The sequence below is a fragment of the Piliocolobus tephrosceles genome, chromosome 5 (assembly GCF_002776525.5).
Source record: "Piliocolobus tephrosceles isolate RC106 chromosome 5, ASM277652v3, whole genome shotgun sequence".
In the NCBI taxonomy this organism is placed as follows: domain Eukaryota; kingdom Metazoa; phylum Chordata; class Mammalia; order Primates; family Cercopithecidae; genus Piliocolobus; species Piliocolobus tephrosceles.
The window spans coordinates 120,453,642-120,525,730 of NC_045438.1; positions in this window are offsets into that span (position 1 = coordinate 120,453,642).

Here is a 72,089-nt window from a genome sequence, read left to right on the forward strand (position 1 = left end):
GTTCCTTAAGGAAGAATAACGAATTATATTTATGAACTCTCTGGGTAAGTTTTAGGTATCACAAATTACCACTGTGTGACTGAAGTTCTCTAATTTTTAACTAGCTTTATAATGAAAATTTTTCAAAATATTTTAAAAATACGTATTTTTTTAAATTCAAGAGACATTATTGAATTCTTTGGGAAAAGCAAAAACACAATTTCCCACCTACTTCTGAATTTTTTCGCGATGTTAGGCAAAGAATCAGGCAGATGGCAGATAAAAATAACATCTTTGGAAACTGCTGCTGTTGGCCAAAATGGAGTACCAGGGAAAGAACTTGCCCTCCTATCATAAACAACCATAAAACTTAGAAAATATGTGAAACAACATGGTTCAGATACTGGATAGTGGGCAGCTAGAATGTGACTCCTGGAAGAAAAAGAAACAAGGTAGACCTGACAAATTCACCGTGTGCTTCTCTGAATCAGTTTTCAAGTTTGCAGCAAAGCCATGGGAGGCTCAAATATAGCCTTGCAGTCTTGATTATATTAAGAAGAAAAAGATTAGAGTTTGAGGAGGCTAGAATTCGGGAAAAGGATACCAAAAACAGAGAACTGTGCACACAGAGAGGTCCAGAGATTTAGAGAGGTTCTTGAGTTTTCGACTGAGCAACAATCTGAGCTTGCATAAAAAATAACTACCTAGGTTCAGAGAGGATATCTGGAAGAAAACCATGAGAAAGAAGTAGGCAACAATTCATGGGCTTCAAAGAGGCTGTAAAGAGTTTATCTTTCCACCAAACGGAATGGAAAGATACTGCAAAATTTGGAGAATCAAGTAAGATCTCCAGAAGTTTATCTCCTCGATAGCATGCGTACATTGGCCCTAGATTAAAGGCCCTAGATTAGCCATAACAAAGCTTTTAAAAAAACAATTGTATAAATACACAACTGATTTCAAAGAATTTAACTGTATTTCAGCAAAATTCTAACAACCAAAAACGTAAATTCACAATGTTCAGTATCCACTCTGAAATTGCAAAGCGTTCAATGATGCAAGAAAATATGACCTACAGTTAGCAGAAAAATCAGTTAATTAAAAAATTCCAGAAACAATAGATGATGAGAGTAGACAAGGACAATTAAAGAGCTTTGACAAATATTTCATATATTTAAGCTGGTAGAAGAAAACCAGAGGACAATGAGGAAAGACACAACATGTTTTTAAAAGACACAAATGAGATTTATAGAGATTAGTAATTAAAATATCTGAAGAGAAAAATGTACTCGATTGAATTAACAGTAGACTTGGAGAACTTCTAGCATTTAATGCTTATATTAGAGAAAAGAAGGACCTCAAATCAAGGATCTGTATTTTTACTTTAAGAACACCAAATTACCCATAACTTGAAATAATTCTATGGAGAAAATAAAGAGAAGAACTAAGTGGAATAGAAAATTTACAACAATGTTAAAAACAAATAAAACTAAAAGCTAACTTTTTCAGAGAATTAGAATGATATCAGGAAAAGGAAGACAGAAACATTAAAGATGGGGTGTAACTTCTGATTCTGTAAATGTTAGTAGCTAACAAGATGAATATTGTAACAACTGTGTGTCAGAGTTGAATAACTTTGAAGCAATAAATTCTTTGAAAAATACAAAGGATCCAATCCCACTCTAGAAGAAATAGATAGCCTAAGTACTTTGATATGTATTTAAAAATCAAATTTTTAGTCTTGAACTTTCCTACAAAGAAAATCCCAGGCCCAGAGAGCCTCATTGATGAATTTTTTTTTTTTTTTTTTTTTTTTTTTTTTTGAGATAGAATCTTGCTCTGTCACCCAGGCTGGAGTGCAGTAGGGCAATCGACTCACTGCAAGCTCCACCTCTCGAGTTCACGCCATTTTCCTGCCTCAGCCTCCTGAGTAGCTGGGACTACAGGCACCTGCTACCACTCCCAGCTAATTTTTTGTATTTTCAGTAGAGACGGGGTTTCACCGTGTTTGCCCGGATGGCCTCGATCTCCTGACCTCGTGATCCTCCCACCTCGACCTCCCAAAGTGCTGGGATTACAGACATGAGCCACCACGTCTGGCCCTCATTGATAAATTTTACCAAACATTTAAGGAAAAAAAATTATACCAATTCTACAAAGTCTTTCAGAAAACACAAGTGGAAACACTTCCCATTTCCTTTTATGAAGCTGGGATTACACTAATATTAAGACTATTCAAAGATACTATAAGAACAGAAAATTACCAACCAATATTCTTTGATCCCATATCCATAGTTTCCATACATAATGCATTTTAAGATTTTAGCAAATTAAATCCCAAAATATAGACATAAAAGAACAAGTGGGGTTTATGTCAGGAATGCAAAGCCAGTTTAATGCTTTGAAAAAAATCAAGCAATGTAATGTGCAATGTCAACAGAATAAAAAAGGGAAAACCTTATGATTATCTTAATTGATGCAGGAAAGGGATTTGAGGAAAACCCATCAACTAATCAGATAAAATCTCTCAGCAAACTGCTAATTGAAGGGGACCTTTTTATGTGATAAGGAAATCTGATCTCATATTTTTAATCATTATTTGCCTGGATTCCTAGCTAGAGAAAAATGAAAATATAATTAAAAGACATATATCTTGTAAATAAAATAATAAGTTATTGTTATTCACAGGTGATATAGTTGTCTATCCAAAAAGGTCTTAAGGAATTTACAAAAAAGTTATTAACACTAAAGTGGTATTGGCAAGTTCATAGATTTCAGTAAACCAAAATCAATTATATTCCTGTATACCAGCCATGAACATTTGTATCTTGACTTAAAATACCATTTCTGACAAGATCAGAAAATAAAATACATAGAGATAAGCTTAGCAAAATATGTGCAGAACCTATAAATTGAAAACTATAAAACATTTTAGAGAGAATGGAGATAGATACTATGTTCAAGGCTCATAAATAACGAAAAGATATACTACGTTCAAGTAGCAAATGAATGAACCTTGTTAAGATGCTAATTCTCTCCAAATTCATCTATAGATTTAATATAGTGCCAATTAAAATTACAGCAATTTATTTTAGAAATGAATAAACTGATTTTAAAATTTAGAATAGCCAAAACAATTTTCTTAAAGAAAAAGGTAAAGGATATACTACCTAATTTCAATACTCACTATATAGATAAAAATAATCAAGACTATGATATGTGAATAAGGATAGATGTATTAATAGGCCAGAACTATATTTCAGAAATAGATTCAAAATAAATGTTCAACTGATTTTTAATGAAAACACAAAATAGTCAATTATAAAAAATTGATCAACTGAAGATCATCAAAATAAATGTTACTCGTTTAAAAGTCACCATTAAAAAATGAATTGGAAGGCAACAGAGAGAGAAAGAGAATATTTGCAAAACAAGTACATGACCAAGAATTCATATCCAGAATATATTGTCTTATAACTTAAAAATAAAAAGCAAAGAACTTTGTTAAACAAATGAAGAAAATTTTGAATAGATATTTCACCAAAAGATATACATAAATTGTAAATAAATATATGAAAAGAGATTCAAGGTCAGTAGTCAGTAAAAAATTTAAAATTAAAATCAAAATGAATACCAATATACCTAAAATTAGAAGGACTGATAATATTAAGAGTCAGTGAAGATATGAAGATAACTTGATTGTGGGAATGGAAAATGGTACAACCACCTTAGCAAACAGTTTGGCAGATTCTACTAAAGTAAAACATAAACTAATCTTAGGATTCAAAAATACCACTTTCATATGTTTACTTAACAGAAATGAATAGCATATTTACAAAAAGTCTTATTATTAAATATTTATTCAAAAACGCACATCCTGGAAGCAACTCAGATACCCAACTGGTATTTAGGTACAAAGGAACTATTAATAAAAATAACAACATGGATGTACCTCAAAAGCATTATGCTAAAGGAAATAGACACAAAAAGACTATACATTGTGTGATTCCATTTATGTGAAATTCTGAAAATGTCAAAACAAAAAGGGGAAAATAAAATCAGTCACTGACGGGGCAAGGATTACAGGAAATCTATTTATTACACAGGGTTATGAGAGAGCTTTTTGGGTTAATGCCAATGTTATATGCTATAATTGTGTTAAACTATACACATTGGTCAAAATTCACACACACATATACTTTAGTGATTGTTTATTTTAGGTAAATGATACTTATATAACTTTGTATTATTATAAAATAAGGTTGATAAAAATATTACCTAAAATACTGAAAGAGACTAAATATAGGCTCCAGTTGAGTTCTCTATCTGAAGCCTGGAAGTCAACTTATCTTCCCAGCCAGTCATATGCAGTGCTGGGCTAGCACAGGCTTTTCCTCCCAAGAGTGGGGAAGGGTACTCAGGTAGAACTTAGTAGACGAGGAAAGAAGAATGCCTGCTGTTGGGCACAGCCAGTTCACGAGGAAGGACATGTAGGAGCTGAGTTCAGTTGAGGAAGTCCAGATTTTTCTGGCTGGTTTCATCAGTCAGATAAACTAGCCCACTTCCCAGAGGCATAGTGAGTTAGGTGGCACAGAGAGGTGTAGAGGACAAAATAAGTTAGGCGTTATCCACACAGAAGGAAACAGGGATGGGAGAGAAGGAAAGATGCAGCGTTGAGTAATCAACAACTCACTTTTAGTTACTTTTTTCTCCTTTTACATCATCTATTTTCTACTGATGTAAGCCCATCATTTCAGAATGTTATTGCAATTCATTTTCTTCGCTGAAATGCATATTTTCCCTACTGTTAACAAGCTGATGTTAACTTGTAGATTTTGTAGGATCACACCAAAGTGAGGTTTTATTGTTGGACCATTACCTGAATTGCATAATGTTTTTCTTTTCAGCAAACCCCATGAATATCATTTGAGATAATACTTTTGAAGGCATTGGACTAAAGAATAAGGCTATTGTCACAAAATACGCATGACTTGTTCTTCTTTCTTTTACTTTCAATGGCAAAAACCGCAATTACTTTTGCACCAACCTAAAATTTATGGCCAATACATGTTCTGTACTGAAGAAGCTAGGTTGATCTCTTCAGAAAAATCTAGTATAAATTTTATGTCATTTTAGATGGTGGATCTTATGAAAGATGGTAAAGACTTCTGGTAAGAGGTTGACTTTACTAATTTTTTCTTATCCACCTAAGTTTGAGTATAGTTTGTTTAAAAGATAAGAGAGAGAGAGCTACACATACATTACTGAATAAAAAAGTAGAATAAGGAAATGAGGCAAATTAAATATTGAAAGCTTTTTTAAAGTAATTCTCAGTTTATAAGTCTCATCTTAAAAAAATCTTTTCCCTCTCCTTCAGTCCATTAACTCCCCATATCTCTGTGGCTGTCTCTATCTCTCTGTCTCTCTTACACATACACATACTTGATTGCGGGAATGGAATGCTGGTATCTTTGGACTAGTAGACTAGACAAGCTTAATTCATTTATATTAAGAAAACCACTGAATCAGAAGCATTGATCACTTTCTAAGATTCTTTGTTAGCCCCACCTAGTCTAAATTATTCTTTTCCCTACTTTGGCCATATTTCCTTAGCTTTAATTATTAATACTTATATTTTTTACATTTTAAAAATCCTTCAATCATTCACAGGAAGAAATAATAATCAATTTGAAAAAATAATGAAAATTTATATTTTGACTAATAAAACTTCAGGGAGAAGTTTTTTTTAAAAAAATTCAGGTGTTGAAAGGGTTATTATTTCAGCTAGCCTTCTCCAGAAGCTACCCTGGTTGATACATATATAAGTAGGTAGGTAGGTAGATAGATGGATGAATGGATAGATAGATAGATAGATAGATAGATAGATAGATAGATACTATAGAGATAGAACATATAGTCTATAAAACATAATAATCTTGACCTCTCTCTGTGAAGAAACTTTATTTTATCAATATTGAATCTTATAATTATTTTCTATTAACTTATCAAAGACCTTATGAGCTTTCTCAAGACCACTCTAAAGATTAAAACCCCTCAAGAGGATGAATGAGTGATTAACCTGTTATATATTTATGTTAGAAAGAGTTACTTTGACTATAACTTATATAGCTTTTCATTTCCAGAATATTTTACTTCTAAAATATATTTCCCAGAACAATAACTATTTAAGATTTCCAACAAAGATGTTTTTGGAAAATATTTTTGAAATATAAGAAAAGCACAGATTCTCTAATTCTAAAATGCTGGATAATTACCCTTCCTTCAATGCAATTTCTTAGTTTAATTAGCAATATTTTTTAAATGATATGACTAATACATACTAACTACAGACCCAAGAAGTTTATTTTGCCCTCATGTGAGAAACTAAGACAATTTAATAGAAGAGAAAGAAAGAGAGTTAGTGTACATGGAGCATTTGAATTACAATATAGTTTAGGTCTGTGTCCCTGCCCAAATCTCATGTCAAATTGTAATTTCCAATGTTGCAGGTGGGGCCAGGTGAAAGATGATTGGATCATGGGGCTAGATTTCCCCTTTGGTGCTGTTCTTATGATAGTGAGTGAGTTAACCACAAAATCTAGTTGTTTAAAAGTGTGTAGCACTACACCTTCCCACACATCTATCCTCCTCTGGCCATGTGAAAACATACCTGCTTCCCCCGTCACCTTTGCCATGATTGTAAGTTTCCTAAGGCCTCCCAGCCATGCTTCCTGTCGAGCCTGCAGAACCATGTGCTAATGAAACCTCTTTTCTTTATAATTTACCCAGTTTTCAGTATTTCTTTACAGCAGTGTGAGAATGGACTAACACAAATTAATAATGAAAATGCACAGTTTAAAGATAATTGTAATTATGAAACTTTCCCAAAAGTATACTCTTCTGCCAATGTCAAATCTGAAACCTAATTGTACTCATTGTTTCCTTCTTAGTAGTTGTTGCCTAACCTACCAATTTAATTAAGAAGTTAAGACTAATTTTGGTGACCATAAAATAATTTAGTATCTTCACAAAGAAAACAACAACAAAAAAATAACATCATTATTTCTCAACATTTACCAAAGAACTTTGGAAGAAATGTAAGTTAAATGCTGGATTAGTTTCAACAACATATGCAAATTATCCTCCTAAAATACATCAAGCAACATCAGGAAGACACCTAACCTTCATTTGAATAAAATTCTCAGAGTTCATCCAAGCAAAACCAGATTCTCCAAAACAACTTTGAATTAACTCTAAGCTGAAAATAGGAACACTTTTTAAGGTACCTAAACCTTAAGGAGAGCTGAAAGTACTTAACCATATATAGAACACAAGTGGTATCATCTTAGACAATTTGTTGCAATAAGCTAGAAAGAGAACTCTTAGACATTTATTTTATAGCCACTGAATGCTATGACATTTTCTATTTTGCTTCAAAAAACATTGAAGTTGTTAGTTGCTTCCCCCCTCCTTTTTTTCTTTTCAGAACTAAAGAAGTGTGAAATGGAAGTTTGGAAAATTGCTGAGAACAGCCCACTAGCCCTGCCAAAAGAACATCCCAGAGGACACAACTTCTGTTCTTTAAAGCAAGGCTTGCTGTTTGGGAAGTTGGCTCACCTGCTGGATTTGGGTGATGTTTTAGGCAGACAGATGTTAGTGATTCTTAAAGTAGCAATCTGAAGAGACAGTTTTAAGGGCTAGAGCATTAGCTAAAGAATGGCTTGAAGGGCATTGAACTTGTTGACCTATTTTGAAGTTTATATATATATATATTCTCAAGACACTAGTCATTTTTTATAAGAGGGAAAAAATGATCATGTCCAATATTTTTTCACAAGTTTAAGCCAGCAAATGTGTTTTTTCTATTATTTTACTTGTCTTTCATGTTTTCAACTTTATTGCTTTTGAAACTAATATATTTAACAGAGGGTCTTTGTTGAATCTTCACTGTTACGGGTGCTGGAATGTTTAGAATTGTCAAATATTTGAGAGTGATTTTAAGAAAAAAAAATCTTGAGGAATTGATTCCTATGTGTTAAAGACAGTCTTGCTTGAAAGAAGAAGATATTTCTAGTCATTGTTCCTCATGTTTTCATGGCTGTTGGCTCCAATTGGCCACTATTTCAAAAACCTGCATCCTATCATGGTGTTCATTCATTCATTCATTGAGGTAATACTGTTTTTTAAGATTCTTCTATAAACCAGGCACTGTTCTGAGCACTGAGAATGTATTCATGGGAGGTGGGGGAAAAAAATCCATGCCCTCATGAAGCCAACATATTTGTGGGGCTAGAAAAACAAGAAACACACACACACACACACACAAATGTGTAGTACAATAGAAGGTTGAAAATTAAAATGGCACAGAATTGGGAAAGGTGGAAGAGCTATGGAAGAGGCTGAAATTGTGAATAAATAACCTGGGTAGCATTTTTGAGAAAGAAAAGTCTGAGCACAAAATCAAAGGAGCAGAATCAAAGAAAATCTGCCAGTAAATTCTGCAGATATGTGAAGAAAAGATATTCTAAGCAGAGAGAACACAGTGCAAAGCTCCAAGAGTGAAGTGTTCCTGGCAAGTTTAAGGAGCAACAGAGGTGGAGCAGAGTGAATAAGAAGAGGGTAGCAGTGAATTACATCACTGGTGCCAATACCATTATTGAGATTTCATATTTACCCTAAAACAACCAGAATCTCATTGAGGGGTTTTGCAGAGATGTGTGACATAATTGATATATATTTTGATAGGGTGTTTTGAGAATAAACTCTAGTGAAACAAAAAGGGGAGCTGGAAGACCAGTTGAGAGTCTATGGCAATAGCTAATGCCAGATATTATAGTGCTTGGAATTAGGATAGAGCAATGAAGGATAATTAGTAGATGGTTCTGGATATTTTGTAAAAGTAGAGTCAACTCTGCTGGAATGAATGCAGCGTGTCAGTGAAATAAATACTTTTGGCTGGAACTACTGGTGGATAAAGTTGCCAGAAATTAACATGAAAAAAATGTAAGTAAAACAGGGTCAGGGAATATGATTTAAGATTTGGCTTAAATTTTTTAATTTTGAAATGTTTAGACGTCTACAGACTTTCTAGGAGAAATAAGAGGAGATGTCAAGTAGGCAGTAGGATACCAAGTATGGATTTCAGGGGAGAAATCAAGGAAATAAATTTGCAAATGATCAGCAATAGATATGGTATTTATGGAGATTATAGGAGTCTCCAAAGGAACTATAATTACAAACAGAAGTGGTCTAACGACTAAATCCTAAGGACCTCCAATGTTGATAGAAACTGAGAACAAGTATCTGCAAGAAAGGAAGGAAGAAAATGAGGAGAATGTGATCATTTAGAACCCAAATAACAAAAGCATTTCTTGGTGAAGGGAATCATAAAATGTTTCTAATTTTACTTTTCGATCAGGTAAAATAAAGACTGAATTGACTGTCAGATTTAATAATAGGAAACTCACTGGTGACCTGAAATAAACAAAAAGCTTCACATAACTGTGCAAGTGATTTATACCTTTACAAGTTTTCTTTTATGAGAAGTACAAAACAATGCACTAGTATTCTGAAGAATGCATTTTATTGTATTAGCTTACTAATTGCTGAAATAATCTTGCATTCTAGTTAAGCTATTGATGTTTCCTCTGTTTCAGAGGATAAAAATAGTATAAACTTTGCAGTTAAAGGCATGAGCTTGAATCTTCATTCTTGAATTTATTAGTTCAGTTAGTGAACCAAATGATTTTACCACCTAAAAATTCAGTTTTAACTATAAATGAGAATCAAGCCCAGTTTATAGGGCTGTTATAAAAATTAGATGTATTGCATTCATAGACTTAGCAAAGATTACTTTAATGCATTCTATATGATAACAAAATAATATAGAGCAATTTATCCAAAAATGACTGATTAGGCATAATCATTTATTGCCTTTTCCTCCTGAGATGTCATTACCTTGACAATAAAAGAATAAAGGGACTAAATATTCCACAACAACAACAACAACAAAAAGAATAGGAGTTAGGTCTGAGAAAATAAGAAAATGTGACATTTTTCTGGAGCTCATGAAAGTAGGTGGAGGAATAGGAAGTAATAAAGCAGGGTAAAGGGAACTGCAGCCTAGGATGTGTGTGGTACAGGCCATTGCTCCAGGTAATTAAATTTAGCACATTTATTATTCTTAAGAGCAGTCCTGCAAGTAATGTTAGTATGTAGTAAGTGTCTTGTATCTAGTAAGTTAGCAAATGGTACAGCTAAGATTGGATTTATTTTCTTCCTAAATCTCACTCCATGATAATGTCAAAAGAACCAACAAAGTTATCACGCACACAAACACAATGTGTCTGCTAGGTTCAGAGATTTTCAAATGCTCATATATTTGAAAATACAAGTTTTGTCGCAATAAGAAACCTTAGCCTTTGAATTTCTGTCTGAATTTCTCTCTGTTTTTTACCTAATTCATTTAAAATGGAAACAGGATCAATCACTTTTACTCAAATTCAGTGTTTTAGACGGGTGATGCAAATATAACTAGAAAAAGGAAATGTACTACCAATAATAAACCCCTTGGACTAACTGCTGTACAGACAGAGCAATAATGTGCAAAACTAGAAAAGAGAAAAGGACATGTTGGAGCATTAGCAAGAGCACTAAAGTGATTAAGAAGTGTCAAAGAGGGATGCCGAGTAAGATATTTGGTGTTTAACTGTCAAGGTACAACTGAGTGAGGCAAATTAGCCTTGAATAGTATAATGTGAGTGATAATCAATTTACTTTCCTGAAGGAAAAGAAAGTGGATAAGAGGTTGGTTGCTTGAAGACAAACTCCTGTATCACATAAGATATTAATCTCTTTTTACTTCAAAATTCTAGAGATTTTCTATATTCTGAAACACATCAACTCTTCTCATTTACACTATTGTTCTTTTTTAATGTCTGCTACCATGATAGTCAACCTAACAATATTCAGTATTATTTGAATTATTCAATCTAAAAAAACAGCATATGTATTTTTAATGCTGACATTTATTTATGAATTAACAGCAGAAGAGAACATTTATGAAGGCTATTGGGCTGTTTTTGTTCATGTTTTGTGAATAATGTTTGAAATTATATATAGGATTCATAAATTCAATTTTTTCCGGAAATCCAAAAAAATCGCCAGTTGAGTGGCACAGACTTACGGATTTAAATGCTAGCAAGCCATTAAATTAAATGAAATGAAATTTGATGTTTGTCTAATCACCTTTTATTCCTTCTAAAAACTGCTTTTAAAATTTTTCAGTATACAATTCCTAGATCAATTCTTTATTATGAACAAGTTTTAGAAAACTTACAAGTCAAATGTTTTAAGGTATATATTATTCTTTAAATTATAATAGTTGCTGATTGCCTCCTCTGTATACCAAGGTACCTGGACCTGATCACAATTTGGAATCACTGATAATAGTGGGAGTAGTAGTGGTAATGGTAGTGCTAATATTAGTGATACTAATACTTGTATTCACTTGCTATAAACTGGGCACTATTCTAAATCTTCACATATATTAATTATTTAATGCTTATAAATAATCCTATGAGATAGAAACTATATTTCATTTTTATATGAGAAACAGAGACAGACAGGTTAAGTGATCTGCACAGGTACACAAAGATTGTTAGTAAAGAAACTAGATTTCAATTCCTACCATTCTAGCTACTAAATGTTGCTGCTTCAGAAGAAAATATATACCACTTTTGGGATTTAAATTATTATACATTTATTTTGAAAACATGGCTTGCATCTTCAAACATGTGGAAGTCCACCAATAATTATGAATTTTAGGGGTATTCTCAATAATACTCATTTGTTTTGACCATTATTATAGTTTAATTAAAAAGTTTGTCTAATAAACAGATGAACTCTCTAGTAATAAAATCTGGCAAGGCTTGTGGGTTACCTTGACTTTATTGACATAATCTATAGAAAAAACTTCAATGTGTAATTATGATGAATTATATTAGCATTCTGGTTACTGAAAAAATCCTTTCTTCCTAGTACAAGTCTTATATGCTAGTAGGGTATTTTTGTCTCATTATTTGATTCTTTTGCTAGGAATTTATTTAATTATCCTACTTATAGAGTGATATTTTTATTTGATCACAACTTGTTTGACAGTCTTATCAGATATGGGTATTAAATGTATTCTGCCTTTATAAAATGATTATATAGCTTTCCACTTTTTCCCTTATGATTTGAAGTATTTCAAATAATAACAAAAATGTATATTCTTACCTCAAAATAATAAGAGCTATCTATGGCAAACACACAGCCAACATCACACTGAACAGACAAAAGCTGGAAAAATTCCCCTTGACAACTGGCACAAGGCAAGAATGCCCTCTCTTATCACTTTTATTCAACATAGTAATGCAAGTACTGTCCAGGGCAATCAGTCAAAAAAATAAAATAAAATAAAATAAAATAAAATAAAATAAAATAAAATAAATAAATAAATAAATAAATAAATAAATAAATAAATAAATAAAAAGCAAGAAAGCAAAGAAGCAAGGAAGAAAGAAAGGAAGGCACCCAAAGAGAAAGACAGGATGTAAAACCATCTCTGTTTTCAGATGACATGATCTAGAAAAACCCAATGGTCTCAGCCCAAAAGCTTCTTAAGTCGATAAACAACTTTGCCAAAGTCTCAGGATACAAAATCAATGTGCTAAAATCACTAACATTTTTATACAGCAAAAACAGTTGACACTGAGAGCCAAATCAGGAATGTAATCCCATTCACAATTGCCAGAAAAGAATAAAGTACCAAGGAATACAGCTAACCAGGGACATGAAAGACCTCTGTAAGCAGAACTGCAAAACACTGCTCACAGAAATCAAAGGTGACACAAAGAAATGAAAAAAAAAAAATCCATGTTATGGATAGGACGAGTCAATATTGTTAAAATGGCCATAATGCTCAAAGCAATTTATAGATTCAGTGCTATTACTATTAAACTACCATTAAGATTCTTCACAGAACTAAGAAGAACTATTTAAATTTAATGTGGAACCAAAAAAGCCAAAATAGCCAAGGCAAAACTACACAAACAGAACGAAGCAGGAGGCATCATGCTACCTGACTTCAAACTATACTACAGGGCTACAGTAACCAAAACAGCATGGTACTGGTGCAAAAAAGACACACAGACCAAGGAACAGAATAAATAACCCAGAAATAAGACCTCACACCTACAAACCATCTGATCTTTAACAAAACTGACAAAAGCAAGCAATGGGTAAAGGATTTCCTATTCAATAAATGGTGCTGGAATAACTGGCTAACCATATGCAGAAGATTGAAAGTGGACCCCTTCCTTACACCAAAAATTAAGATAGACTAAAGACTTAAATGCAAAACCCGAAACCATAAATACCCTGGAAGACAATCTAGGCAATACCACTCAGGACATAGGAACAGACAAATATTTCATAATGAACATGCCAAAAGCAATTGCAACAAAATCAAAAATAGGCAAATGGGATCTAATTAAACTAAAGAGCCTCTACACGGCAAAGAACACTATCAACAGAGTGAACGGAAAACCTACAGAATGGGAGAAAATGTTTGCAAAGTGTATATCTAACAAAGGTCTAATATCTAGAATTTATAAGACACTTAAACAAATTAAAAAAACAAACAAACAAACAAAAAACAACCCCATGAAAAGGTGGGCAAAGGACATGAACAGATACTTTCAAAAAATGGCATACATATGGTTAGCAAGCATATGATAAAAATATTTAACATCACTGAACATTAGATAAATGCAAATTAAAACCAGAATGATATACTGTCTCTCTTCAGTCAGAATGGCTATTAATAAAAATTCATAAAATTACACATGCTGGCCAGGTTGAGGAGAACACGGAATGCTTACACAGTGTTAGTGGGAGTGTAAATTAGTTCAACTATTTTGGAAGACAGTGTGGGGATTTCTCAAAGACCTAGAAACAGAAATATCATTTGACCCAGCAATCCCATTACTGGGTATATACCCAAAGAAATATAAATTGTTTTATTATAGAGAGAAATGCATGCATATGTTGATTGCAGCACTATTCACAGCATCAAAGGCATGGAATGAACCTAAATGCCCATCAATGACAGACTGGATAAAGAAAATGTGGTACAGTTATACCATGGAATACTATGCAGTCATAAAAAAGAACAAAATTTTTGTCCTTTCCAGAAACATGATGGAGATGGAGGCCATTATCCTCAGCAAACTAATGCAGGGACAGAAAACCAAATACTACATGTTCTCACTTATAGGTGGGAGCTAAATGATGAGAATGCATGGATACATAGAGGGGAACAACACACACTGGGTATATTGGAGGGTGGAAGATGGGAGGAGGAATAGGATCAGTAAAAATATCGAATGGGAACTAAGTTTAATACCTGGGTGGTGAAATAACTTGTACAACAATCACCTGTGACACAAGTTTACCTATATAAATGAACTGGCACATGTACTCTGAACTTAAAAATAAAGTTAATTTTTAAAAAAATAAATAAAATATATGATAAGGCATTGTTAACTACAGTCACCCTATTGTGCTACTGAATACTAGATCTTATTTATTCTATCTAACTATATTTTTTATATACATTAACAATCTTCCTATATCCCTTTCTTCCCACTACCCTTTCCATCCTCTGGTAATTATCATTCTACTATCTATCTCCATGAGTTCAATTTTTTTTTTTTTTTTTTTCGGTCCCACATGTGGTATTTGTCTTTCTGCCTTTAGTCTTACAGACTCCATTTCTTTCCAACGTACGCAAGTTAGCACCTTTACTCTGTAAACTTCCCCTGATAATTCTTTAAACAGATCATCTTTCTTTAGAATTCCAACTAGCCCCATCTTGGGACAGTTTGTGACAATCTTTTGTAGGAATTTTCCTATCTCTAATTTTGGGGTGACTTTAGCTGTGGATTCAGATACAGAGTAAATATAGAGAATAGTTTCTCTATCCAAAAAATTCTTTGTACTTCACCTACCCCACTCACTCTCCTTCAAATCCCTGGCAACCATTGGTCTATGACTAATCTTGAGTTAATTTTGTAAAACTTGTAAGATCTGGTCTAGATTCATTTTTTTGGCATACGGTTGTCCAATTTTTCTCACATTTCTTTTGTAGAGAAGACTATCTTTCTCCATGGAATTGCCTTTGTTCCTATTGTCAAAGATCAGTTGACTGTATTTGCATGGGTCTATTTCTGGGTACTCTAGTTTGTTCCATTGATCTATGTGTCCATTTTTTTTTGCCACTACTAAGCACTGTTTTGACTACAATAGCTTCATAATAAGTCTTGAAGTCAAGTAGCATCAGTGCTCAAATGTTATTCTTCTTCAATGTTCTGTTGACTATTCTGAGTCCTTTGCCTTTTCAAGTAAACTTTGGAATCAGTTGGTTAATATCCATAAAATTGCTTCTTGAGAAGTTAATTGGGACTGTGTTAAATCTATGCATCACCTTGGGAAGAATTGGCATTTTAACAATTTTGAGTCTTCCAATTCATGGAAATCAAATATCTCTATTTATATCCCATTTTATTCATTTCATCAGAATTTTGTAGGTAGCTATGCAAAGATCTTGTATACATTTTTTAAATTTGGCTTTAATTCATGTTTTTAATGCTACTAAATATAGTATTGTTTCTAATTTCAAAATTATAATTGTTCACTGTTGGTATACAAAAAAAATCGACATTTGTATGTTAACCTTTCATCCTATGACCTTGCCATAATTACTTTTTACTGCCAGAAGCTTTTCTTCAATTCTTTGAGACTTCTACATAATCATGTCATGCATGAAAAAAGACAGTGCATTTACTACCTTCATAATCTGTATATAATTTATTTTATTAACTTATTTCATTATCTAGGCCTTCCAGTATGACATTGAATAAATATAGTAAGAGAGTACATTCTTATCTCTAATTTTGTAAGAAAAGCATCCAGAAAACCTACATTAACTGCAGGTTTTTAGTAGACATTCTTTATTAAGTTGGGAAAGTTCCCTTCTATTTCTAATTTGCTGAAAGTTTTTATCACTAATGACTGTTGAGTTTTGTTAAATACTTTTCCTTTATCAGTTGATATGATTGTAGACTTATTATTTCCTTACTCTATTGGTGTGGTAAATTATATTAATTCATTTTTAATGTGGAACCAACTTCAAATACATGAAATAAATCCCACTTTGTCATGGTGTATAATTCTGGCTAATATTTCATTAAGGATGTTTGCATCTATGTTCATAAGAAATAGTGGTCTATAGTTTTCCTGTAAAGTCTATCTAGTATTGCTATTAGGGTAATTATGGCTTCTAGTTTATGGAAGATATTGTAGAAAATTGACATAATTTATTTGTTAAATGTTTAGTAGAATTCACCATTGAACCCAGTCAGGCTTGGTGCATTTTGTTTTGGAAGGTTATTAAATATTTATTCAATTTAATAGGTTTAGGACCACTCAAATTATCTGTGTCTCCATGTGTGAGTTTTGGTTGTTTGTGTCTTTTGGGGTACTGGCCCATGTTACTTAAGTAATCAAATTTGTGGTCATAAAGCTGTTTGTATTTTTTTATCATCATTTTAATGCCTACAAATTCAGTAGTGATGACCCTACTTTTATTTCTAAAATTTGTGTGTTCTCATGTTTTTGTTTTTGTTTTGTTTTTCTTAGTCTGGCTAGAGATTTTTCAATTTCATTAATTTCATAAAACAGCTTTTTTGTTGTTGTTTTTCTCTATTGATTTTATGTTCTTAATTTTACAGATTTCCACTGTAATTTTTATCATTTCTTCTGCTTGTTTTAGGTTTAATTGTGCTTCTTTTTCAGTTTCCCATTTTTCCATTTCTTTTTGCATTTCTATCAGCTTTTGATTCAGTAATTTTGAATTGTTTTATTTGGTTTATATATGCTAAGAATTGTTATGTCCTTCTGGGAAAGCATATCTACCAGACTAACTGTAAACTTCTCAGCAGAAATCTTATAAACCAGAAGGTACTGGATTCCTGTCTTTACTCTCCTTAAATAGAATAACTGTCAGCTAACAATGTTGTATCTAGAAAAACTAAGTTTAATAAATGAAGGAGAAATAAAGTATTTTTCAGACAAGCAGTTGCTGAGGAAATCTATCAACACTAGATCAGTGCCATAATAAATCCTAAAAGGAGTTCTAAATATTGAAATAAAAAATCTATGCACACCATAATAGAAACTTCTGAAAGAACACAATTCACAGGGCTTAAAAAATGATAACACAACAATAAAACAAAGTTACTAGGCAAAAATCAACACGATGATTGAAACAGACCCTCATAAAAAACAATCCAAATATCTGCTGGATTCAGGAGACATGACTAACAAATAAATATTCTTATAGATTCCAGGTAAAGAGGTGGAAAATGATATTTTGTGCAAATGGAATCCAAAAGTGAGAAGTAGCAACTATTCTTAAATTTAATAAAACAGACTTTAAATCAATAACAGTAGAAAATGACAGAAAAGATCATTATATATTGATAAAATAATAAATTCAACAAGAAGATATAATAATCCTAAATATGTATGCACCTAACTCCAGAGCTCTGAGATTCAAAAAGCAATTACTAGTAGAACTAAGAGATTGACAGCAACGCATTAATAATGAAGAACGTCACCACTCCATTCACAGTACTAGACAGATCCTTGAGGCAGAAAGTCAACAAATATAATATAATATAATATTTCATATATATAATATAATATTTCATATATATATAATATTTCATATATATAATATAATGTATATAGTATTTCATATATATATACGCACACTGCACTCTAGAAAAAACAGACCTCACAGATATTTATAATGCATTCTACCCAAGAATACACATTTATCTCATCAGCACATAGAACATTCTCCAAGATATACCATATAATAGACCACAAAGCAAGTATTAATAAATATGAAAAAAAATCAAAATTATATCAAGTATCTTCTTAGAACACAGCAGAATAAGACCAGAAATTAATTCTAAAAGGAATCTTCAAAAGTATACAATATATGAAACTTAAATAATCGGGTCCTGAATGATTACTGGGTTAATAATGAAATCAAAATGAAAATTAAAAAAATTAAATGAATAATTACAGTGGTACAAATTATCCAAACCTCTGGGAAACAGACAAAGCAGTGTTAAGAGGAATTTATAGCACTGAATGCCTACATTGGAAAGACTGAAATTTTTTCTTTTTTAAGATGGTGGACAAGAGGCAGTGTCATCATGCTTTCCCACTTGGAAGGACAGAATAGTCCTAGGGTATAGATTCACACTGCAATTTTTTTTTTTTTTTTTTTTTTCCCAAGAATCACCAAAGGAACTTAACCAGGAAAGCCAAAAGAAATCATAGAACCTTTGAAAGAAGCAGCAGGCTGCAGCTACTCCAAGACATAGGTGAAAAACTGTAAGTTTCCCGAGTGTAAAAGGAGAGCTTGCCTTCAAATACACATCCCCAATGAGGAATCTGAAAATCCAGATCATGGGAGAAGTCCTTAACCCTACCTAGAGCTGGAATGGATTTAGAGAGCAGCATAAAACTCCCAGCAGTGGGAAGTGTCTTGTAGGCATTCCCAGTCTCCAGCTTAAGTCCAGGAAAGCCATTCCTGACTATATCTCACATGGGACCTCCGAGAAGTCAGCAAACGAACTCAGGGAGGGATCACAGGGTGAAAGAACCTCCCACCTGAATGTTGTGTTATAATTCAAGTGAGGACGAACCACCTTGAACAGAACGGAGGGACAAGCTGGAAGTGTGCTGAACACATGAGCACAGGAGCTGGATTCCTGGCCTTGTGGACAGATGGGGAGGCGCATGGCATGAAAGCCCTGTTTGCTATCTCTGTGGGGAAGCTTATGGACTGAGGAAGTACTGAGTTCTGTGTGCAAGCTGCCAGGATCTAAACCTGGCACTGTTAGCAAGGCACTGTGGGAGTGAGACCAGCCTTGCAAACTGCATGGGAGCTGGGTGAGGCTTACTGCTGCTATCTACTCCCCACTCCCTTTGCAAACTCTTCTGCACAACAGAGGCAGTTATAGTCCCCGTGGAACATTATCCCAGCAGCCTGAGAACCACACCCCATCCCCCACAGTGGCCACAGCAAGCCCTGCCCAAGGAGAGTCTAAGGTCAGAATCACCTAACTCTGCCCCCACCTGATGGTATTTCTTTAACTTCCGTGGTAGCTTAACACAAAAGACACACAATTTTGGGAGATTTATGGCCCCATCTATCACCTGAGGAACCAGAATACAACCTCTGGACAACTTGGGGCAAGCTCAAATCCCGCTGCTACTACTGAAGCTGGTGCTTTCTTGGAAGCACCACCTCCTGGCTGGAGGCCAACCAACTCAGGCAATTACAGAACCTCTTGGCAGAATAACACTGAGCCCAAGAAGGAGAAAACAGCAGCAGGGTCTCAGCTAACATCACTGCCTGCTAATCAAAAGTCCTGACTCTGTCCATGTGACAAGTTCAGTACTAAAACAACCAGCATTCTAGAAAGCCAGCACACTAAGCCTATCTACAACCAAGAATTCTCACAGAGTCTATGTCACTCCCCCGCCACCTCCATCAGAGCGAGTGCTGGTATCCACTGCTGGGAGACCTGAAGAGCCAGACAGTCCCAATGAGTGGCTAGACCCAGAAGAGGGATATTCAGCACTGTAATTCAGCTGTAAGGAAGCCCCATTCATAGTGGAAGAGGGAAAGCACCACATCAAGGGAACATCCCATGGGACAAAAGAATCTGAACGGCAGGCCTTGAGCCTAGTGGGAAGTTTCTTACAGCAGAGACACAATTGCAGTGCTCGGTGTAGTAGGGAAAGTCTACACCTCTATCCTAATAGGCAGGCAAACTCTGTGATTGTGAAGGGCCTTGAAGAGGGGCTCCTTTTACCTCTGCAGTACACCATTGAAGACACAGCTGGGGATTTTCTCCAAAAACACAGCATGGATACACCTATAGACAGCCTTTCTGGAGCAATTCAGGGTGATGGAAGCCGCACGGGAGGAGCACTCCCCAGATTCAGATCTGAACAAAAGGAAGAATCACAATTTCTCCCTACTTGGAACATCAACATTTCTAAGGATGAAAAGAGGTACCTGTCTGATCTGAATAACCAGAATACTGGGATAGGAGTGAGGCTGTGAAATGGTTAGCTTTCCTGCCTGGCATGGCAGAGGAGCTAAGGTAGCTCCCATTCTTCACTCTGATAAAACCTCAGCACATCTAATTGGGAGCTCCCCCAGCCACTTTCATCAAGGCTAGTACATCTTCCCACCACTGGATATTACATCTACCCACTTGCCTTATTTATAACCATTGCCTACCCAGGGATGCCACCCTATTGACCTGATGCCTGAATCATTGACTCAGTAAATAAAATACTGGGGATAAATTAAATAAATAAATAGACTGTACACAGTGAAAGAATGAGATAAACTTCAAAAGATTTTTGCCATTTCAACCCCATAAAAGACAGTGAACTTGCCCACACACCAAGTACATAATTACTACAAACAGCATCTGGGAAAGCCAGTATACAAAGACCCTCCATAACTAAAAACTCATACAGAGTATTCACCTCTTAAAGCACCAAGAAATCAAATTGGGCTAAAATGAACTATAAACCTTAAACTTAGATTTATAAGAAAGAAAAACATGAAATAAACACAGTTGAATAAAAAAAAATTGAGAACAACTTTAAGGAATAATCTATCCAAATAAGGAGTCAAAAAGTAATTCTGGTAATATGACAAAACATGGTTCTATAACAACCCAAATGATCACACTAGCTCTCCAGCAATGGATCCAAACTATGAAGAAATCTCTGAAATGCCAGATAAAGAATTCAGAAGGTTGAGTATTAAGCTACTCAAGGAGATACCATAGAAAGTTAAAAAAAAAAAAAAAAAAAAAAAAACTTAAATAAGTATTTTGAAATCTAGGATATAAATGAAAAACTTTCCAGAGAAATATATATTATAAAGATAAAACAATCAGAACTTCTGGAAATCAAATATACAATTAGGAAAATACAAAATGCAGTGAAAGGTTTCAACAATAGACTAGAACAAGTAGATGAATTTCAGACCTCAATGACAAGGCTTTTGGATTAACCCAATCATATAAAGACAAAGAAAAAGGAATTTAAAACATGAACAAAGTTGCCAAGAAATATGGGATGATGTAAAAAAGCCAAACCTTTGAAAAATTGGTGTTCCTGAGGGAGAAGTCTCAAAGTTTGGAAAAATGATTTGAGGGAATAATTGAGGAAAACTTTCCTGGTCTTGGTAGAGATGTAGACATCTAACTACAAGAAGCTCAAAGAACACCTGGGAAATTCACCGCAAAAAGATTATCACGAAGGCACATAGTCATCAGGCTACCTAAAGTCAAGACAAAGGAAAGAATCTCAAGAGCTGTGAGACAAAAGTATCAGGTAACCTATAAAGTTAAAACCTATCAAACTAATAGCAGATTTCTCAGCAGAAGCCTTACATGCCAGAAGGGATTGGGGTACTAACTTTAGCCTCCTTAAACAAGATAATTTTCAGTGAAGAATTTTGTATCCAACAAACCTAAGCTTCATGAATGAAAGAGAAAGTCTTTTTCAGACAAATAAATGCTGAGGGAATTTGTCACTACCAGGTTAGCTCTACAAACAAATACTACAAGGAGTTCTAAATCTTTAAGCAAAAGCTCAATATACACCACGAAGGAACTCTCATAATGCATAAGTTTCACTAGGCCTCCAAAAAAAATAAAGATAAAAAAAAAGTATCTAGGCAACAATTAACATGATAAATAGAGAGGTATCTACAGCTCAATATTAATGTTGAATGTAAATGGCCTAAATGGTCTACTTAAAAGATACAGAATGACAGAATAAATTAAAAAACCACCAACCAAATATCTGCTGCCTTCAAGATTACGTAACACATAAGGACTCACATAAACATAAAGTATAGGAGTAGAAAAAGATATTACACACAAATTTAAACCAAAAGTCAGCAGGAGTACCTATTCCTATGTAAGAAAAAACAGGCTTTAAAGCAACAACAAAAAAAAAAAAAAAAAGAGAGAAGGAAATTATATAATGATAAAAAAGTAGTCCAATAGGAAGATATTACAATCCTAAATTTATATGCACCTAACACTGGAGCTTTCAAATTTATAAAACAATTACTTCTTAGACCTAAGGAATGAGACAGAAACACAATAATAGTGGGGGACTCCAATACTCCACTGACAGCACTAGACGGATCATCAAGACAGAAAGTAAACATAGAAAAAAATCAACTTAAACTATACCCTAGAACAAATGAACTTAAGAGATATTTACAGAATATTATTCACCAGATCTGAAGAATATGCCTTTTTCTCATCAGCACATGGGACATTCTCCAAGACAGACCATGTGATAGGCCACAGAAACAAGTCTCAATACACTTAAGAAAATTAAAATTATATAAAGTATCTTTTCAGACAACAGTGGAATAAAACTCAAAATCAACTCCAAAAGGAACCTCAAAACTATACTAATACATGGAAATTATTAGCCTAGCAAAAAAAATAATTGGAGTTTTTGACATTAAAAGTAATGGCACCAACCAACGTAATTCAAATGTGAATCCAATCAACCTTTGGATTCACTGCTAAATTCTATCAGGCATTCAAGGAAGAACTGGTACCAATCCTAATAAAACTATTTTAAAAGAGAGAGAAAGAGAAAATCCCCCCTAAATCATTCTATGAAACCAGTATCACCCTAATACCAACTATTTTTGCACCAACCTAATAAATAATCTGTTCTTCAGTGATTTTGGGATTAACAATGAAATCAAGATAGAAGTTTAAAAAAATCTTTGAAATGAATGATAATAGTGACACAACTTATCAAAACTTCTGGGATATAGCAAAAGCAGTGCCAAGAGAAAAGTTCATAGCATTTAATGCCTACATCAAAAAATTTGAAAGAGCACAAATAGACAAGCTAATATAGAGAAACAAAAACAAACCAAACCCAAACCCAACAGAAGAAAAGAAGTACCAAAGATAAGAGCAGAACTAAATGAAACAAAAAAACAAACAAAAAGTAAAAGAAACAAAAAGCCAGTCCTTTGAAAAGATAAACAAAATTGATAGATCATTAGTGAGATTAATCAAGAAAAAAGAGACCATCCAAATAAGTTCAATTAGAAATGGAAGTAGAGATACTACAACCGATACCACAGAAATACAAAAGACCACTCCGGACTATCATGAACACCTTTACACATACAAACTAGGAAATCTAGAGGAAATGGATAAATTCCTGGAGATATACGATCCTCTTAGATTAGATCAGGAATAAATAGAAACCCGAAACAAACCAATAACAAGCAGTAAGATTGAATAAGTAATAAAACAATTTCCAATAAAAAAATGTCGGGGACCAGATGGAGTCAGAGCTAAATTATATCAGACATTCAAAGAAGAATGATACCAATTCCAATAAAACTATTTTAAAAGATAGAGAAAGAGGGAATCCTCCCTAAATCATTCTATGAAGCCAGTATCACCCTAATACCAAAATCATGAAAGGACATGACAATAACAACTGCAGAAACTAGAGATCAATGTCCCTGATAAACATAGAAACAAAAATCCTCAACAAAATACTAGCTGATCAAATCCAATAGCATATCAAAAAGATAATACATCATGATCAAGTGGGTTTCATACCACAGATGCAGAGATGGTTTCACATATGCAAGTCAGTCAATGTGATACATTACATAAACAGAATTAAAAACAAAAAGTATTTGATCATGTCAATAGACAGTAAAACCATTTGGTAAAATCCAGCATATCTTTGTGATTAAAAAAAAAAAAATGAGCATAGAAGGAACTTACCTCAAAGTAATAAAAGCTATACATGACAAAGTCACAGCCAACATCATATTGAATGGGGAATAGTTGAAAGCATTCCCCCCAAGAACTGGAACAAGAGAAGGATGCCCATTTTCACCACTTCAATTCAATACAATAGTAGAAGTTCTAGCCAAATTAATCAGACAAGAGAAAGAAACATAGGGCATCCAAACTGGAAAAGAGGAAATCAAACTGTCAATGTTTGTAGTAATATAATTGTATATCTAGAAAACCCTAAAGATTCAACCAAAAAGCTTGTAGATATGATAAATGAATTCAGTAAAGTTTCAGGATACAAAATCAATGCACACAAATCAGTAGCACTGCTAAACACCAACGATGACCAAGCGAATAATCAAATCAAGAATTTAATACCTTGTACAACAGCTGCAAAATAAAATAAAACAAAATACCTGGAAATATACCTAACCAAGGAGGTGAAAGGTTTCTACAAGGATAGCTACAAAACACTGCTGAAAGAAATCATAGATGACACAAATTGAAACACATCCCATGCTCATGTGGAAAAATAAAACTGGATTCTCATCCCTCACCTTATACAAAAATCAACTCAAGATGAATCAAAGACTTAAATCTAACGCCTGAAGCCATAAAAATTCTAGAAGATAACATTGGAAAAACTCTTCTAGACATCGGCTTAGGCAGAGAATTCATGACTAAGACCCCAAAAGCAAATTCATCAACAGCACATGTAAATAACTGGGACCTAATTAAACTAAAAAGTTTCTGCACAATGAAAGAAATAATCAGCAGAGTAAACAGGCAACCTGCAGAGCAGGAGTAAATATTTTCAACCTATGCTTCCCACAAAGGACTAACACATAGAATCTACAAGGAACTCAAACAAGCAGCAGGAAAACAAAAACAAAAACAAAAACAAACCATCCCATCAAAAGTAGACAAAGGACATTGATAGATAATTCTCAAAAGAAAATATACAAACAGCTAACAAACATTAAAAGTTGCTCAACATCACTAATTATCAGGGAAATACAAATTAAAGCCACAATGAAATACCACCTGACTCCTACAAATGTGACCATAATTAAAAAGTCAAAAAGCAATAGATGTTGACATGGACGTGGTGAAAGGGGAACTCTTTTACACTGCTGGTGGAAATGTAAACTAGTACAATCACTATGGAAAACAGTATGGAGATTCCTTAAAGAACTGAAAGAGAAACTACTAGATACAATTGATTCAATGTTTTATTTCATGTTCATGTAACTGCAAAGGTATGATTTCTTAAATTCTTGATTACTCTGACTATAGTTTTCTCTGTTCATAATACTTTCCTTGGTATATAGTATTTTAATGACTCTTCAGATTTTGAACCATATGATCAGGGAGGGGGAACATAGAGAGGACAAAGGAGGAGGAAAAGGAGGAAGACATGGAGGGGGAGGAAAGAAATGGGAAAAGAAGACAGAAGTGGAGGAAGAGGGAGATAGGGATGGAAACTAGAAGGGAGGGAGAGGGGAGGGAAGAAAGAGAAAGTAATTTGCCTTGTTTCCTCAACCTCTCTGTAGAAATAACTGCAAATATAAGTATGTAGCTTGCCTAAGTTGGTTAGTTACAGGGATAGGTAACAAAACACATTGTACATGAAGTAAGATACAGTCAACAATAATTTATTGTATACTTTAAAACACTTAATAAAGTATAATCATAATGTTTATAACACACACAAAAAAGATAAATGCTTGAAGTAATGGATATCCCATTTACCCTGATGTGATTATTACACTTTGTATGCCAGTATCAAAATTATCTCACGTACTCCATAAATAGATACACCTACTATGTACCCATAAAAATTAAAACTAAAAATAATTGAGAAACAACATATATATTTTCCCAAATGAGAATCCTTTCCCCATCCTGGGGATTCTCATGGGAAGCATCACTTTACTCAGCACACCAAGCTTTCCATCATCTCCTGTTTCTTTCTTCCTCCGAACACTTTCTTTTGTGTCCTATCATCTAAAGGAGCAAATGTGAATCTCTAATTTCCTCATATAGAGCACTTTAGCCCTGTCATTTGTTATCTTGCGTCTTTCTGACATTCACCACTCAAAGCAGTTTAATAAAATATCATCAACCGGTCTCTCTCTCTCTTACTTTCTCTGTCTCTCTCACTCTCCCTCTCTCTCTTCTTTCTTTCACTTCCCTAAATCCTCTCTTTTTTTTTTTTTTTTTTTGAGACAGAGTCTCGCTCTGTCACCCGGGCTGGAGTGCTGTGGCTGGATCTCAGCTCACTGCAAGCTCCGCCTCCTGGGTTTACGCCATTCTCCTGCCTCAGCCTCCCGGGTAGCTGGGACTACAGGCGCCGCCACCTCGCCCGGCTAGTTTTTTGTATTTTTTAGTAGAGACGGGGTTTCACCGTGTTAGCCAGGATGGTCTCGATCTCCTGACCTCGTGATCCGCCCGTCTCGGCCTCCCAAAGTGCTGGGATTACAGGCTTGAGCCACCGCGCCCGGCCAATCCTCTCTTTTACACATATAAATACAGTCACAAAAGCACAGAAGCAGTTTCAGAATTCTGGCCCACTGACATTGAAAAAATAAAAGCTAAATTTAATCAATAACGGAGACTACATCCTGGTCAATTAGTAGTAGTTTTATGTTTTAATTACTATTTGTAAATTTTATGTTTATGGGCATATTGGAAAAAAAGTCAGAACGTAAGTCATTAGAATTTCCCGTAATTGAATTCTGCTTTTGCAAAAGGAAAGGTAAACAAGTCAGGGAGTATAACAAAAAGGCTCATAAGCTTGGTTGGAAAAAAAGAAATGAAATACAGATACTTATGTTGGGAGACTTAGGGATAAAACTTCTCTGACTGGCATAAATGAAGTGTTAAGTGGAGGAAGTGACTTGTGACCCAACATACTTGCAGACCGGTTTCCCTGGTCATTTTAGGCATTTCAGGGATTACAGGAACTAAAACACCTATCACAGCATAGAATGTATAGACTTGATTTAATTTTATTTGTTTTAACATGATTATATATCTGGATGTGTCATTAACAAACTAATAAATAGTCAACACTTATTAATAAGTGAGCACTTAGTAATAGGAAGTTAATACTTTTAATTAATGTATCTAAATATGTATATTTCTGAATATGTTTCATGTTCTGCGTAATGTGCTAAGAATACCGTAATATATAAGGAATTACACTTTTTATTTTTTATTTTATTTTTATTTTTATTTATTTATTTATTTTTTTGAGACTGAGTCTCGCTCTGCCGCCCAGGCTGGAGTGCAGTGGCGCGATCTCGGCTCACTGCAAGCTCCGCCTCCCGGGTTCACGCCGTTCTCCTGCCTCAGCCTCCTGAGTAGCTGGGACTACAGGCGCCCGCCACCTCGCCCGGCTAGTTTTTTTGTATTTTTTAGTAGAGACGGAGTTTCACGGAGTTAGCCAGGTTGGTTTCGATTTCCTGACCTTGTGATCCTCCCGCCTCGGCCTCCCAAAGTGCTGGGATTACAGGCGTGAGCCACTGCGCACAGCCGGAATTACATGTTTTAAACTGTCTTTTGTTTTGTTTTGTTTTTTGTTTTTGCCAGTCGCGAAGGCTCACGCCTGTCATCCTAGCACTTTGAGAGGCCGAGTTGGGCGGATCACTTGAGGTCAGGAGTGAAATCCCATCTCTACCAAAGAAAAAAAAAAAAAAAAAAAAGTACAAAAAATTAGCAATTAGCCAGGTTTAGTGGCGCGCGCCTGCTGTCCCAGCTACTGGGGCGGGGCCGGGGCTGAGGCGGGAGAAAGGCTTGAATGCGGCAGGTTGAGGCTGCAAGGAGAAGAGACCACGCCTCTGCAGGATCAAAAAAGAGACAGGGTCTCGCTCTGTCGTCCAGGCTGGAATGCAGTGGCAGGATCACGGCTCACTGCATCCTAGGCCGGGCTCAGGCGATTCTCCCGCCTCAGCCTCCCTAGTAGCTGGGACTACAGGCATATGCCGCCGTGCCCAGTTAATTTTTTGTAGTTATGGGGTTTTGTCATGTTGCCCAGGTTGGTCTTGAACTCCCGAGTTCAAGCAACTTTTAAACTTTTAAGGATAGTGTAGGAAACAAACATAATAGAAAATAATCGTAATGCAGTGCATCAATTGCCCTAAGACTGTATTTCCTGTCAGGAATGATACCTAAGTCAATTTCCTTTCTTTGGCTTTTCACCTACTAGTTAAGTTATCCCCACATCCAAGTAATATGGCTTCTGACACATAACATATGGGTTTGGATAAAGGGAGAGCTCTGTTCAGGTAACTTCAAAAAGCACTAGAATTGGGTTCACTACATTGTGTGCTGAACCATGGATTCACTGGAGAACAGAGGCAAAAATCGCAGGGTGACGGAATATTGGGAAAAGCTTGAGTACATTACTCTGTGTCATCAGGTGGGGTGGGGTTGGGAACTAATAACTCATGAGTGTGCCTAAGTTCTCTGATTCTTTGAAAGTCAGGAAATAACTGAATAGTTGAACTTAGTTTTTCTCTATCCTAGAAACTGGAAGATGGTAGGAGATGTTTCCACACTCTTAATGGCATCTTTTGATTAGCACACATTTTTTTAATTTTAATTTAGTGTATTAATTGATTTTTATGTGCTATTAAAGATATTGTTGCCTATTCCAAAGTCATGAAGATGTTCACTAGTATTATATTCTAGAAACTTTATATATTTCTAATTATTCACACTGAAGTATAAAACCTTAATATTTGTGTATCATGTTAGGTAAAGGATCATGATGTAATGCGATTTATATGGCTACCAATTACAGAAATTACTCCTTTCCCCACTGCTTTGCAATGCCAGTTTTGTTATAAATCATGTCCATATATGTGTTGGTCTGTTTATACCTGCGTTATTTTGATATGGTTGTCTGTCTACAATTTCTCTGATACTACAATGTTTAATTAGTGCACCTTTATAGTAAGTTTCCATATATGGTGGCGCGACCCCACTAATTTTGTTCTTAAAGTTTGTCTTAGCTAATAGGTTCATTTTTATTTTCAAGTTAGTGTTAAAATTACCTTAGCTTCCAGAATTGGCTTCTAAGAATTTCACTGTGGTTGCACCAAATCTATAAATCAATTTAAAGATGCTAAAAGTCTCAATCTCAAAAAGGCCTAATTTAGTCAATAAACTAAACAAAACAAAACCCACACAATGCTCCCTCACTCCCCAAAACTAGTAGTTGTGAGTTATATTTATAATGGAACTTAATGTTTTTAACACAGTTCTGGTTTTCCAACCACCCCATGACACCTCAGGTTTGCAGCAATATTAATCTATTATTTTATTCTAACCCCCCCAATGTTATTAATCCAGTGATCTTTAGCTTTTAAAAATACAAATTAGGAAAGTGTTGCTAATAAGATTTTTTTAAAGGCATAGTCTTTTATAACAAGAATGACATATAAACCAATCAATAAAAGTATTTGACAAGGCATGAAATTACCACAGACACTGGCTGTTGTTTTAAGTTGGGATCACTATCCCACTATCTCACATTCATAGTATTATTCAGGTAATTAAAATAATGAAAATTAGACTCCAGCTTGTGGGTTCTGAATGTGAACACAAAAGATATATTATCTTTTAAGCCCACTTCCCCCCCAAAAAATTCAAGTTTTCCTGAGGTAAGAACTCAAAATCCAATTAACACCCTTCTTTAATAAGGAAAAGTGATGATAATTTCAGGAAACATTTTTCATGCTTGAAAACTGCCATGAGTGACCATTCTTACCTGAGTGGTTTTTCAGCTTACCTACAGGACAAATAAATCCACATTATGCCCTATGTATTCTAAATATGAGAGTTATTTTCCTTTTATGGAAAGGACATTGCTTTTTTTTTTTTTTTTTTGGTGTGTGTGCGTCTGTGTGAGATGGAGTCTCACTCTGTCACCCAGGCTGGAGTGTAGTGGTGCAGTCTCGGCTTACTGCAACTTCCACCTTCTGGGTTCAAGCAATTCTCCTGTTTCAGCCTCCCGAGTAGCTGGGATTACAGGCATACGCCACCACGACTGGATAATTTTTGTAATTTTAGTAGAGATGATGTTTCACTATGTTGGCTAGGCTGGTCTCGAACTCCTGAGCTCAAGTGATCCACCTGTGTCAGACTCCCAAAGTGCTGGGATTAAAGGCATGAGCCACTGCACCTGGCTGGAAAGGACACTTCTCTAAGCATTCATGCTGGCAGAAGCCTCCCACCCACATTCATCCCAGGAGCCACCTTTATCAGTCCATTACTGAGTTGAGCCCTTTCCCTTCCTAACACAAGCCATTGGTTTGATTACTGAGATTCTTGCTACTAGATGGCTTTGTTTCGTTAGCTTTTCCCAGGAATATTTTTCACATTCTGTGTATAATTTGTTTACAGATAAATTGAGTGTTAGGGTTATGTTATTTTACACCAGGGAGGATTTGTCTTAACATTTTGAAGACTTAAGGTAGAATTAGGTAACTTTTAAGACAATCAGTGATTGAATTGATTTGAAGCTAGCCTTCAGTTATTTTTCATTTATCTTTGCTTCCAGTTTATGTTAAATAGATAATTTTTTAGTATAAAGGAAACAAATATTACAAATGTCCAAGTGGAATCCATAGTCTTGGAGAAGTAGTCTATTTTAAGAGTTCATGACTCATACAGTGTTAGGAGGAAGTGTGCATGGGTTAGAAAAAGATTGACCTGAAATGTCTAACATAGACCACTGGGAAGATAATGATGTTGTTAAATGAAATAGAACATTTAGAACATTCTAAATAAACACATTTAGAACTGAAGCTTAAACAAAACTTATTTCAGTTTTGATCTTTTTGGCAGAGAAGGTGTGGAGGCTAAAGCAACTCCATCTTCTATGCTAATCCACTATGTTGGCTTCTAATTAACACCTGTTATGGGAAGATCTCTGAGATTTCCATTTATCTATTGTTCCTTATGTCAGAGGAGGTATGTGCCCTAAATTCTGCTTTTAAATCAAACAGACTTGATGTTATTGTACTTCAATTGTCCTACCCTCCTGAACCATCCCTCGCCTACAGCATCTATTCCCTAGGTGTGTGATTAATGGGGTGGAGTCCACCATCTTGATTTGTTGCTGCTCAAGACACAGACATGACTTCTGTTCAAAAGTCTCTGTTAAATGTTTCTTCCTAAGAAACCGGATTTGTCAGCATCTTTCTTCGGCCTATTGGCTTCCTTGGACTTTGAGGTAAGTTTGCACAGACCTGTACACTGTGAAACACAGGGTAATACCTGAGTCTTTATATGTCACAGATAGTTTAAAATTGTTGCTTAGTAGAGAAATTAGGGCCAGAATAATGATCTGTACTAAACTGAAAATAAATATGCAGAAATGTAGAGTTACTGGATTAAACAGGTTGTAGATGGGTAACTTGTGTACTTGAAAGGTTTCAAAATTTTTATACATTTATATTTATTTTTAACACATTTTATGTGAGGTTTTTTAATGTGTAGAAAAGATTCTTGACATTACTTTTTACTGAAATAAATAGAAATTATTTAAATTGAGTGCTAAGTATAGGTTGACCAAAAGTCATATGTGCTTTTCTCTCTATTAACAAAATGAGTCATCACTAACTACAGAAATTCAGGTTTCATGAAGGCTCTATCAATACATTCTAGCATACTGAACAGTATAATATGTCTGTCACTGGAAGTTTTTCTCAGATGTTTTAATGAAGATGTGTATCAGTATATTGTTTGAGTATTATGGTCAAGTCGTGGGCTCTTTATAGACACAGCTTGAGACACATAAGAACAACTAATAATAAATAAATCATACTTCACATCATAAAACTACTAAATAAATTCCAAATAGTCATGTATAAAATATTTTTTTCTGTTTCCCTTAAGTATATATTGAAGTCCATCTTTTTTGATGTTGTAATTTTGTCTTGTGGAGTAGTGGAAAACCTATTTTAGCATTGATGATATAAGGCCAGGAAAAACGGAATGCATCATAATTTAATTCACTGACAATAAAAGGAAAATATAATTCTCAGAATTTCAAAGAGATGTTAGATAGATTTTAGCCCAGTAGTATTAAATTTTGGCTGCACCTTGAAATCACCTGAGAAGTTTCAAACAATGCTTGATCCTTATCCTACACCAATTATTCCAAAATTCTTTGGGTTGGGGCCAGACACCTAATTTTTTTAGTTTCTCGTGAGATTCGACTGTATAGTCAGTGGTAAATTAAAAAAAAGAGAAACCAACAAAAAACAAGACAAAAAAGAAAACCCCGATCTAATTCAATCATCTCAATTTACAAATCAGAAAATTTAGAGTGAGAAAAGTAAAGTGATTTGCCCAATGACTCATTCATAAATATAAGTGCCCAACACATAAATGAAAAATGCTCAGTATCTCTAATCTTCGAGGAGAGGCAAATTAAAACCACAGTGAAATATTACCTCACACCTGTTAGAGTGACTGTTACCAAAAAGACACATGATAACAAGTGTTTGGAAGGATGTGGAGAAAAGGAAATATTTGCACTCTGTTGGTGGAAATGTAAATTAGTACTGTTATTTTGGAAATTAGTGTAGATAATTCTCAAAAATCTAAACATAAAATTACAATATGATCCAGCAATCTCACTGGGTATATATTCAAAGGAATTGAAATTGCTATGTCAAAGAAATATCTGCACTTTCATATTCACTTTAGTATTTTTCACAATAGCCAAGATATGGGAGAAACCTAAATGTCCATCGACAGATGACTGGGTAAAGAAAATATTGTACATGCATTCCCAGAGTTACAATGATGTACCTTGTGATTTTTTGACTTCACAGTGGTGTGAAAACTATGTGCATTCAGTACACTCATAAGTTAAGACAAAATTGTGCCTAGATTATCCCATCATATGTTGAAATATTCTAAAGTCAGAAACATCCTTTTGACTTAGTATTTTCAGCGTGTGATGAGTTTATCAAGACACAACTCAATTGTAATTTGAAGATCATCTTCATATATACACAATGAAATACCATACAGCCTTAAAAAAAGAAGGAAATTTTATCATTTGTGACAATATAAATGAAATTGGAGGACATAATGCCCAGTGTAATAAACCGGGCACAGAAAGATAAATGCTGTATAATTTCACTTATATGTGGAATCTAAAAAAACTGATGTCATAGAAACAAGTAGAAAGATCGTCACCAGAAACATGGGAGATGGGGAAGGTTGAGGAAAGGGGAGATGTCGATCAAAGGGTACAAAATTTCAATTAGACAGGCACTGTGTGGTAACCACAGTTAAAAATAATCTACATGTCAATGTTGCTAAAATAATAGATTTTTAATACTCTTACCACAAAAGAAGATAGCCTGGTGAGGTGATGGATACATTAATTATTTTGATTTTTGTCTTTCTGCAAGATATGCATAGATCAAAACATTATATTGTACCCCATAAATATATACAATAATTATTTGTCCATTAAAAACAAACACATAAATAATTTTACCATTAAAATAGAACCAAGGTAGGCGCCTGTATTCTCACTCCAGTATGCTCTATAAACCACACAACAAGAAGCATACACTATAGGATCTATCCTAGAATCGTAAGTTGTGAAGGTCAAATATGTGAAATAAAGTAACACATGTGTAAGATAGTTGTATGTGGCTATACAGTTGCCATATATTGTGTCATATTTTAGTGCATTTTCTTAAAGCAGCCAGAAGTTTCGAGTCTTACTGAGGTCCAATAATTCCACCATGCTATGAGCACAAATGTATTACATGTAGGAGTCATAATCAATAAAACGCTGATGATCATTCTTATGTGATTCATGAATTTTAAATATCTAAAAAATATAACTAAAAGATACATCTATTCAATAGAAGCCATTAACAATAACATTATGGAATCAAAGTTTTAAATTATATACCTCCTAAAAGATACCAAATGAAGATTATTAAAGTGCCATGATATTTGGTATATTCAATATCCTCCCCATGTATTTAATATGCTCAACTAAGCAAATCTTTGAAGCCACCCAGAATCTTTAGTTATTCTATGTTATCCTCTGTGATCTCACTAGGAATTTATCAAAATGCAATTTCAGGGAGAAGCTCAAAGAAAATTGTACATTTGATACTCAGAAGCTTGAACAAAAAGGACTAATACAAATCTGCTTCAGCAATAAAACAAATCCTTGATTTTTATTTTAACACCACTGAATACTGTGATGATAACTGGCAACATCAGAGAATTCTTAAGATCTCATGGGAGGAAAGATCAATTTCGGTATTAAAAAATGAGTCTATAAAGGAAAAATAGTTTATTTTAAGTCATATAAGGAAGCCAAGAGAATGATTTCCTTTAGCAATAAATTGTTCCGTCCAATAAAAATATATTTTACATAAGTTTCAATTTTTATTTTTCCCTTATAGATTTCAAGTTTATGTTATAAAAATTCAATGAAATAAAAATATGCAAAACAGGATCTTTAGTTCATATAAAAAATGAACTTTTTGTCTAGTTCATATTAAAAAATCTCCAACTGTACTATAAACATTATAAATTTTGGTTACAAAATCATCTGTCATTGTAACTTTGATTTCTATGTAATGGATTTACAGAGTAATGTTTTGAGAAAATTTGTTAAATAAGCTCAGATTTTTAAAACAGATATTTGACTTTGGAAACAATATTTTAAAAATCCTCTTAGTATCTTCTCCCTATGAATAATTGCATCAACTGATCTTACAAAATTATTCCAAAGTTATTATAATCGTGTCACCTACCACTGTGTTCTTTATTTTCTAAGTAGCAGCATTTTCTCAGATTACTAAATACAAGAAAAAAAAAAATTCATGTAAAGGGCATAGAGTTAACGTGATTAATGTCTTAAGTATTAGAGGCCACTAGTATGTCCATTTCTCTAATCTTCAACTCTTCCCTCCCTACATCTTTTATCATCAAGCCACAAGTAAATTTTGATTAACTGACAGGTAATGTTGTAAGATTGGAGTATTGGTCCTTAAAAACAATTAAACAACAAAAATTTTAAAATGATGAAAAACAAAACAAAACAACCATAAGCAATAGCAAACTTTTTATTCTATTTGAGATTATTGTGAATGTTACAAAGCAATTGAGGATGGATAAAAGGGAGGTACATAAAAGTTTTTTTTTTTTTTTTTTTTTCAGAGACGGAGTCTCGCTTTGTCACCCAAACTGGAGTGCAGTGGTTGGATCTCGGCTTACTGCAAGCTCCGCCTTTCGGGTTTACGCCATTCTCCTGCCTCAGCCTCCCGAGTAGCTGGGTCTACAGGCGCCTGCCACCTTGCCCGGCTAGTTTTTTGTATTTTTTAGTAGAGAAGGGGTTTCACCGGGTTAGCCAGGATGGTCTCAATCTCCTGACCTTGTGATCCACCCATCTTGGCCTCCCAAAGTGCTGGGGTTACAGGTTTGAGCCACCACGCCCGACCATAAAAGTTTTACCCTAAATAAGGTATCTATTACATATCCCACCCTCTGTTATCAGATTGATTCAACAATATTAGACAACAAATCCCAAATGGTTAACAGAAAAGAAATGCAAGAGAGAATGCACACACACACACTCAAGTACACACAAAGAGTATGTAAAGATCATAGATGACAGGCATAATGAAAAAGCAAAGACCTGTGTAAGCTTAGGGCTGTAGGTAGAAGTGGAGTTTCAGAAATGAAGGAATGCACATTACAATTGGATATTTTGGGAAATAGAGAGGATACATAAATAGGAAATGAAATGAGAAGAATGGAAAGGTTTATTAGAGCTTGGGAAAGATAAGTGAAAATGTATTTGAGAATTTGAAAAGTTAGGATCTCACTCTGTCACCCAAGCTAGAGTGTAAGTGGTGTGATCACGGCTCACTGCAGCCTCGACCTCCCAAGCTCAGGTGATCCTCCCACTTCAGGCTCTAGAGTAGCTGAGACCATAGGCGTGTGCCACTACACCTGGCTAATTTTTTTAAATTTATTTTTTATTTTTTGTAGAGACAGGGTTTCACTATGTTGCCCAGGCTGGTCTCGAACTCCTGGGGTAAAGCAATTCACCCTCTTTAGGTTCTTAAAATGTTGGGATTACAGGTGTGAGCCACAGTGCCCAGCCAGAATTTGGAAAGTTTTTGATAAGCTTAATAAAACAGTACATGAATTCCTTCTCACCAAAATTTGAGAACAGCACCCAAGCCAGAACTCCCTTACATGTCGAGGAGTTTAGCTTCTCCTGAATAGTTAACTTGGCATCAAGTCAGAGGTGCCTCTCTGCAGAAGAGACAGAGAATTTCATTAAGAAGTGGTATGTTACCTGTTGTTTGGTTTATAGCAGAAATTATCCAAATTCCCTTAACTTTGGTAGAAATTTCTTTCCTAACTGAAATTTTCAATATTCAGAAAAAAAATTGCTTGAATAGAGGACATTTTTTTCCCTCAGTAGAAACCTCATCCATCAGAAATCCAACCAGCCCAATAGTTTCCTGGTTAAATCTTTCTTCAAAGCAAATAATCCTCTTACTGTCATGCCTTGTGCTTTTTTCATATTGTTCTGCTGTGTTATAAGCCGAGGTTCAAGGCACTAGAACAAATTATGGATATTAGAACATAGGTCATGAAGGCAAGAAAACCTGCTGTTTAAGGTCAGACCAGCAATTGGTTAAACAGTTCATAAAATATAGGACTTCATTTAACAGATATTATTAAGTGTTGAGTATGAGCTACTTATTGCTAGGTGTTGGACACACAACAGAAGATAAGATGGACTTGTACTCTACCCATACGGGGTAGATCTTTAATTAGGGAAGTTGTGCAATTAAATAATTAAAGTAGCATATTATAATTTTAATATAACAAGTACGAGTTTTAATGGGAATACATGAAAAAGAGGACTTAACCTAGTACAATGGGACAGAGGGTGAAAAAGCCCCTTGAGAGAGAAAATGGTAGGTGTGATTAGGAAAGAGTAGGTGAATGAGGGCTAGGATGGATTATAAAAGTGTTTCAGGCAGAGAGAATGCCATGTGAGAATGCCTTGAGGTAGGAGAGGGGCAGGAATATTGAAGATGAGAGGAGTCAATTTCTGGCTAAGAGAAACTGACATGAAGTATAAAGAGATGAGGGTCTACAGTAGAGATATGAGGAATATGAACACTTAAGGATGATAAGCATCAAGGTAGGAGAAAAAACAGAAAAATGTGGCATCATAATAAGACAAAAGGAGTGTGGAATAAATATGTATGTGTGTGTGTGTGTGTTATAAATAGGTAGCATGAGGGAGTTTCTTTGTAGTCATGTAGGAGAGTTCTGTTTCTTGGTCTGGGTAGTGGTTACATGAGACTGTACACAGAATAAAATTGTATAAAACTATACACACGTGCATACAAATCATGAAAAATTATAAAACTTATTAAAGCCTGTAGTCGAATCAATAGCGCTACTTCAATATCAGTGTTCTGGTGTTGATATTATACTACAGTCATATAAGATGCTACCATCAAGGAAGGTGCACAAACTCTACAAGGTCTTCTGTGTACTATTTTTGCAAATTTCTGAGTCTATAATTAGTTTCAATCAAAAGTTGAAAAGGTGAGGGGAGAATGTTTGGAAGAAAGGCACGATTAATAATGTTTAACAAAGTGAAGAAGACAAATTACTGAAGCATGCATTGGATTAAACCTCAAGGAGGTCGTTGGTTACCTTTGAAAGGGCAATTTAAGTAGTGGAATGGGGTGAAAATCGTTTTGTGCCAATGGAATTCAGAGTTAGAGGTGAGCAAATATAAGCAGTATGACAAATTTTATTGAAAATCACTCCATCAAGAGATGAATAAAGAATTAGTTTAGCGGCTACCTTTAAAAAAAAATTGGACATGTTTCTTTCTCATTTATCCTCTGGTTCCTTAATTTTCCTGTTAACATGTAAGAGTGCTTTTTTGATAAAATTTTGGATATTAAATTTTGGTCACCATTTTCATTACAATTTTTTCCAAAACAGTATTTTTTATCAACTTAATGTTACTTTTGACAAATAAAATATTTCATTTATTATAGAGACTTTTTTTCATTTATTATAGATTCTATTTTCTTTCTTAACCTCTAGTTTTAGAATCTGGTCTAGAATGTTTGCTTCTTACCAAGATGACTCATATAGTCTCTTTAGAGAGTGCTTGTAGGTTTCTATAGTATATATTTAAGTATTTAATGTATCTAGAATATGTATTTTTGTGCATGAGATACATTAATGGTAATTTAGGAATCTGAAAACTTTCTTATTCAACTTCCATACCCAACCATTTTTTTTCAGGCCAGTTTTTATACCAATGGCTGGGAAGCTCAATATATTATCTTTCAGCAATTTTCCTCACTGCCCAAAAAATAAAGTTCTAATCAAACGGATATAGGCAGATTTATTAGACAGTCACAGTTTCATTTAAAAATATGGCAAAATACAGCTAGGGGAAAGTCCTTTTTTCTTTTGTACCTTTCCTTTATATCTTCCCTGGATGCCTAGAGTTGGAGGAGACTTTTTGCAACCATTGTGATAGTCATGTAAATTTTCTCGGCAAACCTGGAGGTGGAAAGCCAAAAGGAAACCCATTGCTTTTGACATTCTAGAGCATCTGCCTCAGTCTAGACTATCAACTTGAAGATTTTTTGCCAAGTGAGAAAGGTCAACATCTATGCGTGATTTTTGTTCTGTTATTTATGGACAAAAGCATTTCTAACAGATACAAGGTCTAACTTCAATTTTTTTCTTTACACATAGCCAGTTGTGTCACAGTAATATTTTTTTCTGACTAAATTAAAATGCAATTCTTAGAGATATAGATTACTGTCTTATATACATTATAATCAATTCACATAATCTGTATTTTAAAAAAAAATTATTAGGGGGTTGATAAAATATCAATTTGATTCTTAAAGCTTCATAATTTGTTTTTATGCTAGGTAAGCAAGTTTATTCTTATAGTCTTCATTTTTATATATGTTTGGGCTTTTCTTGGACAGTTATTCTTACATATGCACTTTATGTATTTTTATAATAAGAAAAAACAACATTTTGTTGTGGATCAATTTGGAAGTAAAAAAAAACTAATGTTAAGCCTTGGAAGCCTTGGTGGATTTCTAATTTGATGATGATAGAATCTGCTCTTAGAAGGCAGGGCTTGGGGCTTGGGTTTTGTTTCTAAGTTTGGTTATTTAACATATTTATTGTTCTCTATTTTCTAAAAGAATTTTTTTATTTTTATATATAATTATAACTTTATTATTTAATTTAATTTTAAGTATTTTATAGTTGTCCATATTCTGATTAAAATTTTTTCAACTTTCCGTTATAAAATGCTTACCCGTAAAGACTTAGGTAAGTAGGTGGATTTTAAAAAGAACGTTTTTAACAGATTCTATTGTGTTTTTTGCATATACTATCTAAGGTCATTCCAAAGATAGCCAACTATTTGTAGTTAGTGTTTGTGATAGTAATTTCGTGTTTTACCTTAGTGTACTCACTGGAATCTGCAAAACAATGTTGAATAACAATGGTGTTTGTTGGCATACTTAGTTATCTCCTAAATTTAACTAAAATAATTTTTCTCTAGATATTTTAGAATATTTTCTACCAGCTGTTTTTAAATAGACCTTAAATAATTACATATAAGAATATATTATTAATCATTATATTTATTAACATCTACTTATATTTTACAAAGTAACAAACAGGATGAATTTTGTCAAATTATTTTCAGATCTTTGATAAGGTTGCATGATTATTGTTCAATTTTTTAACATGAGAAAAGAGAGGAAAGTAGATAGCATGCACACAAAATTTAGTACCCGTTGAAAGAGCAAGTTAATACTACCTGCAGGTTGGTGGCAACAATTTTAAAAGACTCAAGAAAATGGATGATTTCTTATTAAAAGTATAAATTGCTAAAATATTAGTCTACAAATACCAAACTTAAAAATTCAATTATCATATTAAAGAATATCAAAATTATTAAAGATCTCTATATATAAAATAAAATAAATACTGCAGTCATGAAGATCATGTACTAGGTTTGTCTAATTTTAAAGAACATACATTTCCTTTTTTTTTTTTTTTTCAACTTTTAAGTTCAGGGGTACATGTGCTGGTTTGTTATATAGGGAAACTTGTATCATGACGGTTTGTTGTATGGATTATTTCACCACCCAGGTATTGAGCCTAGTATCCATTCATTATTTTCCCTATTCCTTTCCATTCTCCTTCTTCTACCCTCTAATAGGCCCCAGTGTGTGTTTTGCCCCTTTACATGTCCATGTGTTCTCTTTATTTAGCTCCCACTTTTAAGTGAGACCATGTGATACTTTGTTTTCTGTTCCTGCACTAGTTTGGTAAGGATAATAGCCTCTAGTTCTGTCCATGTCCCTGCAAATGACATTGTCTTCTTTTTTATGGTTGCAAAGTATTCCATGGTGTGTGTGTACCATATTTTCTTTATTCAGTCTGTCATTAATGGGCATTTAGGTTGAGTCCATGTCTTTGCTATTGTGACTAGTGCTGCAATGAACATATGATGCATGTGTCTTCATAATCGAATGATCTATATTCCTTTGGGTACATACCCAGTAATGGGATTGCTAGGTCAAATGGTATTTCTGTTTTTAAATCTTTGAGGAATCTCCACACTGTCTTCCACAATGGTTGAACTAATTTACACTCCCACACCAACAGTGTATAAGTGTTTCTTTTAAAAGAAAAATATTATTTTTATATTAAGTTCCAGGATACATACGCAGGATGTGCAGGTTTGTTACATAGGTAAATATCTGCTGTGATGGTTTGCTGCACCTATCAACCCATCACCTAAGTATTAAGACCCACATGCATTAGCTATTTATCCTCATGTTCTCCTTTCCCCCACTCCCCGACAGGCCCCACTGTATGTTATTCCTCTCCCTGTGTCCATGTGTTCTCGTTGTTCAGCTCCCACTTGTAAGTGAGAACATGCAGTGTTTGCTTTTATATTCTTCTGTTAGCAGTGTTCCTTTTTCTCTGCAACCTCAGTAGCATCTGTTATTTTTTGACTTTTTAGTAATAGCCATTCTGACTGGTGTGAGATGGTATCTCATTGTGGTTTTGGTGTGTATTTCTCTAATGATCAGTGATGTTGAGTTTTTTTTCATATGCTTCTTGGCCACCTGTATGTCTTCTTTAAAAGTATCTGTTCATGTCCTATGCACACTTTTTCATGGAGCTTGTTTCTAGCAAATTTGTTTACATTCCCTATAGATACTGGATATTAGACCTTTGTCAGATGTAGAGTTTGCAAATATTTTCTCCCATTCTATAGGTTGTCTGTTCACTCTGTTGATAGTTTCCTTTTCTGTGTAGAAGCTCTTTAGTTTAATTAGGTTCCATTGTCAATTTTTGGTTTTGTTAGAATTGCTTTTGGCATCTTCATCATGAAATCTTTGCCTATTTCTATGTACTGAGTGGTATTGCCTAGATTATCTTCTAGGGTTTTTATGGTTTTGGGTTTTACATTTAAGTCTTTAATCCATTTTAAGTTAATTTTTGTATAGGGTGTAAGAAAGGGTTCCAGTTTCAATCTTCTGCACATATCTAGTCAGTTATTCTAGCACCATTTATCGAATAAGAGGTAATTTCCTCATTGCTTGTTTTTGTCAGGTTTATTAAAGATCAGACAGTTGTAGGTGTGCAATCATATTTCTGGGTTCTTTATTCTGTTCCTTGTTCTGTGTATCTTTTTTTGTACCAGTACCATGCTGTTTTGGTTACTGTAGCCCTGTAGTATAGTATGAAGTCAGGCAGTATGACGCCTTCAGCTTTATTCTATTTGTGTAGGATTGCCTTGGCTATTTCTTTTTTGGTTCCATATGAGTTTTAAATTTTCTCTAGTTTTGTGAAGAATGTTAACGGCAGTTAAATAGAAATAGAACTGAATCTATAAATTGCTTTGTGTAGTATGGCCATTTTAACAATACTGAGTTTTTCTAGCCATGAGCATGAAAGTTTTTCTCTTCGTTTGTGTCATATCTGATTTCTTTGAGCAGTGTTTTGTAGTTCAACTTGTAGAAATCTTTCATGCCCTGGATTAGCTGTGTTCCTAGGTATTTTATTCTTTCTTGTGGCAATTGTGAATGGGATTGTATTCCTGAATTGGCTCTCAGCTTGACTTTGTTGGTGTATGAGAATGCTGGTGACTTTTGCACATTAATTTTGTATCCTGAGACTTTGCTGAAATTGTTTATCAGTTAAAGGAGCTTTGGGGCTGAGACTATGGGGTTTTCCAGATATCTAATCATGTCATCTGCAAACAGAGATAATTTGACTTTCTCTTTTCCTACATGCCTGTCTTTTATTTGTTTCTCTTGCCTGATCACCCTAGGCAGTACTTCCAATACTATGTTGAATAAAAGTGGTGAAAGAGGGCATCCTTGTTTTGTGCTGGCTTTCAAAGGGAATGCTTCCAGTTTTTGCCAATTCGGTATGATGTGGGCTGTGGGTTTCTCATAGATGGCTCTTATTATTTTGAGGGATGTTCCTTCAGTACCTATTTTGTTGAGAGTTTTGAACATGAAGTGGTGTTTAATTTTATCGAAAGTCTTTTCTGCATCTATTGAGATAATCATGTGACTTTTGTCTATAGTTCTGTTTATATGATGAATCAAGTTTATTGATTTGCTTATGTTGAACTAATCTTGTGTCTCAGAGATCAAACCTACTTGATTGTGGTGGATAAACTTTTTGATGTGTTGCTAGACTAACTTTGCCAGTATTTTGTTGAGGATTTTTGCATCAATGTTCATCAAAGATATTGATGTGAAGTTTTCTTTTTTTGTTGTATCTCTGCCAGGTTTTGATATCAGGATGATGCTGACCTTGTAGAATGAATTAGGGAGACATCCCTAATCCTCAATATTTTGAAATGGTTTCAACAGTAATGATACCAGCTCTTCTTTGTACATCTGGTAGAATTCAGCTATGAATCCATTTGGTCCTGGGCTTATTTTGGCTGGTAGGCTATTTATTTCTGACTTAATTTCAGAACTCATTATTGGGCTGTTCACGGATTCAGTTTCTTCCTGGTTCAGACTTAGGAGGATGTATGTGTCCGGGAATGTAACCATTTCTTCTGGATTTTCTAGTTCATGTGCAAAGAGTTGTCATAATATTTTTCTGATGGCTGTTTGTATTTCTGAGGGGTCAGTGGTAATATTCCCTTTGTCATTTCTGATTGTATTTGTTTGAATATTCCATTTTCTTCTTTATTAGTCTAATTGTCTATTTTATTAATTTTTTTCAACAAATCAACTCCTGAATTTGTTGATCTTTCGAATGTCGTGTGTGTGTGTGTGTGTGTGTGTGTGTGTGTGTGTGTGTGTGTCTCAATCTCCTTCAGTTCAGCTCTGATTTTATTTCTTGCCTTCTAGCTTTGGAATTTGTTTGCTCTTGGTTCTCTACTTCTTTTAGGTGTGATGTTAGGTTAACTTGACATCTTTCTAAGTTTTTACTGTGAACATTCAGTGCTGTAAATTTCCTTCTTAACAGTGCCTTAGCTGTGTCACAGAGATTCTGGTGTGTTGTATCTTTGTTCACATTAGTTTTGGAGAACTTCTTGATTTCCTCCTTCATTTCACTATTTATTCCAATGCCATTTAGGGCCAGGTTATTCAATTTTCATGTAATTGTATGGTTCTCGGTGTATTTCTTAGTCTTGATTTCTAATTTGATTGTGCTGTGGTTCGAGAGATTGTTTGTTATGATTTCAGTTCTTTTGCATTTGCTGAGGAAGGTTTTACTTCCAAGTATGGGATCAATTTCAGACTATATGCTATGTGGCATTGAGAATGTATCTTCTATTGGTTTTGGGTGGAGAGTCCTGTAGATATCTATCACGTTCATTTGATTCAGTGCTGACTTCAGGTTCTGAAGATCTTCATTAATTTTCTATCTTGATGACCTATCTGATATTGTCAGTGGGATGTTAAAATCTCCCACTACTGTTGTGAGGAAGTCTAAGTCCCTTTGAAGGTCTCTAAGAACGTGCTTTATCAATCTGGGTGCCCCTTTGTTGGGAGCATATACATTTTGGGTAGTTAGATATTCTTGTTGAATTGAACTCTTTACCATTCTGTTATACCCTTCTTTATCTTTTCTGATCCTTGTTGGTTAAAAGTCTGTTTTGTCAGAAACTAGGATTGCGACCCCTGCTGTTTTTCTGTTTTCCACTTGCTTGGTAGATTTTTCTCCATCCTTTTTTTTTTTTTTTTTTTTTTTTGCCTATGGGTGGGTCTCTTGAAGACATTATACCAAAGGGTCTTGGTTCTTTATCCAGCTTGTCACTCTGTGTCTTTTAATTGGGGCATTTAGCTCACTTACATTTAAGGTTAGTATTGATATGTGTGGATTTGATCCTGTTATAATGATGTTTAGATGGTTATTTTGCAGACTTGTTTATGTGGTTGTTTTACAGTGTCACTTGTCTGTGTACTTAAGTGTGCTTTTTTAGGAACAGGTAGCAGTCTTTCCTTCCCATATTTAGTGCTTCCTTCAGGAACTCGCCTAAGGCAAGTCTGGTGGTAACAACTTCCCTCAGCATTTACTTCTCTGAAAAGGATCTTATTTCTCCTTTGCTTATGAAGCCTAGTTTGGCTAGATATGATATTCTATGTTGAAATTTCTTCTCTTTAAGAATGCTAAATATTGTCCGCCTATCTCTTCTGTCTTGTAGGGTTTCTGTGGAGAGGTCTGCTGTTAGTCTGATGGGCTTTCCCTTGTAGGTGATGTAACTTCTCTCTAGCTGCCTTTAACAATATTTTTCTTTTCATTTTGACTTTGGAGAATCTGATGATTATGTGTCTTTGGGATGACCTTTTGTGAACTATCTTAGTGAGGTTCTCTGCATTTCCTGAACTTGAATGCTGGCCTCTAGCTTGGTTGGGGGAATTCTAATGAATGATATTCTGAAATATGTTTTTCAGGTTGGCTCCATTCTCCCTATCTCTTTCAGGGACATCAATGAGCCATAGATTTTGTCTTCTTACATAATCCCATACTTCCCACAGGCTTTGTTCATGCCTTTTAATTCTTTTTTCTCTATTATTTCCCAACTGTCTTGTTTCAGAAAGCCAGTCTCCAAGCTCTAATATTGATTCCTCCACTTGGTCTATTCTGCTATTAATACTTGTGATTGTATTATGAAATTCTCATAGTGTGTTTTTCTGATCTATCAGAATGTTTATAATTTATTCTATCCTGGTTATTTTGTTTGTCAGCTCCCACACTGTTTTATGATGATTTTTAGCTTCCATGGATTGAGTTTCAATGCACTCTTATAGCTCAATGAACTTTTTTCCTATCTATATTCTAAATTCTATTTCTGTCATTTTAGCCATGCCAGTCAGGTTCAGAACCCTTGTTGGAGAGGTGATGCTCTTATTTGGAGAAAAGAAAAAGGCACTCTGGCTTTTTTGGTTTTCAGGGTTCTTGTGTTGATTTTTTCTCAACTTTGTGGGCTTATCTACCTTCGATCATTCAGGTTTCTGACTTTTGGATGAGTTTTTTTTTTTTTTTTTCCTCCTATTTGATGACCTTGAAAGTTTGATTGTGTTATAAGGTGGATTCAGCCAATTGGCCTTGTTTCGAGAAGATTTTAGGTGACCAGTGCTCAGCTCCCAACTCCTGAACTGTATGCTCTAACTCTGGGGGACTTGTATTGGACCTTGACTTTGTTCTCCAGCTTCTTAAGGTTACGATCCAACTGCCCTGGTGGTGCCTGAGATATGGAAGTTGTGGCAGAGTGTTAGCAGGTGCCACAGTGCTGGCCTCCCTGTAGGTGTTCACCACAATGGTGGAGGCAACACAGCTGGCAGGGGTCCCTGCTGGCGACTGTGTGCATGGTCCCACTGGGTGGGAGGTGGTGATAGATGCAGGTCTAGGTGCCTTCTCTAGGTGCAAAGCAGCAAGCAGGAGTGATTTCTTGGAGCACATATCTTAGTTTTGTCAGAGGTGTTGAAACCAGGGCGACTCCATCTTGAATAGGGTATGGGTAAAATCTTATGTATTTTTAAATAATGAAGTGAATGGAATTTGAATGTTACTGACAAAAAGAAATTATAAGTGTCTGAGGTAATGAATTATTTAATTACTCTGAAATTTGATCATTACACATTGTATGCCTGCATCAAAACATCACATTTACCCCATAAATATATACAACTGTTATGTGCCCATAAAAATTAAAAATTAAAAATTTGACAAATTTTAAATAAATTTTAAAAAACGAAAAGCGAAATAACTACACACAGTTCTGTACCTAGTTGGTAACATTCTTTACCACTAGGGCAAGGATTAAGAATTCTGATAATACTGTACACCGAAACAGGAATTGAAAAATTAAGTAAATACATGACAATTGGTAGAAACCAGGCTTCTCACTGTTGAAGTGAGGATCTACAGATAAGCAAGAGGAGAAAGTTAGTTGATCAATAGTGTAACGAACTGCAGCTTGTGACAATATTAAAAACTCTTATGTAACTTAATATAAATCAAGATGGTGTATGCAGAGAAATATTTATTAAAATGTGTATACAAATGGTTCTTATTCACACATATGTTTCTTTGTTCTGACAGGTGACAGCTCTAAAATAAATGAGACCCCAGTAGCAGTGAGCACATCTGTCACTCAGACCTTGATGTTTAATGCTATTAAATGAAGCCAAGTCTCCTTGAAGAAATACTGATTCTAAGGCTGGAGAGGGAGATCAAAAAATCTGCAAGACGAACCTGAAGCATGTTATAGTGCCAGAAAGTAAGGAATTCTGAAAGCAAACATACAGAAACAACAACAACATAAACAAATTTTTTAAAACCCTAGAAAACATACTAACAGGATATTTCAAAAAGACACAGAAGCCAACTGAAAGAGCTCCCAATGGCCAAAGCTGGAGTCATTTGAGCAAGAACATCAGTAAGGATTATGTATTGGATCGTAGCCCAACGTATAAAATAAATATCCATGAGATATTTTTATAAATAATATGTATCTATATTTATATAAATACATGACTGAATAAATTAATAAATGGGAAAACAGAGACAGCTCATGCAGAAGAATTTCAAATATCGTATGTAAACACTTCACCCTAAAGAGGTGGAGCTTGAATCCTTGCCCTTAAGTGTGTGCTATGCATAATGTGTTCCCTCCAAAAAGTACAGAATACAAAAGGTAAAAATATTAACTCTACAGTAGAAAAACTTGATAAACACCACTTTAGCCAGATAATCAATGTCAACATGAATAGTCATAAATCATTTTAGGGTAAACAGTTTAAATGGTTTTATGAAAATGGCAGTTTACATGTGTGATCTTCTTCCCCAAAACTCATAACCCTAGTATATTTAAGAGAAAAATATTTGACAAATTTTAAAAGTCATATTGCAATACTTCTGACCATTGTTCCTCAAAAACATCAAGGTTCACCTAAAACAAGGAAAGTCAGCAACACTGTCACAGTAAAGAAGAGACTAAGGAGACACACCTACTAAATATAATGTGGTATCTATTATGGAGGAATTCCCGGAACAGAAAAAAGGACATTAGTTGCTGCTACAGTTTGAATTTTTGTCCCATCAAACCACATATTAAAATTTGATCCCCAACATTAGAGGTGGGGCCTGATGGGAAGTATGTGGGTCATGGGAGCAGATCTCTTACAAATGCCTTGGTGCCATCCTCATGGTAATGAGTGAGTTCCCACTCTTTTAGTTACTGAAAGAGCTGATTGTTAAAAACAGCCTGGCATCTCTACCCTCCCTCTCTCGTGGGATTCCTCTCCCACCATGTGATCTCTGCATAGGCCAGTTTCTCTTTGCCTTGCACCATGAGTGGAAGTAAGCGTGAGGCTTTCACCAGATGTCTGATCTTTCAGATGGCAGAATTGTGAGTCAAATGAACCTCTTTTCTTTACAAATTACCCAGTCACAGGGATTATTTTATCACAAAAACTAAGACAGTCTGAGTAAAACATAAACTTTGGTTAATAAAAATGTATCAGTATCAGTGCATTCGTTATAACAAAAGTATCATACTAATGGAATATATTAATAGTAGAGGAATAATACAGGGGTATATAGGAACTCTGAACCATCTGCTCAATTTTCCTGTAAATCTAAAACTGTTGTAAAAAAAATAAAGTTTTTTTTTTAATTAAACACTCATGACTTCTGTAGAATTTTACAGCCATTGAAGTGACGCAAATAGTTATAAAGACATTCAGTTTCAAGTGACCTACTTTACTCTTCGATCTCAGTATGTTCAGAGAACTATTAATGTTCATCTCATTTTGGAGCCTGTGGACCACTTCCAGTGACTCTGGAAGTTAAGACTAGATGTGGGAGTGACTGGTTTGAAGAAAAGAGACTTTTTTCACTTTGGGGTTGGAAGGTGGGGTTATGCTCTACATCACTGGTATGAGAGAAAGTAGTGAAATAATTAATAGAGCTAATTTTCAGTAGGATTCTTTCTGGATGTATCCATAGCCCACCATTTCTCATAGCAACTAATGAACAACTTTATAATTTCATTGACTTTCAACAACAAATATTTACTTTTCACTCATGTTGCATATTAATAGCTGTGAACACTTACATGTGTATTCCAAATACATTAAAAGCTTTGTCAGAAATATATATGAAAGATGCCTTCTCCAGTTTTATAAGTTGCTTTTCTATTGTTTAATGATGTTTTCGGTTGAGCAGAAATATTTAGTGTAACTTATGCAAAGAAAAAAGTTTGTGATGTTATACTGTAACTCTATTGGGCTTTATTCTCTATATAAAGCTGTTGAAAATCACCACAGAGTGTCAAACAAGCACTGCGATCACTTCTGTGTTCCCATCTGTACCAAATACAGAAGGATCCTTCATCTAGGAGGCAGAACAGAATTTAAGCCCAGTGGAAAAAGAGATGAACATGTAGCAAACACTTTCTTTTGCCTGTCTGACTGTCTTCTTTTCTTTTGTTGCCACACTCGTCAACTCCTTAGGGCCCTCAAACTACATTTTCTCCTCCAACTCAACCAGATTCTTCACTGAAGGACCCCCATCATGGCCACATTCTGTCTCATTCTCATAAATATTCCCCTTTATTATGTATGGACATTTTTCTTGTTGAACTCGCTAAGTGTTCTAGACCCTTCTATAGAATTAAGAAAGTTGGAATCTGGTAAATAAATGGGTATAAAGATATTTGTCTGTAAAATAAATTCTATTTGTAAATAATTGTTTTCAATAACTCAGTTCAAAAATAAGATTTGGTGAGACTTTCAAGAAATGTAGAATAGGTTTTGATCATCAGAGAGTAGTGAAAAACAGGGAAACTTCTCTTGCAACATGTAACTCAGTTCTTCAACACAATTTTTATAAACATGAAATATATCCTGCTTATTTTCTTGTTTCTACCTGTTACACTGGATGATGTAGTCTAACATTTTAACCAGCTATTTTCCTATGATTTTCACAAAACAAAGGATTCTAAAAACCTCCAATATTTTTAAAAATTAACTCTGAGGTTAAGCCAATCTACATTTTTATTTACTGCCACTGATGGCAACCAGATAGGGCTTCAGATGAGAATGTGGACATAAAAATAAAAGTTGAAGAAAGGGAAAGAAGCTAATAGCAAAGAAACTGTTAAATAAAATTGAGTCGAGACAAGTTTGAGTTACGTAAAATACAGAAGTAAATTACACCCATTTTATAACAAGAAGTCTCCAAGGCTTAAATCAGCCAATATATATGGCAATATTTGGAAATACATCAACGAATGCAGAATTATCTGTTTATATGTATGCTTTGAAACTATTTTAAAAAGTGTCCCATGGTGTATATGTGCCACATTTTCTTAATCCAGTCTGTCACAGATGGCATTTGGGTTGATTCCAAGTCTTTGCTATTGTGAATAGTGCTGCAATAAACATACGTGTGCATGTGTCTTTATAGCAGCATGATTTATAACCCTTTGGGTATATACCCAGTAATGGGATGGCTGGGTCATATGGTACTTCTAGTTCTAGATCCTTGAGGAATCTCCATACTGTTTTCCATAATGGTTGAACTAGTTTACAATCCCACCAACAGTGTAAAAGTGTTCCTATTTCTCCACATCCTCTCCAGCACCTGTTGTTTCCTGACTTTTGAATGATTGCCATTCTAACTGGTGTGAGATGGTATCTCATTGTGGTTTTGATTTGCATTTCTCTGATGGCCAGTGATGATGAGCATTTTTTCATGTGTCTGTTGGCTGTATGAATGTCTTCTTTTGAGAAATATCTGTTCATATCCTTTGCCCACTTTTTGATGGGGTTGTTTGTTTTTTCCTTGTAAATTTGTTTGAGTTCTTTGTAGGTTCTGGATATTAGCCCTTTGTCAGATGAGTACATTGCAAAAATTTTCTCCCATTCTGTAGGTTGCCTGTTTACTCTGATGATAGTTTCTTTTGCTGTGCAGAAGCTCTTTAGTTTAATTAGATCCCATTTTTCAATTTTGGCTTTTGCTGCTGTTGCTTTTGGTGTTTTAGACATGAAGTCCTTGCCCATGCCTATGTCCTGAATGGTATTACCTAGGTTTTCTTCTAGGGTTTTTATGGTATTAGGTCTAACATTTAAGTCTCTAATCCATCTTGAATTAATTTTCGTATAAGGAGTAAGGAAAGGATCCAGTTTCAGCTTTCTACTTATGTCTAGCCAGTTTTCCCAGCACCATTTATTAAATAGGGAATCCTTTCCCCATTTCTTGTTTCTCTCAGGTTTGTCAAAGATCAGATGGCTGTAGATGTGTGGTATTATTTCTGAGGACTCTGTTCTGTTCCATTGGTCTATATCTCTGTTTTGGTACCAGTACCATGCTGTTTTGGTTACTGTAGCCTTGTAGTATAGTTTGAAGTCAGGTAGCGTGATGCCTCCAGCTTTGCAGGCATAAAAAAGGATGAGTTTGCGTCCTTTGTAGGGACATGGATGCAGCTGGAAACCATCATTCTTAGCAAACTATCACAAGAACAGAAAACCAAACACCGCATGTTCTCACTCATAGGTGGGAACTGAACAATGAGATCACTTGGACTCGGGAAGGGGAACATCACACATCGGGGCCTATCATGGGGAGGGGGGCGGGGGGAGGGATTGCATTGGGAGTTATACCTGATATAAATGACGAATTGATGGGTGCTGACGAGTTGATGGGTGTAGCACACCAACATGGCACAAGTATACATATGTAACAAACCTGCATGTTATGCACATGTACCCTAGAACTTAAAGTATAATAAAAAAATAAAGTGTCCCATTAATTTGTTTACATATTGCTTAAATTACTACTAATGTTAAAACAGACAATGATCAAAGTTTCTTTAATGTTGTTTGGAAGATAGAGATACAAAATACAGAGTTATCTGAACAAACATCTAGTGTTTTTAGTAGCGTTATTTTTGCATGCTAGTTCTGTGACAGTTATACTGCTTGACTTTTTTATTTTATTTTATTTTTATTTTTTAATTTTTTGTTATTATACTTTAAGTTCTAGGGTACATGTGCACAACGTGCATGTTTGTTACATATGTATACTTGTGCCCTGTTGGTGTGCTGCACCCATCAACTCGTCAGCACCCATCAATTCGTCATTGCATCAGGTATAACTCCCAGTGCAATCCTTCCCTTCTCCCCACTCCCCATAATAGGCCCCGGTGTGTGATGTTCCCCTTCCCGAGTCCAAGTGATCTCACTGTTCAGTTCCCACCTATGAATGAGAACATGCAGTGTTTGGTTTTCTGTTCTTGCCATAGTTTGCTGAGAATGATGGTTTCCAGCTGCATCCATGTCCCTACAAAGGACACAAACTCATCCTTTTTTATGGCTGCATAGTATTCCATGGTGTATATGTGCCACATTTTCTTAATCCAGTCTGTCACTGATGGACATTTGGGTTGATTCCAAGTCTTTGCTATTGTGAATAGTGCTGCAATGAACATATGTGTGCATGTGTCTTTATAGCAGCATGATTTATAATCCTTTGGGTATATACCCAGTAATGGGATGTCTGGGTCATATGGTATTTCTAGTTCTAGATGCTTGAGGAATCGCCACACTGTTTTCCACAGTGGTTGAACTAGTTTACAGTCCCACCAACAGTGTAAAAGTGTTCCTATTTCTCCACATCCTTTCCAGCACCTGTTGTTTCCTAACTTTTTAATGATTGTCATTCTAACTGGTGTGAGATGGTATATCTCATTGTGGTTTTGATTTGCATTTCTCTGATGGCAAGTGATGATGAGCATTTTTTCATGTGTCTGTTGGCTGTATAAATGTCTTCTTTTGAGAAGTATTTGTTCATAACTTTTGCCCACTTTTTGATGGGATTGTTTGTTTCTCTCTTGCAAATTTGTTTGAGTTCTTTGTAGGTTCTGGATATTAGCCCTTTGTCAGATGAGTAGATTGCAAAAATTTTCTCCCATTCTGTAGGTTGCCTGTTCACTCTGATGGTAGTTTCTTTTGCTGTACAGAAGCTGTTTAGTTTAATTAGATCCAATTTGTCAATTTTGGCTTTTGTTGTCATTGCTTTTGGTGTTTTAAACATGAAGTCCTTGCCCATGGCTATGTCCTGAATGGTATTACCTAGGTTTTCTTCTAGGGTTTTTATGGTATTAGGTCTAATGTTTAAGTCTCTAATCCACCTTGAATTAATTTTCGTATAAGGAGTAAGGAAAGGATCCAGTTTCAGCTTTCTACTTATGGCTAGCCAATTTTCCCAGCACCATTTATTAAATAGGGAATCCTTTCCCCATTTCTTGCTTTTGTCAGGTTTGTCAAAGATCAGATGGCTATAGATGTGTGGTATTATTTCTGAGGACTCTGTTCTGTACCATTGTTCTATATCTCTGTTTTGGTACCAGTACTATGCTGTTTTGGTTACTGTAGCCTTGTAGTATAGTTTGAAGTCAGGTAGCGTGACGCCTCCAGCTTTGTTCTTTTGACTTAGGATTGTCTTGGCAATGAGGGCTCTTTTTTGGTTCCATATGAACTTTAAAGTAGTTTTTTCCAATTCTGTGAAGAAACTCATTGGTAGCTTGATGGAGATAGCATTGAATCTATAAATTACCTTGGGCAATATGGCCATTTTCACGGTATTGATTCTTTGTATCCATGAGCATGGTATGTTCTTCCATTTGTTTGTGTCCTCTTTTATTTGCTTGACTTTTTTTTTGTTTTGTTTTGTTTTTGTTTTTCATTTTTTTAAAAATATACTTTAAGTTCTGGGATATATGTGCAGAATGTACAGGTTCGTTACATAGGTATACATGTGCCATGGTGGTTTGCTGCACCTATCAACACATCATCTAGCTTTTAAGCCCCGCATGCATTCGGTATTTGTCCTAATGCTCTCCCTCCTTTTGCACCCCACTCCCCAAGTGCCCATCACTGCTTGAAACTCTTCAGTTGAAACTGACTTGAGAAGTTTATATGCCACACAAGAAATTAATCTGGCAATTTAAATATTTTCTCATTTTTAATTTTTGCCCAGTTTGTTCATAGATAGAATTCCTAGACACAGGTTCAAATAAATTTTGACTTTTTACAAATCCCAAGTTTTCCCCCATGAATGAAATCTTGCTATCATTTATGACATTAAAATAATGCTGCTGGTAGTCTGGAAACAAATACGGATATGTATATAATCTGACTTATGACAAAGACAGAATGGCAATTCAACAGGAAAAGTATTAACTTTTCAATAAATGATTACAGATACCCATAAGGAAAAATGTATATTGGCCCCCACATTGCTTCATACCCCAAAATTTATTGCACATGAATCAAAAACGTAAATGTGAAAGACATGAAAATAGAGCTATTAGAAGAATAAATAGAACATCTTGGATACTTTTGAATAGGCAAAGGTTTCTTAAATCAGGCCCATTAAGACTAAATATAAAACAAAAGTAATTGATAAATCAGACTATATTAAATGTAGGCAATTGTGTTCAGCAGAAAATACCATTCAGCAACAGAAAAAGTAACCAATATAGTTGTAGAAGACATTCCCAAGGCATATATCTGACAAGGCACTCATTGTCTTAAGAATACATGCACACACCAGAAATACAAATTCAAATGAAAAAGAGAAAACTAAAAAAAAATTTGGCAAAGAACTTAACATATCTTACAAAAAAGAGATATCCAAGCTGTCAATTTTATAAAAAGTGCCTTAATTTTATTAGTGAAATAAAATTTAAGCTATAATGATATATAATTACAAATCTATCCGAATAATTAAAAATTTTTACAAAGGAATATACACCAAATTTGAAAGACTATGGCAAAACCCAACAATAATAAACTGTTGGCAGGTCGATAAATTGATATAGTGATTTTAGTAAGCTCTTTTGCAGTATCTCCTAAACAAAAAATATGTGTATAATGTAACCCAACTGTTTAATACTGGACATTAGATTAAATCCTATGAAACTGCTAATTTCCAATTGTTTGTGAGTTACAAGCAGCAATTTCATATGGTTATGCACCTAAAAGGAAAGTTTCCACATATTCAACAAATGTTATTTTTAGAATATTTTAAGCAGACCTATTTAGAAGAGTCCCAAACTGGAAACTAATGAAACACCCAACAGTAGAATCAACAAGTAAAATAAGATTTATTTACACAGTTGACTACTACAAATAAGTGATATGATTTACAGCTAAACGTAACTATATGTTATGTGCAAGGATACTATTGATGAAAGAAGTCAGTCATTAAGAAGCACACAGTATATGATTTTGGTTATATAAAGTATAAAAATAGTCAAAGCTAACCTAGATGTTCATAAGTCCTCAGATTTGTTACCCTTATTTAGATTAGGTAATAGCTGAAAGAGATCACAAGAATTCTTCTGATGTGTGAATGACAATCTGTTTCTTGATATGGTGCTCAAGTTCACCAGTTTTTGAAGATTTGTTGAGTTGTATTTAGATATGTGTAATTCTCAATATAAAAATTATGCTTCACTAACTAAAAAATAATAATAGTAATAATAGTGTCTCTATGTTATGTGGTACATATTAAAGATAAATTTAAAAATATTTAGAAAGGCAATTGACAGTTGAGAAAGTGCATAGCATACTGAACAATGTCAGATTGTCACAAAGGACTCTCCTTGCACTATTTTCTATGATTCTGACATCAATTTTTGTAAATGAAGATTATCACATTAGATGTTTTTAAGCAGAAAGGGCAGGAACAGTTGTATAGAGTAGCAATAATTCAAATTCAAATGTACCCATAAACTTCAGCATTATGATTTCCTTTACCCAACAAAATGGAAGTCTTGTTTTAAATAATTTCACACCTTGTACAAAATGCTTTTATGATATTAGTCACTAGCTTAAAATGATCCTCTTCACTTCTATGGTGGATCTAATATAATTTTGGACGAACAATATTTTACGTCACTGCTTACCATCAGTTTTTAACATCTACAATTTGACAATGTTAGTGATACTTAATAACATTTAATATCTCAATTATATAAAAATCAATTTTTACATTACTTACATTCATGCATAAAAAATCCTTTCAATTAATTTGGTCCAAATTTGGTTTTCATTGGTGGTTACAAACCAGTTGTTCATCCATTTTTAGGAGAGATAATAAATATCTTTTTAGATTAATGAACTGTTTTTATTCATCAGACATAATTGCACTGTGAGATAACTGTTCCATTAACTCCTCAAATGAATTTTAGGGGTCTCATTCATTTTTACCAAAAATATCAATGCAATATTTTCTATGGATAAGGAAACACTGTTGGCATTATCTATAAGCAAAACTGGACATGAAAACACCATACATGTTGAACTGCAAAATGAATTAAAATAAATATTAGACTTTTAAAAAGAATTATGATTTTTTCTCACTTAAGATTATGCCCCAAATCTTAAGTCTGCTAGAATCTATATTCAGGACTCAAGACCCTACTATAGTTGGAATTCGTTTACATTTGCGAGTAGATGGCAATGAGAGATAATGATAATAACTTACCTTTGTATAGCAGTTTATATATTTAGAAGCTCACTCTAGAAAACTAATTTCTCCAAGATCATAAATTTAGCACATACTAGAGCTGAAACTGAATAACAAATTAAGAATTTCTTGCTTAGTGTACTTTCCACCATGTTAAGATTGTACTTGCAAACAAATTAGCCAAAATCTTTGTTCTCATTTAACTTAAATAAAAGAGAAAAAAAAATCCAAGTCAGGGATAGTTTGGCTACAGAGGAGAAATCGTACATGAGGTGTCAAATTATCCTTGACTTAGATTTTATAACAAATACTTTTTGATGTACAGTTTATAGGATCTGTAAGTAATTACAATAAAAGAGGTGTAAAACAATAAAAGAGGTAACATGAGAACTAGTGACATTGAGTCACGGGTTTGTTCCTTGACTTGTTCCCCTTAACCTCAGGCCCTTCGGGCCCCTCGTCTCACATAAACCAGAGGGAAGGCTATTCTTAGACAGAGAAATTTGACATATTAGTCATATTCTCTGAGCCAGTTCGGGTGAGAGGGAAATTCAATCACAAAATTAAATAGGCCAAAAGCCTACAGGCAATCAACGACTACTTAAGATTTATAATTTTAGGGACTTTAATGTGGCCTACTGAATGCACAACAGGTGATTGTCATGAGCAGAGCAAAGTTAGAAAGAACCAGGTCCATACATGCCTGGTATCTTTCCACAGTGTCAGGCTTTTCCTGATGCTATTTCAATCACAAAAGCTACTACCTAGATGGAGTTCCCAAGGAGGTAATTCACCTTTATACTTTGCATTCACTCGGTAATCAGAGCTGCAGGCACACAGGCCCAAGTCACTCCACAAGTCAGTCAATATTGCAAACCATACATAATAGTATATATAATCAATATATAAATGCTACAGGTTAAGCATGCCACAACATACAAAATAACATTTCACATCAAGAGAAAAAAAAGATAGAAGAAAGGGTAACAAACCAGTCCAGGGGGAGCAAAGAAGACAAAAGGAAGGATTCCTGGTCTGGGCCTGGTAGTCCAACAAGCCTTGCAAGGAAGAGTCTTTGAGGTGGCAGAGCCTTCAGTGGCAGATACCAAGTTCTTATCACGAGTGAATGCAAAATGGTGTCAGTTAAGATGGCCGTTTTAAGCTGCTGGAGTTCTCATCTTTTATAGTCACAGAGTCCTCTGGTGAGAACTGATAATAGAAGAGTGTACTTGTTTGTATCCTTATCTGGTTGGATGCAGTCTTTATTTTTTGTTGTTGTTATTTATTAAACAAAACATCTTATTCCTGCTGACAAAGTGCCCTATTAAATATTAAATGGAGTCTTTTTCTAAGATGGAGTTAGTTATGTCAAGTGTGCTCTATACAGTGATATTAGAAGTTGTACTGCATACATGCCATTCCTTTAACTTAAATACTGACCCCTCAAAAGTTATTTAAGTATGTAAAATTAACAATTATCTATATCTCATTTATATTTATATTGACGTGGATTAAGCTTGTCCAACCCGTGACCTGCAGGCCACATGCGGCTCAGGACAGCTTTGAATGCAGCCCAAGACAAATTTGTAAACTTTCCTAAGACATAATGAAATTTTTTTGCAAATTTTTTGTATTCAGCTCATCAACTGTGGTTAGTATGAGTGTTAGTGTATTTTATGTGTGCCTCAAGACAATTCTTCTTCTTCCAATGTGGCCCAGGGAAGTCAAAAGTTTGGACAGCCCTGGTATAGATACCTAAAATCCAATTTATCTATATATTTCAACATTCAAATAGATCAATAGATATTCAAATAAGAATTTAAAATTTATGTAAAACATTTATATATTCAGAAGTTATCATAGTATTTTATTTTTATTGAATCAAAATGTGATTCTGAGTCCTCATCCCTTTGAAATGGTGGAAAATTCGGTCTTAGATACCCCTCAAGCTCCTGTAGGTCTTTCATAGAGCACATTTTTTAGTGCAACTCCTAATGCTGTTCAGATGTTCTCAAGATCAGAATTTAAGTTATATAACAAAATTAGTCTTATGAAGTTCATGTTTATGTTTAATAATGTGAAACGGTGATTTAATAACATTTTAATGAAAATGTACTTCCCATAAAATATAAAGGTAATTTAAAAGCTACTTTTTATTTAGTTTTCTACTTTGATGATTGAGCACATCTTTTTCACTGCTATATTTAAGGGTGGGCTCTATACACACAGTCTTCATCCTTAGCACATATGGTGACGGTAACAGTGACTAATTTCAGGTGATTGAATATCTTTGGCAATAAAAATGTGCCACTTATGTTTATAGATCAAATTATATAAATGGCTATTACTTCATGAATTTAAGTCCTATTAATACCTATGTGTGTTTAGAATTTAAGGTTTCTCACTTGAATGAAGTTCTGGCCCAAATCTATTTTCATTGTCATGGGAATGCTAATAAACTAGTAACATGTTAGCAGTTTCATCACAAGGTAAGTAGCTCTACTTACATTTAAACATTTTTAACAAGCATTTTTAACTTACCAGATAGAATTGACATCCTTACCTATGTAGGGTTGTAAAAGTTTAGAAACTAGAGCTTTTCTTATTCACAAGAGTTAAACTATTCCATACTACAGAAAGTGTGCTAAGCAACACATTTTGCCCAGTTCAAAAATCTACCTCTCACACTTTTCCTCTGTTTTATAGTAATTCCATTAAATCTCAGAAGTTTGTGACTTAGCAACTAACTTACAATTGTAGCACTTGAAAACTTCTTTAGGAACAGTTTTGAGCAAATGCCCTCAGAGACAGAGAACACAAATGGAGAATAAAACACATGGTAAGCCCTTATATATATACAGGATGACATGGTTCAGGAATGGAGAATGAGGAGGTCTCTGAAGTAAAGACGATGCAGTAATGAGATTCAAGACTAATTATTTCCAAGTTTTGCCACAGACAACCTATTTTGAACTGAAGCACCGCTGCCAGATTGCTATATTCAAACTATATAATTAACAGGGTTTTTTTTAAATGTAGAAACTTCTTCATTCTCTAGGAACATATTCCACCACAATATTCTAACTCACAATACTCATAACAAGGAGCTAAAGTTGTTTCCACATTTCTTGACAATATTTTTACAGTTGCTAACCTTTCCTTGTTAAAAAGCGATGTACTTAAAAGATAAACTTTTGAAGCACTTCTTGAATTTTAAAATGAAAAGCAATGTAAAATGTTGAAACTGCTTTTGATTTGTGTCTTTCCATTGGGCTACCTTTTTTTCTAAATCAGTAAATGAACCAGAAACATCAGGCCAGGCACGGTGGCTCACGCCTGTAATCCCAGCACTTTGGGAGGCCAAGGCAGGCAGATCATGAGATCAGGATATCGAGACCATCCTGACTAGCACGTTGAAACCCCGTCTCTACTAAAAAATACAAAAAACTAGCCGGGCACAGTGGCGGGAGCCTGTAGTCCCAGCTACTCGTGAGGCTGAGGCAGGAGAATGGCGTGAACCCGGGAGGCGGAGCTCGCAGTGAGCCGAGATCGTGCCACTGCACTCCAGCCTGGGCGACAGAACGAGACTCCGTCTCAGAAAAAAAAAAAAAAAAAAAAGAAAGAAAGAAAAGAAACATCAGAGTACATGTGGGGACATTATTACTCTTTGGAAACACAGAATGTCTTTCTTAGGACGATAGGAGGTGTAAAGTAAGGGACCTAATTCTTCAAAAAAAAAAAAAAAAAAAAAACAGTTGTGAGAAGAATCGTTGTGTTTTGAAGACATATTTCATAAAACAATACTCCACATCTTGGAGCAGATCATCACTGGCATGGAAAAAAGAAAATGGAAGACATAGGACATGGAGCTGACTCAAGTTTTGAAAGATAATTTGCCCCTAGGAAGTGGCTTCCTCGCAAACCAAGAGAGCTATAACCCTACATCCCAAGAACGATGACATGACCTGAAGTTACAAGACCCGGATGTGGAATCAGCGCAAAGGCGCAGAGGGTGTTATGTATCCGTCACAGCACTGTGCAGAACTGAACGTGTCAAGAAATAGCATAGGAAGACAGTACTGATCTCATCCCCATTGATTTATATGTGGATTTGGGAAAATTGCGTTTGGATGGAAAGGAAGTGCCTGGGTTTTCTGAGAAATATAAAATGTGAGTGGAAAGTGAGGGTTGATATTTTAATATAACAATGTCTGGTTAATATACATCTTCCTTTCTTAACCTGCTGATTACCACATTATTTCCTCAAAATATTTCCCCCCACCTTACAGATTTCAGAAATCTTGTCTTTTATTTTGGGTATCTGAACATTTTTTTCTTTATAATAAAAATCTATAAAAATTGTAAGCTATTTACATCTATTTTATCTGGTTTTGGTCATTTCAGATAACTAGAAAACAAAATACTTGCAAATCCTAATCCTTTTTCTACAAATACAGTAAAATGAATGAGGTAGTACTTTTTTAATAGGTATAGCATCAAAAGTTGTCTTAATTTAATTCTTTTTCTCATTTGACTAATCTTAGTTCTCCACTTGTATGTCTTTTGGGGTAGTCTCATTCAGTAGATATTACCTCTACACAAAAGTAATTTACAGAGAATCCCTTAGAGAGACTCTCATAATATGACACTAATAACTCAATGGGGGGCAAAATACCCGATAAAATTCCAGTACCTGGGTAATGCAATCTCTGAAATGAAATTTCAAAACATTTCCACTATCTGAACCCAAGAAATAGCTGCCTATATTTTACCATAAAATGCTGCCGTCTCCACACTGGTAATGAAGCAACTAAAGCAGAAGTTGCTGGCCTTCTACACATTGATTGTCTGAGCAGCAAAAATTGAAAAGATTGGACCACATCAGGGCAGAACTTACTAACTGCACTAATAGTCTACTCCAGGCCAATGAAAAAGCAACTTCTGGCAGGGCGAGGTAGCCCACACCTGTAATCCCTGCACTGTGGGAGGCTGAAGCAGACAGATAGCTTGAGCTAAGGAGTTCGAGACTGGCCTGAGTAACATGGTGAAATCCCTTCTATACAAAAAATACAAAAGAAAAAAAATTAGCAGGGCATGGTAGCACGTGCCTGTAGTCCCAGCTACTTAGGAGGCTGAGGTGGGAGGGTAGCTTGAACCTGGGAGGCAGAGGTTGCATTTAGCCGAGATTGTGCCACTGCTCTCCAGACTGGACAACAGAACCAGACCATCTCTCAATAAATAAAAAAATAAATAGGCTGGGCGCAGTGGCTCATGCCTGTAATCCCAGCACCTTGGGAGGCCAAGGCAGGTGGATCACCTGGGGTCAGGAGTTTGAAACCAGCCTAACCAACATGGTGAAACCCCATCTCTACTAAAAGTACAAAAATTAGCCCAGGCATGGTGGTGCTTGTCTGTAATATCAGAAACCTGGGAGGCTGAGGCAGGAGAATTGCTTGAACCTGGGAGGTGGAAGTTGCAGCCGAGATTGCACCATTGTACTCCAACCTGAGTGACAAAAGCAAAATTCCATCTAAAAATAAATAAAATAAAGAAAGAAAGAAAAGAAAAAGAAAAGCCTAGCACAGAAATGGCAAGCTCATGCAATACATGCCATCATCGCTTTCTACTTCTCTTTCCATATTTATCACTAGCACCAACCCTGGCCTCAGAAGCTATATCAACACAGCAATGCAGATAGCTACTATGAACTGACAGTAGTGGACAAACTGGTTAAAACTCGTCTTTTCTCTTAGAATAGCTTGCTTGGTCTGGGCACAGTGGCTCATGCCTGTAATTCCAGCACTTTGGGAGACTGAGGCAGGTGGATTACCTGAGGTCAGCAGTTTGAGACCAGACTGACCAATACAGTGAAACCCCGTCTCTACTAAAAATACAAAAAAAAAAAAAAAAAAAAAAAAGCAAAAGCTTGGCGTGGTGATGTTCACCTGTAGTCCCAGCTACTGGGGAGGCTGAAACAAGAGAATTGCTCCACCCGGAAGGTGGAGGTTGCAGTGAGCCAAGATCACCGCACTGCACTCCAGCCTGGGCCACAAAGCAAGATTTCGTCTCAAAAAAAGGAAAAAAAAAATAGCTTGTTTGTAGAAATTGTGGCTCATACCTAATTCCACAGGGCACTCCCAAGGATGCCAGCTTACTTAAACTATTAGCCATCTTTAAATTTCAGACATTTTTTTCATCTGAACTTTAATCTTTTGGTACTGGTTTTGTTTTGGTCACTCTTACACCTGGCACAAACCTCCTTCCACGTTCTTTCAATAGAGATTTTGAAACTCCAGCCTTGACACAAACTGCTTACATATTCTAAATGATATCTAAATATAAAACTAAGATTTATTATGCAATAAGTAAGAAAGACCATACTTCACGTAATGTGCTATATATCCATGATGTATTCTACAGTATACTTACCTCACTAGAGTAGGATTCAGTTTTGTGCATATCACTAGAATTTTTTTTTCTCTTGAAACTTTCTTTTAATGTTCTAACTTTATTTAGTCTTATAGAATTCAAAAATAACTCCTTATATTTTATAACTTTATTACTGCTTCTGGTCAAGGAGCAGAAGCCGAGATTGCAGAAAGAAATCTTGTTTTTAGAAATATCTAGCATAAGTTTCTATGACAACCATGACCCTTATGCATGTAGACATTCCTGTTTTGAAATCCAGGGGAGCTAAAAATAAAAGACTCTTTTGAAAGCCACCATTTCTGTTGTATTGGCTGCATGACTCCCCATCATGTAAGTCAAGGAAACCTAGCTCAGAGAAAAGCTTCTAAAGGTTTTTTTTTTTTTTTTTTTTTTTTTTTTGTAAACCGTATTTCACTAGACTCAACTCAACTCTCCAATCCTATTACTTTTCTATCGTCCCACTTATTCACCTACATCTTATGATTGAATAGAAGGCTGTGCCTATAAAAAGAACAGTTTTTTTTGTTTTTTTTTTTTTTTTTCCAGTGGAATTAGGTAAAGGGAAAAAGAACACCTGACACATGTTCTCCTTTGGTCTGAGAAGTCCTTGCGTATCAAATGCTTTGTGTGTTAAAATGAATAGTCACTGATATTATTAGTATAGGGCCTTATTCCTTGTTATTGACATGTCATAAGTTAAAAAGAAACTTAAATTACTTGTTCTTTATGTGCTGGAGAGGGATATGATAGGGATAGACAAACATGTTTTGATTTTTGGTCGTATACATACACATTTATGTATCCATTTATAGATATGCCTTCATATATATGTATGTTTATATAATGACATCTCTTATAATGATAGAAACACAGATATTACTTTTTAAACTATTATTTTAAGTCTACAGAAATATAATCTAAAAATATGTGTTTTTACAATAACTTAAAGAATAAGGTTGCTTTGAAAATGAATAAACTCCATGTGATGAATACTTCCAATTTATTTAATTTCTAAGTGATAGAAAAAGAGAAACATTATTTTAAAAGGTGTCTATTGGAAGAAGTATCCGTGTGTATGTGTGTGTGTGCACCTCTATGTATTTTCACTGATCCTGTTAAAGAAGGAACTATAAATACCCAGGATACTGTTCTTTCTTTACTTTACTATATGATTCAGGATTCTTATAACAGCTAACAGAAAACATTGTGTTTTAACATTGTAGAAAAAGACATAAGGCAAGGACAGAATGGTTCCCATTAGGAGAATCTAAAGTAATTATTTGGAAATGAAAAGCTCAAAAGACCATTTTGCAAATGCATGAAAAGCTTTTTTTTAAAACAAACAAACAAACAAACAAACAAACAAACAAACAAACAAAAACACTTTACCTGCATTCTGCTTAAGAAACCTAAGCACAGACTGAAAAGGACATTCGATTTTACTTTTCTATCTGAGATTTTGGTATGATCATGTGTGTATTATTCCTCACATTGCAAGGACAAACCGTTTTAATGTTTGGTAGTGACCACACAAAGTGGTAAGCAATAGAAATGGTATATTCAATTATCAACAGCTGAGAAGCCTAGGATTAGGAATTGAAGCCCTCAGTTTAGAGAGCACTAATCTGAGATCACAGTTTAAATATTACTAGAGTGTTTTGTTACATATTAAGCTGAGAAGTGTTTTTGTACCCTGATAAAACAAGTTCTTTTTTTCCCCCTCTTCCTAGATTCTGTCCTCAGTTGCCCTGATTTAGGTGTCTACTACGGATTTTATTGAAACTTATTGGTTGAGAAATTTATCCTGCAGTTGTGTCAGCAAGACTTTAGATATTCAAACAAAATTTTTCCCCGTGAGAAAATTTTATCCATTATGAAAAACACTATGTTCAAAGTAATTTTTCTGGTTTTAATGTGCTTTCCTTTTTCTACCAATATACATACTCTTAAATCTCATTTGTATGAATACCACCAGATATTTGCAGATTGGCATATTGGGTGTGATTTTTTTTTGCAGTAATGACGAATTATTAAATCTTCATATTCTCTATAAACTCAACACGCAACCATTTTATGTGGGCTTGAAGTTTTCTTATGTTGTTCCTTTGAAAGAGTTTGAAAGAGACCAGCAAGTTGTTGGTTCAGGTCTCGGCACTGGGCATTGCTTCAGTGATTTCAATGTCCTTCAGCTTCTACTGCCAAAGAATGATGTAATCAATTCGATGTCATCATTTGGCCCGAGGGGCATCTCTCTGATATATTTTAGGTATAATGTGGTGACCATGAGTACACTGCTGCTTAGCCCACTTTTAAAGTTGGTTAAGAGCGTAATTGCTGGTATTCTCAGTACTACAAAATCTTATTCAGGTTAAACTAGTACTACTAATCTATAAAGGATAAATTGAAATCAAGATATTATTTGGCCGGGTGCAGTGGCTCAAGCCTGTAAGCCCAACATTTGGGGAGGCCGAGGCGGGCAAATCGCTGGAAGTCAGGAGTTTGAGACCAGCCTGGCCAACATGGTGAAACTCTGTCTTTGCTAAAAATACAAAAAATCAGCCGAGTGTGGTGGTGCACACCTGTAATCCCAGCTACTTGGGAGGCTGAGGCAGGAGAATCACTTGAATCCAGGAGGTGAAGGTTGCAGTGAGCCAAGATCACACCACTGCACTCCAGCCTGAGTGACAGAGCAAGGCTCTGTCTCAAAAATAAATAAATAAAAATAACATTATTTGATTGCAGTAATGTGGTGAAGAATCTGCCTAGATCTTCTTGCTGCACACAAATGTTACCCCAACATTGTATGTTGTAGTAGGTAATCATGTGCTGATGACTTGTCCCTGTCTCTAAAAGCTGGTATATGATCAAAGAGTCATCAATGTATTTCGCCAAACCTATAAATTCTTAAAGTGTGACTTGACAAGTACTTTTGTAGAAAGCATTAAAATGGCAATCATACTTAGCTTTATCCTGATCATATTATACATCAGTTCTATAGTCTTACCTTATCCCTGTATCTCTCTTTTTTTTTCTTTTCTGTTTTCTTATCTTTAAAATAACACAATTTCAAGGGCCTTTTCTGTCTCTAAAAATTCTACAAATTTATAACTGATTACAAAGTCAACACTTCAGATAAGTCATTTTGAGCAAAGAAGGCTACTCAAAAATGTAGGCATATTCAGTATGTTTTAAATTTACTAATATGCTAATTGCTAGAGTATCAATTTAAAGAAGATCGGATCCCCAAATGATGCATTTTTACACTCGCTATCACATAAAGACTCATCTCAGTATAAATTCAGCTTTTGCACACATGGTACTGAAGGTTCTTTGGTCTCAGATAAATAAATAAATATATTTCCTCCAGTTTGGACCAAAGGGGATTTATTATTAGGACTCAAAAGCATCTCCCAGACCAGAATATCAGGGAGTACACCTGGACCCTGTGAAGGAATTGAACTAGAGTCTGGAGAATATTCGGAGATTCATGAATCAGACTCTGTGCTTCTCTCTAAGCAGTTCTACCTATAGCTACATCACCTTGAAAATCACTTCTTCATAGAAAAGGCTTTGCCTTATCCAACTACTTTCACTACTAGGCATTTCCTCCTATGACACTTTCTCATTGCCAGTGTGTTTGCTTTTTTGATATTTAACAGAATTTCAGTTAATTACATATTTACTATATGAACGTGTTTATGTTTATGTTGTATCCATTTATAATGTCTGTTTCACTGTGACCTGAAGCTCTCAGAAGGCATGAATCATAACTAAGTTTGTTAATGTTTCCCAAACACCTAGCACAAAGCCCAATTAAAATAAGTTCTCAAATGCCTGCTGAATGAATGAATGGGGCCACATATCTTTTACATCTTTACTACTCTCTCTGCACAGTAAGTTTTATTTTTTTTCTATTCATATCGATCTATTTCCTTATTTACCAATACTCATGGGTGACATTAAGCATTGATCACCTACCTATGCATCTTAGTTCCAAATACTACCCATAAGATGATCATACTGTATAATAATAGAATGTAAGGGCTAAAAGAGCTCTATTTGGCTTCATTCAAATCACAAATTGAAAATTTAGAAAAAAGTTTTCAAGGCACAGTAGAAAACAGCCAAGATTACAATACAAGCTTCCGGCTTCCCCCATTAAAACTGTAGTTTTATTCAGGGAGACCAAGATCACCTATTCTCTTTTGAAAGTAAAGAACACTGAAGCATATCGAATCAATATATTTTAGTTACTACTGTTTTCGGCACTGGTGATGGATACTGTGAAGGATTTAAAAAAAATACATAAGAAAGTTTCTGCCATATATAAACTTAGACTAACTCTGAAGTCAAGTTTGACATACAGCAAAGACCACAGTCACAAATAAAACAGAACCATAGCCTTCTAGCACGTAAGCAATTCTGTTTTTTTTCCCTTTGGAATATTTTTAAATTTATAGAGAATAACTTTTTGACACAGCATGCCAATATATGAAAAAAAATTATGCACAATTTTTATATGTATATATCTATGTGTGTATGTATTAAAAAAGTTATTGAAAATCTATGGAAAAAATAGTGAAAAAATTTAAGAAGTGTTTACATTTTGCAAGAGAATATGTTGTTGAATTTTCCACAATCATTTTGAGCAAACAAGCACGTGCACACACGTGTGTGTGTATGTATGTAATAAGGAAACGTTACAAGATAATAAACAGAAATAAATACAATAGCTATCTGGGTGGGACAAAAATAGTGAGGTGGAAAAGACATAGATAGAAGCTAATTTTTGTGTGTTTGTTTGTTTGTTTTTTAGGGTGTCTCATTTGTACAATTGTGAATTAGCATTTGCCATCCTAAATGCATTAGGGATAATTCTTATCTGCTAGACCAAACATTATTTTTATGGATTAGGTAATCATCTAAGCAAACAGCTTTGTTGAAAGCAGGCTCTAAGGATATTTGCTGCAAGAATAAGCAGTAATAAATATAGAACACCAATAAAACAAATGCATTGATTTTGCATTTCTTTCAGGTGTGTATCACAATGTCATTCACAATCTTTTCTCCTCAACTAAATTCAGGAGAATAAATTTAGTTGCCATAACTAGTTCTTTAATTTATTTCTTTAGAAGCAATTAGCATAAAAACTTAGTCATAAGGCTCGTTTCAATCTCCGCCTTTTTCCTCTTGGAAGATTTTCCCAGTACCTGTCTCTTGGCACATGTAAGAATCAGGAACTATATTAATGACACTCCAGTTAGAGAAATTAAAGGAAATTGGACAATTTCAGAAAGGGCAGAGATAAAAATGTCTGTAGGCATCTTGGGATGAGGTAGAGCAATCATAACAGAAAACTGAAACATGAAAATGTTCACTTCTTCACATATTTGCTTTAGAGTTTAGCTTTATTTAAAAAATGACAGCCACAAAAATAGAAAGCAAAGTTAAAAGAAAAAAAACTTATGGCCTTTCTTAAGAAAAAAAAATGAGAGGGCGGAGCAAGATGGCCAAATAGGAACAGCTCCAGTCTCCAACTCCCGGCGCGAGTGACACAGAAGACCAGTGATTTCTGCATTTTCAACTGAGGTACTGGGGTCATCTCACTGGGGAGTGCCGGACAATCAGTGCTGGTCAGTTGCTGCAGCCTGACCAGCGAAAGCTGAAGCAGAGCGAGGCATTGCCTCACCTGGGAAGCGCAAGGGGGAAGGGAATCCCTTTTCCTAGCCAGGGGAACTGAGACACACAACACCTGGAAAATCGGGTAATTCCCACCCCCAATACTGCACTTTAAGCAAATGGGCACACCAGGAGATTATACCCACACCTGGCCGGGAGGGTTCCACGCCCACGGAGCCTCCCTCATTGCTAACACAGCAGTCTGCGATCTAACTGCAAGGCAGCAGCGAGGCTGGGGGAGGGGCGCCCGCCATTGCTGAGGCTTAAGTAGGTAAACAAAGCCTCTGGGAAGCTCGAACTGGGTGGAGCTCACAGCAGCTCAAGGAAACCTGCCTGTCTCTGTAGACTCCACCTCTGGGGACAGGGCACAGCTAAACAACAACAGGGGAAGCAGCAGAGGCCTGTGCAGACATGAACGACTCTGTCTGACAGATTTGAAGAGAGCAATGGATCTCCCAACACGGAGGTTGAGATCTGAGAATGGACAGACTCCCTGCTCAAGTGGGTCCCTGACCCCTGAGTAGCCTAACTGGGAGACATCCCCCACTAGGGGCAGTCTGACACCCCACACCTCACAGGGTGGAGTACACCCCTGAGAGGAAGCTTCCAAAGTAAGAATCAGACAGGTACACTCGCTGTTCAGCAATATTCTATCTTCTGCAACCTCTGCTGCTGATACCCAGGCAAACAGGGTCTGGAGTGGAACTCAAGCAATCTCCAACAGACCTACAGCTGAGGGTCCTGACTGTTAGAAGGAAAACTATCAAACAGGAAGAACACCTATACCAAAACCCCATTAGTACATCACCATCATAAAAGACCAGAGGCAGATAAAACCACAAAGATGGGGAAGAAGCAGGGCAGAAAAGCTGGAAATTCAAAAAATAAGAGCGCATCTCCCCCTGCAAAGGAGCGCAGCTCATCGCCAGCAACGGATCAAAGCCGGTCAGAGAATGACTTTGACGAGATGAGAGAAGAAGGCTTCAGTCCATCAAACTTCTCAGAGCTAAAGGAAGAATTACGTACTCAGCACAAAGAAACTAGAAATCTTGAAAAAAGAGTGGAAGAATTGATAGCTAGACTAATTAATGCAGAGAAGGTCATAAACGAAATGACAGAGATGAAAACCATGACACGAGAAATACGTGACAAATCCACAAGCTTCAGTAACCGACTCAATCAACTGGAAGAAAGAGTATCAGTGATTGAGGATCAAATGAATGAAATGAAACGAGAAGAGAAACCAAAAGAAAAAGGAAGAAAAAGAAATGAACAATGCCTGCAAGAAGTATGGGACTATGTAAAAAGACCAAATCTACATCTGATTGGGGTGCCTGAAAGTGAGGGGGAGAATGGAACCAAGTTGGAAAACACTCTTCAGGATATCATCCAGGAGAACTTCCCCAACCTAGTAGGGCAGGCCAACATTCAAATTCAGGAAATACAGAGAACACCACAAAGATACTCCTCGAGACGAGCAACTCCAAGACACATAATCGCCAGATTCACCAAAGTTGAAATGAAGGAAAAAATCTTAAGGGCAGCCAGAGAGACAGGTCGGGTTACCCACAAAGGGAAGCCCATCATACTAACAGCAGACCTCTCGGCAGAAACTCTACAAGCCAGAAGAGAGTGGGGACCAATATTCAACATTCTTAAAGAAAAAAATTTTAAACCTAGATTTTCATATCCAGCCAAACTAAGATTCATAAGTGAAGGAAAAATAAAATTCTTTACAGATAAGCAAATGCTTAGAGATTTTGTCACCACCAGGCCTGCCTTAGAAGAGACCCTGAAGGAAGCCCTAAACATGGAAAGGAACAACTGGTACCAGCCATTGCAAAAGCATGCCAAAATGTAAAGACCATCGAGGCTAGGAAGAAACTGCATCAACTAACGAGCAAAATAACCAGTTAATATCATAATGGCAGGATCAAGTTCACACATAACAATATTAACCTTAAATGTTAATGGATTAAATGCTCCAATTAAAAGACACAGACTGGCAAACTGGATAAAGAGTCAAGACCCATCAGTCTGCTGTATTCAGGAGACCCATCTCACATGCAGAGACATACATAGGTTCAAAATAAAGGGATGGAGGAAGATCTACCAAGCAAATGGAAAACAAAAAAAAAAAAGCAGGGGTTGCAATCCTAGTCTCTGATAAAATCGACTTTAAACCATCAAAGATCAAAAGAGACAAAGAAGGCCATTACATAATGGTAAAGGGATCAATTCAACAGGAAGAGCTAACTATCCTCAATATATATGCACCCAATACAGGGGCACCCAGATTCATAAAGCAAGTCCTTAGAGACTTACAAAGAGACTTAGACTCCCATACAATAATAATGGGAGACTTCAACACTCCACTGTCAACATTAGACAGATCAACGAGACAGAAAGTTAACAAGGATATCCAGGAATTGAACTCATCTCTGCACCAAGCGGACCTAATAGACATCTATAGAACTCTCCACCCCAAATCAACAGAATATACATTCTTCTCAGCACCACATCACACTTATTCCAAAATTGACCACATAATTGGAAGTAAAGCACTCCTCAGCAAATGTAAAAGAACAGAAATTATAACAAACTGTCTGTCAGACCACAGTGCAATCAAACTAGAACTCTGGACTAAGAAACTCAATCAAAACTGCTCAACTACATGGAAACTGAACAAACTGCTCCTGAATGACTACTGGGTACAGAACGAAATGGAGGCAGAAATAAAGATGTTCTTTGAAACCAATGAGAACAAAGATACAACATACCAGAATCTCTGGGACACATTTAAAGCAGTGTGTAGAGGGAAATTTATAGCACTAAATGCCCACAAGAGAAAGCTGGAAAGATCTAAAATTGACACTCTAACATCACAATTAAAAGAACTGGAGAAGCAAGAGCAAACACATTCAAAAGCTAGCAGAAGGCAAGAAATAACTAAGATCAGAACAGAACTGAAGGAGATAGAGACACAAAAAACCCTCCAAAAAATCAATGAATCCAGGAGTTGGTTTTTGACAAAATCAACAAAATTGACAGACCGCTAGCAAGACTAATAAAGAAGAAAAGAGAGAAGAATCAAATAGACGCAATAAAAAATGATAAAGGGGATATCACCACCGACCCCACAGAAATACAAACTACCATCAGAGAATACTATAAACACATCTACGCAAATCAACTAGAAAATCTAGAAGAAATGGATAATTTCCTGGACACGTACACTCTCCCAAGACTAAACCAGGAAGAAGTTGAATCCCTGAATAGACCAATAGCAGGCTCTGAAATTGAGGCAACAATTAATAGCCTACCAACCAAAAAAAGTTCAGGACCAGATGGATTCACAGCTGAATTCTACCAGAGGTACAAGGAGGAGCTGGTACCATTCCTTCTGAAACTATTCCAATCAATTGAAAAAGAGGGAATCCTCCCTAACTCATTTTATGAGGCCAACATCATTCTGATACCAAAGCCTGGCAGAGACACAACAATAAAAGAAAATTTTAGACCAATATCCCTGATGAACGTCGATGCAAAAATCCTCAATAAAATACTGGCAAACCGGATTCAGCAGCACATCAAAAAGCTTATCCACCATGATCAAGTGGGCTTCATCCCTGGGATGCAGGGCTGGTTCAACATTCGCAAATCAATAAACGTAATCCAGCATATAAACAGAACCAAAGACAAGAACCACATGATTATCTCAATAGATGCAGAAAAGGCTTTTGACAAAATTCAACAGCCCTTCATGCTAAAAACGCTCAATAAATTCGGTATTGATGGAACGTACCTCAAAATAATAAGAGCTATTTATGACAAACCCACAGCCAATATCATACT